Here is a 72,089-nt window from a genome sequence, read left to right as displayed (position 1 = left end):
GTACCTATAAGACTGTGAGCTGATTTCTCAAAAGAAACTTTGCAGGCAAGAAGGGACTAGCAGGAAATATTCAAAGTGATAAAAAGTAAATGCTTGCAACCACGATTACTCTATGCAGCAAAGCTATCATTCAGAATGAAAGGGCAGAGAAAGTGATTCCCAGACAAGGTAAAGCTGAAGGAGTTCGTCGTCACCAAGCTATTATTATATGAATATTAAAGCGATTATTTAAGGAAAAGAAGATCAAAACTACAAACATTAAAATGAAAACAGTACTACAACCACCAACAACAGAAGCTAAGGAATGGAAACAAAGGCAAATGAAGCAGACAACCATAGTGGGAACAAAATCATAGGTATGGGGAGCATGAGGGGGGGTCATCTGGGAGGGGGAAAGGGTGAGGAGGGAAATGGTGCAGGAATTAAACATAATAGGAGGGTGCAGAATGGACAGGAGGACATTGAGATGAGCTTATATGCACAACCCATGGACATGGATTAAGGTGGGGGGACTGCTGGAGGGAGAGGGGTTGCTGGGTAGAAGGGAGCAAAAGGAAAGGAAATTGGGACAATTGTAACAACATAATCAATAAAATGTACAAAAATAAAAAATAAAAATAAAAATGGAAAAAAAAGAGGTAACACAAATCCTTCATAAACCTTTGCCAAAAAAATAGAGGGAACACTTCTCAGTACATTCGATGTGGTCAGTACTACCTTCATACAAAATCTATGAAAAGACAACAAAGAAATAAAAACATATATTCACATAAAATCTAACACATGAATGTTCATAAAAGCATTATTCATAATGCTGCATAATAGAAACAATCTGAATATAAACTGGTGAATGGGTAAAAAAAATAGTATATCCACATATGGAATATTATTCGGTAATAAAAAGGGAATGAATTACTGATGAATGCTATTTATGAATAAACCTAGAAAATATAATGCTAATTTCTAAAATCCAGTGACAAAAGACTACATATAGGGTGAAGCAGAAGTAAGTTTGTTTAAAGAAAATAATATAATAATTAATTATAAAATTAATAAGTAATAACACAAGAATAAATTATGTGTTTTGTGTACTCAGAAGTATAAATCTACTTTTTCCCACTCTGTATCATATGATTATATTTATGTATTTGAAACATCCAAAATAGGCAAAGCTATACATAGACAATGCATTATCTGTTGTCTGGAACTGGGGGTTAGAGGTGGAGAGTTTTTTTTCCATAAAGAAAATACCTTAAAATTAAATTATACTGCTGCTTGCACAATTCTTTGAATATACTAAAAATCAGTAAACTATATACTTTAAATTAATTTTATGGAATATAAATTATATCTTAATAATGCTGTTTAAAAAAACCAACAATTAATCTTTAAAACAAGAAGAAAAATGTTATGTAAAAACTCAGAGGAATGGTTTTAATACAGAATATGTTTTTTAAAGTGAATAAATAAGTAATGAATAATGTGTCATAAACCCCTTTTCAGCATGAAAACTCATATGGTCATCCATTAGTTCAATTCATCAAATTTTGTCACTTAAAGTATTTATAAGAACACACACAAATTCAGAAAGTTTTGCCATTAAGAGAGAGATGATAATACTAACAACTTGACTTAAGAGGAAAATCCATTTGGTGTTTGGTATTCAATCCATTTAGAGAAGAATTTCATAGAAGAAAACTGATTGCTTTTGTGTATTTAATGTTGTTAAAAAGCTGAGTAGTAAGGTTTTCATACTCATGGCTCTTTCTTGTCAGAAATAAATTGACCCAAATTCTCATTTCCATCATCTTTGAGATGGGAGGTAACCTTCTGACAATTTGATTGAGTTCAGAACCATAAAGGACAAAGGGGAAAAATCTGAAAGAGGAAAGCTCTTTTAGCTCCTGAGAATCATTTTCTATCTATGTTCAATATTGGGTCTCGATGAAATTGTGATAAGCCACCAGTGATCCATTCAGAACAGGCAGGCATTGGCCTTAGTATGCATAGATGATTTCCAGTTCAATTTAGTTTCCTGGTTGTATTAGAATGCTGCATATCTAGCCTTATGATAAATCCCTTTAGCTTCTTTAGTATTTCCAGAAGAGCTTACAAAGAACAAAGAACTGCAAGGTCAAGTTAAAAATAGTTTCACAATGAGAAATACATGCAGGACAAATAGGATGGCATGTAGATTTCATCGGAATTTGAAATCAGCTGGTTGGTATCCCTTGTTTATGTCATTTACTCTCTTTCTTCACTCTTATCTCTTTAGAACTATGTTCTGTAAGTTTCTTTTTCATAAAAATATTTAAAATTAAACTCATTCTCTAATTTCCATTATTCTAAATGACCAAAATCCTTTCCCAACCTCTTACTGTCAGTGTACACCTGGGATTCATTCGTCATGTTACCTAATAGACTATGAAAATAACTAGGTTACAGAAATCAATTCTATATGTATATCATTTCTGTGGTGGTAACAGAGCAAGATAAAAACATACTTCCAATACAAAATGCAACCATACACAAAAGAGAAATCTGTTAATGGTCACCAAAAGTGCCCTCACCTATAAATTATAAAAATGATAATAGCTACTAACATCTATGGGGAATTTATTGTACATCATGCCTTCTCATAATCTCTTTATAAATATGGGTTAATTCTGTAATAACCTTAGAAACTAGGATGACACATAAATCAGAAACTGAGACATAGAAGGTTTCAATAAACTGTTCAGGTTATTCTGCATGATACAAAGCCAGGATTCCACCTGGAGTAGCTGGGCTCCAGAGCCTAAGATTTTTACCATCACTGTAACCTAGACCTATGTTTAAAAATATATCAGTTGCAAATAGTTAAAGGTCATTCTGTGCCACTTAATTTGCATGGGGTAGTTATAGAATGTCATATACATATGGTCTGTCCAGAAGGTATCCAGCCATGTAATATGAAAATTAGAGACATTTACCAAAGAAGATACAAGGTACAGAAAACATTGTACATAGTAAGCACCTTTGGATTCCACACTATCAGCTGCCCTTGTATTTTGCTGAATCTCATCAACAGTCTGAACTTTCTTCCAAGGTGATTTTAACTTTTGGGAAAACCAAGAAGTCACAGGGCACCAAATCTGTAGCGGGGCTGGGTCACCTGGAGGATTTGACATTTCACCAGATAACTCTGCACAAGATGTGATGCATGAGTGGGTGCGTTGTTGTGACGAAGCTGCCAATTGCCAGTTGCCCAAGCTGCAGTCTTCTGAGTCATCTGAATAGTTTCCATGGAGGAATGTTCAAGATTAACGCAAAATCTGATGCAGGTTCATTGCTCTACTCTCTCGGTCATTTTGAATGCTATGACCACACAGTATACATGCTCACTCAACAGCACCTACCACCCCTACTGACTAGTACAGTGAAGTTGTCATTGTTTGTGCATGCGCATTCTAGTCCACTCTCCTTGGCTGCCAGGTTACATCAATGTCATGCAAACCATTCTCATTATATTAACAATGGCTGGGCTGGGTGTTTTTCAAACAAACCTCATATATAGTTAGGAAGTCATAGCAGAATGACATATATTTAAAGTTATATGCAACTGAAAACAAATCAGATTTAGGTGACAATTACTTAGAAACAAAATATACATTAATATACAATAATCTATTATTGTTAAAGCACTTAAAGAATAAATAAATAAGTACATTTAACTATTTTAAAAATATTTTATTTACTTATTTTTAGAGAGAGGGGAAAGAAAGAAGAGAAACATCAATGTGTGATTGCCTCTCATGCACCCCCAACTGGGGAACTGGCTCACAACTCAAGCATGTGTCCTGACTGGGAATCAAACTGGTGACCCTTTGGTTTGCAGGCCAACACTCAATCCACTGACAAACACCAGCCAGGGCTAACTTTTATCTATGTCTCTCTAGACTTCAGTTTCCTCATTTGACTTCAAATACTCTTTATAGTATTGATTCTATTATTTACTTCAGTATCTTATTTGTCTTTAGGATGTACTTTAATATCTTACATTCATAGCCTCTGCTTATTTTTCTAACAGGTAGTTTTTTTTCTTACACATTTACCATAGCACTTAATATATAATTAATTATTGGTGGTGTGTGTTGAACATACATATTTTTATTTTAATATTTTTCTTATGAGTTATTTTGTGTGTTTTTGCCACTTAAAATTTAAATAATTTTATATAATTATATATTATTTATTTTCCTTAACTCTTCTGGTTTTCAACAGCTGTTTCAAACATAAAATATAGAAACAAGTTAGTTTTTTTTTTAAATTTATGTGTTAAATTTAAAAAAAAAAAGTGTTGATCTTTTATCCATTAAGAATATTTGATACAAAATATAAATTAATTATAAACCTGTTTTTTAAATAGCGAGCCAGTTATCCCAATCCTACTTATTCAAGTTTCTACCTTTCTTCCAATTGATTAGATATTAAGGAAATTAAACCTTGATTATAAATTACATTGTTTAATAAAAGTAGGTATTTTTATATATAAACTCTTCATTCTGTCTCATGAAACTGTCCATCTGTTCCTGTACCAGAGTCATATTGACCATTAATGTATGTAAAGATCCTGAAAGTCATTTATGATAAAATAAAAATAAATTAAGGTGACAAAGAGCTTTTTCCTATCTATTAGATAGAAAAACATTTACTTTTAAATGCAAATAGTGGTCAAAATATCAAAACTAGTTACTCCAAAATTTTTTATGGAAATGAAAATTGTATAACCAGACAGTATCTATTGTATAAATAGTGTATGTATATACTCTTCAACTTCAAACAATGATCCTTGAGGGTCCTCAAGATCCTTCCAAAGGATTTATGAGACCCAAATGCTTTTCGTCATAATACCAAGGCATCATTTGCCCCTTTTCACTGCGTAAGTATTTGCATTGATGATTTTAAAGCAGTGATGGGGAAAGCTGTTGTCACTTTAGTGGGAATAGAGTAGTCGCAACAAGTTATACCAGCAGTCATTTTTCTCCATCATGCACACATAGTTACACACACATAGTTTTGCTAATAATATCCTGGTGAAGTACTAAAAATAATTTTACTGTTGTATATGCTTGTAATAATGTCTTATATAAAGAAATATGTAGTATACATTAAGCACTTCTGTTGCCCAGTGAAGTCTAATGATTATATTGAGGGAAAAGCTCTTCTATTTGTTGAACTAGCCCCTTATTTCATGGGACATCATTTTTATTAGAAACAATGACTGACAGGCAAACTATATTTATTGAGACCTGAATATTGGGGGGATTTTTTCCCTAAAGAATAAAGCAGATCTGCCATTTCAAAAAATAAAAATAAAAAAAAAACTGACAATACTTATTGCCAATGATAAAATCTAAGCTTCAAGCAAAAATTAAAACTTTGGAAAATCATATGTATCACCAAGAACTTGACAGTTTTCCAATATTTAAAGTCCTTTGCATAATAGTATTAACAAGTGTAATTTTAAAATTCATATTATAAAACAAATATGTCAACTGTTGGAAAACCTTAAGGGAACTAATATTTTCAAATGATACACACGTGGATAAAAGGGTCATTCAATATGCAATGCACAAAATAGATTTTAATATAACAATATAAATAATTAATTTGGTTTCAGATACTATATTGCAAACTTAAAAAACTTCCACTTGACAAGTTTTGATGTAGCTTTAAATACATATACACATTTTTTTTATAAAGGTTACTAAAATATCTTTTCCAACTTCCTATTTGTGTGAAGCCAAATTATCTCCATCCATTTCATTGGTATTATATAATACATAGAATGATAAAGCAGCACTCAGAATTCAGCTTTCTTCTATTAAATCAGACATTGAAAAGATTTGCCATATGTGAAATGGGGAATCCTGACACTTACATTGCAAGTCTGTGATGAAGATAAAGTGAAGTAAAATATATAAAAGCTCTTGGCAGGTCTAGCCAGTGTGGCTCAGTTGTCTGGAGCATCATCTTGTAAACCAAAAGGGTGTGTGTGGTTCTATACCTGGTCAGAGCACATGCCTGGGTTGCAGGACTGGCTCCCCATTAGGGCACATATGGGAGGTAACTTATCCATATTTCTGTCACATTGATGTTACTCTCTTTCTTTCTCTTATATCAATAAATACATACATATGTGATATATGTATTACAAGCACTTGGCACTTAGCAAATGACTGGCACCCAGTAAATATCAGCTTGCTTTTTAATGTTTCATGCCTGAAATGGAATCTAATGGATTAATTGTTTAAAGCATATTCTATCCAATTATGTAGACAATAAAGCGTCGTGGTTAAGAACATGGCCTTGGGCACATTATTAATCTAAAACCCAGCTTTTCCTCTTGAAAAATATGCAGAGTAATTACAAATACCTCACAGGGATTTGAAGGCATGAACTATGATAATGAATGTTCTTTGTACACTGCATGGCTTGTAGTGAATGCCCAATAAATATTGGCTATTACAAAAAAAAAATTAAAAGATTTGCAAATATTTCAATGCCACTCTTCTAGCTATTTTTGGTATGAAAAACATAGTTATTTTTCATAGAAATACATTTTGTTAACATGTATTGTATTTGATATTTTTTAAATTAATTGATCAATATATATTTTGGAAATTTCTCATCTTTAATTTTTAAAGTGGCAAATATTGACAGACATACCTTACATTTTCAAAAGCTCTTTGCTCTCCTTAATAACTTATAAAAATGCAAGGGGAAATCTTCCTAAATTCTCTCAAACAAGCAGCAACTGGCCTCAGCTAACCCCATACCTCTTGGTAAGTGGCCCCAGGCTCGGCACTAAGAGCTGCTGGCCTTGGGTCACAGCTTGGCCAGGCTTGGACACCTCCAAGCCCAGCACAAGTAGCAGCCACCTGCAGATTGCTTTATAACTTATGCCACATGGCCCCAGATAAAACACACCTCCTGGGAAACCCCGGAGCCCTTGCACCAGTGGACAGCTACAGACCTCAACCCAAACACCTCCACAATTGACACACTCAAGGGAAAGACTTAGCAGACACCAGAGCCCTGATGAAGTAAGTTCTGCTTTGTGGAGTGGACTCCGGCATAGCTGATTCTTTGAGAGGACGGAGGTTAGTGGTCAGTGGTCATAGCCAGTCTTTGCAGTTAACTGGCCTGGGTAGATGCCTCCCATTAAACTGCCAACAGCAACCAAGGCTCAACTACAAGAGGTGGGTGTATTCAGCCCACATGAAAGGAATTTCCTGAGGACCAAGCTTGGGTGATAAGGGAGGCTGTGCCACCAGACCCTATAGGACATGTACTACATTAGGCCATGCTTACAAGACATGGAGTAATAGCAGCTCTACCTAATACATTAAAACACACACAGGGAGGCTGCCAAAACAAGGAGACAAAGAAACAAGGCCCAAATAAAAGAGCATAATAAAACTCCAGAAAAAGAACTAAACAAATAGAGATAAGCAATTTGTCAGATACAGAGTTCAAAACACTGGTTATAAGGATGCTCAATGAACTTGGTAGAACCTCAACAACATAAAAGAAAAATCCAGTCAGAAATGAAAGATACACTAATTGAAATGAAGAAAAATTTGCAGGGAATCAACAGTAGAGTGTATGAAGCCAAGACTCAAATAAATGATTTGGAACATGAGAAAGCAAAAAACAACCAAACAGAACAACAAGAAGAAAAACAAATTTTTAAGAAATGAGGATAGGTTAAGGAGCCTCCGGGACAATTGCAAGCATTCTAACATTTGCATCATTGGGGTGCTGGAATAAGAAGAGAAAGAGCAAGAAATTGGAAAACTATTTGAAAAACGAATGAAATAAAACTTTCCTAATTTGGTGAAGGAAATAGACACACAAGTATACAAAGCACAGAGAGTCCCAAACAAGAGGGAGGCAAAGAGACCTATACCAAGACACATCATAATTAAAATTCCAAAGGTTAAAAATAAAAAGACCTTAAAAGCACCAAGAGAAAAGCAATTAGTTACCTCCAAGTGAGTTCCCATAAGACTACCAGCTGATTTCTATAAAGAAATTTTGCAGTCTAGAAGGAATTGGCAAGGAATATTCAAAGTAATGAAAAGCAAGGACCTACAACCAAGATTACTTTACTTAGCAAAGCTATCATTTAGAATAGAGGAGAGAAACAGATTCCCAGACAAGAAAAAGCTAAAGGACTTCATTATCACCAAAGCATTATTATATGAATGTTAAAGGAACTTATTTAAGAAAACAGAAAGATCAAAACTATGAATAAAATGACAATAAATACATACCTATCAACAACTTAATCTAGGAAACAAACTAAGGAAACAAGCAGAACAGAAACAGAAGCATAGATATGGAGAACGTTTTGATGGTTGCCAGAGTGGAGGGAAGTGTGGAGGAATGGGTAAAAACGTGAAGGGATTAAGAAGTACACACTGGTAGTTACAGAACAGTCATGAAGATGTCAAGTACAGTATAGGAAAGGGAGTAGCCAAAGGATTTATATGCATGACCCATGGACATGAGCAATGGGGTAGGTAGGGAATGCCTGAGGGAGTGGGGGATGCTGGATGGAGTGCAGCAAAGGGGGGAAATGGAACAATTGTAGTAGCATAATCAGTAAAATATAATTTAAAAAACAATAAATGAATAAATAAAAAGTTAAATGCAAAGGGGTCCTGAGACCCAAAACTTTGAGAACCTGATTTTGGTAACTCTCTAATAAAAAACACTTTAGATAACTACACAAAATGAGTAATGAACTAGTAACTGCTATATATTGCACAATTCTTCCATTTCTCAATGAAGGTTTTTAGTGAGGTTATTGTAATCCTACTCTACAGTTCTACTTCGGTGCTAGAAAAAGACTTCTTGACTGTTTTTTTTTTTTATAACTAACCACAATCTGAAGGTAACTTAGGGTGGGCAGTGAGTATATTACACGTGCAGAAATGTTTTACGAAAGGGGAAACCAATCACAGAAGCTATCAGTTGTCTTCCAAAATCTGTTCTCACCTTCTCAGTAACAGATCTCATGAATTTAAGCTGGGCAAATGGGCTGCTGAAAAAGATATCATTTACTAGCTTTTTTTTGCAGGTAGATGTGACCAGTAATACATAAACAGATGGTAGCACAACATTTGTGATGACTGGAATGCGAATGTGATATCTAGAACTGGAACAACTATCTTGCAGAACACAGTGGAAGACGGATGTTAAAAATGATAGAGCACAGAATAAGCATGGGTTCCTATAGATAAAAACCACCTTATTTGTCGTAGTTGGCTGATAGTTATATGAGAATGAAACAAATTTCTATCTTGATTATGCTACCATAATTTAAGATTTTATGTTACTTACAATTGAACCTAATTTTAACTGAGAAAGTGATTTAACAGTACTGTTACAGAAATATGACTCTATTTTATCTGCTTACTTACATCAATGCTTTTCCATAAGCATTACCAATGGAGTAGTTCAAGATAGTAGATTACTATTGAATGTGAGGGTAGCAACTCAAATTTTCTTGGATTATTTGTTAATCTTACTTCTAAACACATGTCACTACAAAGCTCCTGATATTTTGTAATGGGCTGGAAGATCTCAAACCGATTTACACTCTAATTTACACATACCCACACAAAAACTACCCACCTTATTGTGTTTAATTCAATGAAACAAAATGCTTTTAATTTATGAATTAATAATTAGCAGTGACTAAGCCAAGATTACTAACACAAGAAATGAGCTAGATATCATCTTTCCACCACAGAACTATAAAATATTTAAATTAGAAGATATATTATGAAACATCTAATGCAACTCATTCTTCTTTACTAATGAAGATAGTTAGAACCAGAAGGAAAGCATGAGATCACAAAATTATATATAAAGCCATGAAACATAAAAGCACCAATTGTTATTTCTCTAGCACATTTACTGTACCCATAAAGATTCACTTTATCAGCCTGGGATAGCAAATAAATAGCATTTCCTTTCTTTGTTTGTTTACACTGATGATCTTATTGCCTTTATTAGCAGTAAGGCTATCAGCCTTCCATAGTGTTGTAGAAGTCCAAAATCATAGTCAGTTCATGGTGATAGTGAGAAAATTAGAGATCCTGATTAATTCACCCATCAGTTTCATAATTTCTCTCTTTTTTCTTTGACACATAGATTCTTTTTTTGACATGCACCTTTTATATTTCTTATAAGGTTTTCAGCGATAATTAGTTTATCTAAAAACACTAAAAAGTAGTGATAAATCACATTTGAAAATACAAAATTTCTATTATACTTAGTAAAGCGTGAGAAAGAACTCCATTTGTTTTTATTTAATGCAAATATAGTTCTTTGAGTCTTTTAAAAAAAATAAGATAAAAATAATTTAGACATTTCTTCAAGGCTGACTTTAAGAATCTTCATAACCTTCTGGAATCTCTCTTATCTAACTTCCCAAAGTGACGTCTTTCTAAAAGATTGCTTTATAAAAAATCCTACACACACAATCCTTTCAGTAGATGGCAATTATACTTTAATTTAATTCATTGTATCTCTGCCTACTGCATTGATCTTTGGTCTGTTTCTGTGCAAGTTAACTTATTTTGATATTTCATGTCATGAATCACTATAGGAATTTAATTAAATTGATATATTAACTGTGCTGTAATTGCCACTGAAGTATTGTAGATGTCAAGCCACTTTGCTTTCATCCGAGATCATGACTGGAAGTAAGATGCTGCAGTTCACATTCTTTTCTTTAGGAAGAGATGTATATAAAAATAACTAACCCAGAGATATCCATTTGACCCAGGATCTGGAATTAGAATTTTACCTTTTAGAGAGAAATAATAAATGTTTTAGCAGAATATTTGATTAATTACCTGTAGTTATTTGTTTCAAATTTTTCTAGTGTTCCCATGTTTAGTGCTTTTATAATCATGATCTGCTCATTAATAAATTGCCTGTCAATATTAATCTTACTTTTTTAGACTCTAATTTATTCAGTTTTTAAAAAAACAAATTATTTCCATTTCAATTATCACTCAGATTATTTTCAAAATCTCTCCTGATAATGTACTTTAAAAAGTCCCATACTACATATTATCAATATAAAATTCTTATAAAACTAAATTAACCAGATTAGCAAATTTTTTATCTGAACACAAAGGAGATTATGTACCTTCAGGTATTTATCAATGTGGCACCATAGATACCACATAATGGAACTGACTAAGCCAGAGTATTTAAGATAATTAAACTTTGATTTAATAAGGGAAAGCACTTTACACACTATTGATACTTAGACTGAAACAGTAACATTTTATTTTGCATAGTAAATGTAAGTTAAACTATCTTGAACATTTAATAATTTTGTTTATTCAGAATTCATACTACTGCATGCAATTAGATATAAAAGTAAAATCAAATCAGACAAAATGTTAAATTAATTTGTGTTTTACTTAACATTATATCCAAAATTAACTTAATTACTTCCAAAAATAGATGAACTATAGGCAATGATTTAGGCATTAATAAGCATTAAATTATACAAAGCTTTAATTAAACTTTAATATCTTGAAATCTTTTAATATCCTAAAATCTTAGTTGGCTGGCATTTCCCTGTTTACCCATATATCAGGACTTATAAATTTGTTGATGTTTCCTTAACCTCAAAACAATGTAATATATAATGTCATAAAGAAATATTTGAGGACAAATTAATTAAATACTGGGTTAATAAATAACTGCTAAATATATTTTTGGACTTGAAGTTCTATAAGAATTTTTAAATCTATTTTTAAAATTATTTAATTGAAGAAAATAATATTTTTATTAAACCTTGTAGTTTAGAATAATTTTAGATTTACAGAAAAATTGCAAAGATATTATAGTTCCCATATACCTCACATTCAGTTTCCTCTGTTGTTAATAACTTCCTCATCCATGAATACTGATGGATTTATATGTATTGCAAATACATATTAAAACATTATTCACTCATGTTCACACTTGATTCAAATTTCCTTGTATTTTACCTAATATTATTTTTCTCTTCCAGGATCTCATTCAAGATTCCATATCACTAGCTCTCCTGTCTCTGTAGTCTCCTCATGTCAGTTTCTCAGGTATTCCTTGTTTTTCATGACCTTGAAAGGTTTGAGAAGTACTAATCAGGCAGTTGACATAATTTTTCTCAATATATATTTGATGTCTTTCTCAAGATTAAAGTAGGGTAACATGTATTGGGAAGAAGGTCATGGGGTCAAAGTGCCTTTTCTATTACATCGTATCAAGAGTACATACTATTATCACAATTTATCATTGTTGATGTTAAACTTGATCACCTGACTTAGTGTTTGTCAAGTTTCTTCAATGTCAAGTTACTAAACTTCCCTATTTTCCAGCTACATTTTTTGGAAGCAAGTCACTATGCACAGTCTACATGTAAGGAGTTGGAAGTTATGTTCCAATTACTTGAGAGTAGAATATGTACGGAAATTATTTGAAATTTTTCTGCATAGGAGATCTGTTCATTATTGTCATTCTTGTTTGTTTTTTCAATTATTTATTTATATAAGTATGAAGAAACTTGTAATTTAAATCAACCACATCTAGTACCAATGATAACTATTAAAACCAAGGGATAGTTAAAAAATCCTTATGTCTGAAAAGGCAATATGACTTTCCATATATGATTTACTAGCATATGGCTTGCCAAGTTGCTTCTGATGTTTAAAATAAAATAGTCTCACACACTGTTTTTCTTGATTCTCTCTTTTATCTTTGAGCAAATACATCTTTACCAGCAAAGAAAGAAATAAAATCTATTCTCAGTTCCTCTTTGGAACTCTTTAGAAAAAGCCAGATGGAGAAAGCTGGCTTTACTTAGGAGTAACTTTTCATTTTCTCTTTCGAACCTACATATTCAGTTTTTCCCCCTAGTTTAGTTAAAAACATATATTTTCTTTATTTACTCTTTATTTATGGAACATTTACCATGTCTTCTGTGCTAAGGATAAGGAACAAGTTTACAATGTCTGGTTTTCACATAACATTTATTATAAGTAAATCTGGTTCATTTATAGTTAAGTTGAGGAAAACAGATATGAGATATAGTCAAACCCAGTGCACTTTTAAATCATGTGTCCACTGAGAAGTACATCACTTTCCTCATTTCTTTTTAAAATTACCTCAGATACTTTGGTTCAAATACTACACATCTTCCAAGAGATCTTAGAAATGTTCAGTTCAAAACCCAGAAGGTCACGGAGATAATAACTGGCTGGTCATAATACAGAAATCAAGGAAATTTTCCTCCTGAGGCACAGATATTAAAATATCCCTCAATTATAATTGATTTATATTGATCCTGATTTTTGTATTATTTGCATATACAAAAGACTGACATTATAAAATGGAAAGATAATGCTACAAGTGATTAGCTAGCATCTTGTATATGTTTGGCACTTTCAAGAAAAATGGAAACCATAAAATTGATTGTACATGTTTACCATCAAAGACTCCATTTTTTAACATAGAAATTCAAGTAAAATATCCTAGACTATAAAAAATGACTTCTTCTAAAAAAATGAATTAAGCAGCTTCTGAATCCTGGCCAAAGAAACTGTTCCTACATTAAGAATATATGCTCTCTATTATTTAATTGTATTTCAAAACTATGCTGTGACATATGGTTGTTAACATCAACTTACACTTCCAAGAATCCTTATCCAAAATTGTGATAAAGGTAAACAAATGCAGTGAATTTTGCCTGGTCTTGACTGCTGGGTGAACCAATCTATAGCAAATACAGCCCATTTTGAAAGAACAGAGAAAAATTTAAATGTCATAAAACTCTAGAAAGATCCACTTAAGCTAAATATTTCTAAACCTAATTTTACTACATGTTATTGAAGCCCAAATATTTTACTTCCCAAAATATTATTGTAGAGGAATATCCTGATCAGAAATGTTCTTTTTTCACCAAGTTCTACTTCTTCCATACAACACAATTATATTTATTATCTTTGAAACTGTGCTGATTCAATCACATGTCTCTTTTACTTATAGAACCATGGCCTCGCATATCACTTTCATATGAAAAAATATCTTCTTACTGGCTTATGTAAAAAAAATACTGAAAGAATTTCTGGCCAAGATGGAGGCCTAGACTGACGTGTACTGTCTCCCTCCACACCTAAGAAGGAATACATCTACCACAAAACCAGAAATAACCAGAAGTTCCAGAAAATAAAGCTACATGGAAGTCCAACGTATGAAGTTGTAAACAAGTGGTGCTTGTCCAGACAGGTAAAAGGGGCAAAGCCAGGTTGGAGAGGTCAAGCTGTGCTGGCGGCAGCAGCTGCGGCGATGGCAATGGGGCAGTGGGATAGTGGTAAGCATAGACACCTGTATTTAAAAAGAGGTGAGAAATGCCTGGGGAGCACCCCCAGCTGCAGACCAGACCCATCAGCTCGCAATTCCAACGCTGGGGAAGGCAGACCCCCATTACCTTGGACTTTGAAGGCCAGAGGTGGTGAGGATGGAGTAAGAAGCTCCTGGTCTCTCAGCGGAGAGTAAACAGCAAGAATTCATCTTGGGCCCCTATCCCCACCCAAATGCCAGAGCATGGTGAGAAGGGTTGCCTAGTATTGATGAGTGCATGGGGCTCTGCCTCGTATAGCATAGGAGGTGTGACAGCTCTGCTCAGGAAGCAAAGGTAAACACAAAATTGTCAAGATGACACAGATCATGATAGAGATCCCAGTGACACAGCTGACCAGACAGCAAATATCTGATCTAACAGATCAGCAGGTAGGAAATCTTTCTGAGGCTCAGTTCAGAGCTTTGGTTATAAGAATGCTTACAGAACTAACAGCAGATCTTAAACAAGACAGGAAAAAAATGAAGACTAGTCCTGCTGAAATGAACAAAAACACATACAAAACAAATGGTGAGGGAAAGAAAACCAGGGGCAAATCAACAAATCGAAACACAGGGAAGGAAAAAAACAGTCAACCAGTGCAGAAAGAGGAAACAAAAAATGAGGAAAATGAGGAGAAACCTCTGGGACAACTATAAGAGTGAATATCCAAATTATAGGGTTGCAGAAGGTGAAGATGAAGAACTAGAAATTGAAAAAGTATGTGAAAAAATAACGAAGCAGAACTTCCCTAACTTGGGGAAGGAAATAGACTTATAGGTCCAGGAAGCACAGAGGGTTCCAAAAAACTGGACCCAGGGAGAACCTCACCAAAACACAGTACAGTAAAAATGTCAAAAATTAAGAATAAAGAGAATCTTAAAATCAGGACGAGAGAAGTATGTACAAAGGGGTCCCAATAAGACTATCAGCTGATTTCTCAAAAGAAACTCTGTAGGCAAGAAGCGACTGGCAAGAAATTTCAAAGTAATGCAGAGCAAACACCTACAACCATGATTAGTCTATCCAGTGAAGCTGTCATTCACAATAGAAGGGCAGAGAAAGTGCTTCCAGGACAAAGTAAAACTGAAGGAGTTCATCAGACCCAAACCACTGTTATATAAAATGTTAAAGGGACTTGTTCTGGAGAAAGAAAATCAAAACTATGAATATTAAAGTGAAAACTCTATTACAACAACCAACAACAGAAGCTAGGTAACAAAAACAAAGACAAACTAATTAGGCAACGAGAGCAGGAAAAGAATTATAGGTATGGAGAACTTTATGGGGGGAGTGAGGCGGATGTGCCTCACACACCCTAGGCTCGGTTGGAAGCTGCTCTGTCCAGCAGAGTCTTCGTGACCATGGCAGAACAAACTTACCAAGGACACTTTATTATGTCTGGGGGAAGGAAGGTGACTGCCTCTCTAGTGGAGACCAGCAATTAGACCTTCTTCCCTCGTGCCTTTTTTCGAGGAGGATACACATGAGGGATACAAGGTCAAGATTCATGAATCATCAATAGCTTGGAGGCGTTAAGATTACAGTTGACAGTAACAGATTATATATACTAGTACAGAGGGTACAGTGACCAGTCTGTGTCAGGGTCTATCAAACATCTTGATGTCACACTGGCATTAGGTGCAAAGTTTCATACATTCCTTGCTAGAGATTGTTTATGTTACATTAATGATAAAGAAAGCAGAACAAGTTCTAAAGCATAATAACCATTCTTTAAATCCAATTCCCATGGAAACCCTCTGAATGGTCTTCGATTATGTTCCACACACAGCTTTATGTTGAGACTTAAAGACAAGCACAGCTGGAATGCCAGCAGCAGTCATGCTCAGGCCAGGGCTACAATTCCCTAAACCACGAGGAGTGGTTCCTTACAGGGGAGGTCAGCAGGGAGGAGGAAGAGGGGAAAGGGAGGGAGATGGTACAGGAATCAGGAAGCATAGTAGGAGGGAGTGGAGTAGATAGAAAGATGTTGAGAAGAACTATATGCACAACCAATGGACATGGACTAAGGACGGGGGAGGGGGAACAGTTGTAGGGAGGGGGGCCACTGGGTGGAGGGAAACAAAGGGAGAAGAAATCAGGACAACTGAAATAGCATAGGCAAAAAAGCATATTTTTTAAAAAAGAAAATGCTGCAAAAATTAATTATACTAAAAACATTTGATATTTCCAGTATTAGGCTGAACTGCATAGAATATGAATTGGAGAAGAAAAAAACTTTACCTAGAAATCCATATAATACTTGAGAAATTATTATAAGTGAATACAAAACCATAATTTCTAATTTTTATTACTAAGCTTTGGTAAGTAAATAATATTCCACTTCCATTTACAGTACATTAATGTGTTTTTAAAAATGATATATAAAAAATCAAGTGACTATAACAGCATTTTACATATTGTTAAACTACTCTATGTTTAAATAAAGATTTCCTAAATGCACATACTGTTTTGCAGGCATGCTCCTATGTTAATTTATAGAAGAAGGGACAGCCTTGAAGCAGGACATGATTAACTAATACGTGCAATATCTATCTGTCTATCTAAATGCTGATTGTTATTTCATCTTACAACTTTTACACTGCATATTCCTAATTATAACTGCAAAGAGAGAACTATTTACTCAGCAAACAAAGACTATCATTCTATGGGACAAAATAGAACCAGCAGGTTGACATCTGCGAATTATGTAAATAGAGGAGTTGAAAATAACTAGATCCTAATAAGCAAATTCTATTCAGATGGAAAAGGGGAGTGGGAGAGTGTTCTCAGATAATTATTAAAGTTGGGAGGGCACTTATTCCCAGCGTGCATCTCAGGGAGAACTAGGTTGTTTTGGCTTGCCTCCTCAAGTGGAAATTTAAGTGTGAATTAAAAAATGGCATGCTGAGTTTGAGGAACATATTCTTTTCTCTGCCAAAGAGCAGCATTGGATAGAGGGCAACATGTCATTGATTTTGAAGCTCCAATGTGCTTTTTATATACTCATGTTGAATAATAAGTAGTTTAATGCTGTTTATGATAGAATCTTTATGAATAATGTTAATACACATAGCATTTACACTGCTTCTCATTTTACTTTACAGAATGTTACCACCTGCTCCTTAATATTTTTGATCAACAATAAAATAAGTTCTTATTAAGGAATAAAAAGAGCGAATTTATTCTTAACGGAAACAGTTACATGTAAATCTTATTATAAATATGACAATTTTCTTCTAAATTAACTAATATACCTAAGGTTCATAACATTTTAGAGATTTGAAATGTTTCACACTAATAAGATCTTCATCAAAGTACTATGTTTCATATTAAATTTTGATAAACAGAATGTGTTAGAGTTATTAGAAAATGGGGCAGTACAAAGTAAATATGTAGTCTGGATAATAAGGATAGGCAATCCACACTCTTAGCAGCTCATGCCTACACTACGTATGCACTAATTTCAATTTATAGTCCAGGTGACATTTAAATTTTCCACTGAAAATTGCAGTAAGAGCAACATTTACTGAGTTTAGAAATCATTGAATAAAAATTATAACTAAGCTTTTGGAATGACAGATTCAAAATCTAAAGGTATTTGTGAAAGGTAAGAGACAAGCAGAATGTTTCTCTGTAAGTACATGTGAAAAAAATCAAGCCTTTAATATAAAACAGAAGATGAAGAAGAAAAGGGAAAATATAACTACTATTTGAAGCACCTAATATGTGCTAAGCACTAAGGACTTTATGCATATTCTCTTCAATCCTCACAATAAACTACCAGGTGAGTGTGATACAACTCCTTTTTACAGAGTAGTAAATGGTGGCTCATAAAATAAGTTAACTCACCTAAGATCACACGCCAAAAAGGACAACAGTTCATTTTAGCTGGTTCTGACTTCAAGTATAGTTGAGTCCAAATGACTATAACCTAGTAAGAATTCAGCTCTTTTTCCTCAGTATAATTCAGCGAATAAATAAGGAATCATTCAAGGTCTGGATAGTGAAACTGTGTTTCTAATATCTTCAGAGCTGCCAGAGTTTCATTTTTGTAGAGGTCTTGGTTCTGATCTCAACATTTTAGTAAAATATAGGAAAACATACCAAAAGACAGTGAGACAACCGACAAAGGATATTTGATCATAAATTTAAACCACAAGAAATATGATACCTCCACAAGAACTGAGTTCATAATATGTTTTCATACTGGTAGTAAACTATAGTGTTTTGGTTCCAAAACTGTATGTTATATTCCACATGACTTCTATAGCCTTTTGACTAATGGACGCTGTAAAGAAAAAAGCTCTCCAATTTTTCAAACCTAGGTGCACCCAAAAGAAGTGATGAGCTGCTCACTTTGCAACACTGCAGACCATATGGATGGTGGTGAAGAAATTCTCTGGGCCCTGTTGGCAAGTTATTCTAAGTCTCTTGTGGAAATTAATTATATAGTACTTTCTAAAGTGACACAGTATCACACTAGTAATGTGCAAAGAAAGTGTTCCACTGAAATCTAGTAACTCAAACTTGCCAGAAATATTATTAAAATAATTATTTCCTCCTACTTTTTTCTTCTTTTTTTGGCACACTGCTACTTCATGAGACGGCAGGTTTTTTAAAAGATCATAACATAACCTATAGCAGGACACAGAAATTACAAAGGCAGTGTTCTCCCTCTTTAATAATTCTAACTTTTGACTGCTGAACTAACACAGCAGCCTGGAAAGCTGCCTTCTAATAGAACATTTGTGGATAATTGAACTCATGCTCATTGTTCAAAAGGTCATGAGGTTTGAGTGGGCTCTTTTCCTTTTGGTAAATTATTCAGCTTGAATATTTATTGGCCTGTCAAAATGGAAGTATTGTATGAACTGTCTTTGTTGCTCTTCAGTGTTTCCTAATTTGATTGTGTTCTTTTCTGTGCCTAACCTCGGCAGAAAATTTCCATCTCTCTTTCTTAAATTCCAGTACAGAGACCTCTTATCTTTGCTCTTTGCTGTATATATCAACCTCATGAATCAAACAGACATGACTTAAGTCAATGAGACTGAATTATAATACTTATTGGAGGGTTCTGGGTTGAATTTTTGTTTTAAGCTTGATAGATCATTGTTTTTATTAATATTTGGAAGCATTCCTTAGAAAGAAACTTATAATTGTGGAAATGGGTCTAATTTTGAAGGAATTGCTAGAATTAAGTTATCTATAGTTATCTATATTACAATAGAATTGCAAAACCTGTACTTCCCAGCTCTCATTCAACCACAGTAGTATCTGCACAATTCCTACATGCTTGACTATAGTTAGTTAATAGATCAATATACCTCAATTGTGCATAAAATTTGGTTGCAACCTGGGGAGTTCAAACTTAGTGGTCCTTCATAACTATTTTCTGTGTGGAATGCTAGCTGAAGGAGAATTACTTAAGAATGAGAGGGTCATGAGAAAACAAAGCATGGCTTCATTTTTAACTTCACTCCAGCTTTGCTTCTCAGGTTTTGTTAATGCTGAGTCCTTAGCTGCTTAGATCCCTCTTTACTACTGAGTAGACTGATCAGGAATAGCTGTGAACTGCCAATGACTTGCTCACATACACCTCAGCATTTCAAGTGCTGACTTCCACTCAGCATGGCCTGATCCTCACCAACCAACAAAAAACTTTCAAGTGGACAATAAAGAAGCCTCTGTCATGAAATTGCAGATGTAATCTTCAGTGTGTTTCTTGATCTATGGTTCACAACATTTTACTGTAAAATCCTGAAAACCTGATGTTTACGGTATTTTAGTTTACCTGAAAACAAGGCAGTGGGAAAATATATATTGAAGAGTTATAGTTTTATTCCTAGCCTTTATTTTAATTAGAAACTCATTTCATCCCCTTGAGATTTCTAAATTGTGAACCTCTGCACTGATGCAAGCTTTCTTTTTCTGACTTGGTTCACTAGCCTTCACCTGTTCTTCTGACATTCCTGGTTTGGGATATAATTTTCATTTCTGCTGAGTTTAATCTTACTTTATATCATGAATAGCTATGGCTATGTAAAAAATTACCTCAGCAGTTAGATTCTTAGATGCAACCATTTTGTTTTTCTTGTGATTTGTACTTTGAGAATCTGGGCAGTTTGGCTAGTGATTCCACTTTTCCTCAAAACATTATGGTCACTTGTTGGCTTTCAGTGGACTTTTTGGAGGGTTCAAGATGGCCTTCCCTTGCATTATTTATTGTCTTTGCAGGTTTGACTGGAAGGCTGAGGTCAACTGCAACTGGTGACCACAGTGCTCCCCTACATACTCTCTAGCGGGGAATTCTTAATTTATTTCAACTTCTTCTCCTTTTTTTTTAATGATTTACTTATTTGTTTGTTTATTTTTTTGTAGAGAGAAAGGGGAAAGGAGAAAGACAGGGAGAGAAACATCACTGTGTGGTTGCCTCTCACTTGCGCCCCCAATTGGGGACTTGACGTGCAACCTAGTCATGTGCCCTGACTGGGAACTGAACCAGCGACACTTGGCTCGCAGGCGGACACTCAATCCACTGAGCCACAGCAGCCAGGTATTCCAACTTCTTAAGTGGAGAAGCATAACTTTCAGAGATAAGGTTCCAAGATACATAAAGCAAAGCCTGCCTGTTTCTTGAGATTCCCTGAAACAGCACAGCATCATCTCTACTGCCTTCTAATGGTAAGAGCAGACACAGACCCACCAGATGCAAAGGGAAGGAACATCAGTCTTGCTTCTCAGCACAAGGAGTATCACAGAACTTGTGGCTGTCTTTCATCTGCTTTACTTCCTACATCCTACGTCTGTTTCTCTCTCAATTTTAATCTTCGTGTTTCTACTCTAAGCCTGAAAATATGAATTCGGTTTCTAGTAAAGTAATTAATAAAATCTGTTGGTTCTAATTTAATTACATTCATTCACTTATTAAGATACTTTTTTTTTTAACCTAGTACATGCTTGAGTATTACAAGAAACAATGATTAGAAAGCAGTACAAAAGAGTAATTTTCAAAATATGGACTTTGTTGTCTGGCTTTGAAACTTACCTCCATTGATTATAAATTATGAAATCTTGAGCAATGTACTTGAGCCTCAATGCCCTCTTTTGTAAAGTGAAGATTAAAATGCTCATATTATTTGCATATTTCAAATATTACATGAAATGATGTATATTAAGTAAATAGTAAGTATATTGTCCTGCACTCAAAAACACACTAGCTAAAAAGAACAGTAGCTATGATTAATAGCTATCATTATTACTCACTGTGTGAGCCTGGATTAGCCATTTACTATTCTAGGACTCCTGTTTTATGTGTTTTTTGTTCTGTATAGTCAGAAAACTTGATTTTTTTTGTTATTCTTATGGTTATGGTATATTACAGTGAAAATATATATATATATATATCAAAATCAGCAAAAGGTAAAGACATGTGGAGAAAAGTTCAAGAGCAATCAGGTGCAAGTTTCCAGGTACCTCCTCTTAGTGGAGTAACATGGGGAACGTGTAAGATGAATTTATCTGGACAAATTAGTAGAGCATGGCTCAAGGCTTCAGGTACACAGAAACATTCTTATCAGGCAGAATATTCAGAAATTATTTCCCAGGGGTGTGAATACAGGCCTTTCTTTGAGAAGTACAGGGTTTAAGCAACCTGGCCAGCTGGGATTATGTCTTCCCTCCTCCCACATACTGCTCTATGATGTTAAAAATAGCAGAACCTGGGTGTAGGGCATATGGGAACTCTGTTCATTGTTCTCAATATTTCTGTAAAAATAAAATTGTTCTAAAAATTAATGTTTACTAAAAATCAATATCCAATTTGACCAGCAGGTCATACATAAACATAAATATTGAGGCTGGAAATATTTTAACACTTGTCTTAAAATTCTTTACTCTAATTGAGATTGTATCATAAGAAATTCTGTTGCATAGTCTTGACCTAGTACCTTTAAAGTCACTTTTATCCTTGTGTTTATAGGAAGGACTGAAATTTTTCTTATCAATACTAGCTTTTATTATTCTTGGTAGCCAAAAAGTGGAAAAGGTTCAAATGTTCATCAGCTGATGAATGTAAAAATAAAATTCAATGTTCATCTTACAGCAAAACTTGAAAACATTATAAGTAAAAGGAGCCAGACACAAATAACATACATATAATATGATTTATGTGAAATTTCCAGAATAGGCAAATTCGGAGACAGAAAATAGGTACGTATTTTCCAGAGGATGAAGAGTCAGGGAAATTTGAATTGACTGATAATGGTTATGGGTGTTCTTTTTGAGGTGATAAGAATATTCTGGAATTAGCAGAAATAGTTACATAATATTGTGAACACTAATATCTACTGAATTGTACACTAAGAGAACAAATTTTATGGTATGTGATTTATATTTATATTTCAATTTTTAAAACTAGCTCTTTCTCACAAATAAATGATGTTAAATTTCAATACCATCTGCTCTGTTTTTTTGTACATTAGATTGGCAGACATATCAATTTTTAAAAATAAACATAATTATAATGTATCTAAGTATTCCTTTTGTAAAATTTTCTTAATCTCCTTTTCTCCTTCCATTACACAGATATGCACACAATCCTTTACTTGTATAGAGTATCATAAAGGTTAAGATAATGGGAACTCTTCCTTCTCTGATATTCTAGCATTGTTGCAACAGTGAAATTCTTATGACCATCATGGCTTATTAGGTCTACTCATATGTGGATACAATAGACTGAGCAGCATAGTAGTATAGACAGGAAACAGAATCCAGATGTCTCATTTCTACACCTCTCTAAATTATAGCTTATTATTAATTTATTGTTTGATCTAATTGAAAACAACATGGGTTTTTGTTTTGCTTTTTGTATTTTTGTTCTTATTTGTTTTGTTTGGCATCATTATAGAATTGTGTGAAACCAGTGATATGATTGTAGTTCTTGAATACACACCCAAAAGCCTGGACATAATTTAATATAGAAAACATTGAAAACTCCACACTTTAATGATATTTTAAAATGTATATTGTGACAAGTGTACTTTATTTCCCTAATATAGCAAAATTAGATTTTTTTTTCCCTGAAATGATCTCTCTGTATAGCTTGGTTTAGTGATGGTTTCATTTCTAATCAATTATTTGCATCTTAAGTTTTACTGATATTAAAAGAATCCATAATATCAATAAACTTTTAAAATTATTTCTGTATATTGTACACAGAAAATAGCTTTGAGCAGCTTATCTTCCACTTGCAAGTTTATGAAAATATAAGTGTGTCCTAATAAATAAAAAGTATAAGATTCTTTTGTGATTGTTTTGCCTATTATGAAATCTTTTTCATTTTTAATTAAAAAATCCAATCAAGGTGACTCTAAGCTGAATCTCAATCATCAAAACACATTAGCTAGTAACATCACTGATTTATAAATAAACAATGCTTACCTCTTCTTTCTAAATTCAGAATGTTATGGTTATCTTACTTGTACACACCTGTTTGGGGAAAGATAGGGAGATTAAACCTATACATATATGTACACACATGTTCATGCACTCACAGGCCTTTAAACTTTTGGTCTTCTGTTAGAAAATGTCTAGCTTTCATTTGGAGAAGTAGATGCTATATATTTTTTAAAAGGTTTAAGCTTTTTAAAAATAAAATATAATTAACATACAATATAATATTAGTTAAAGGTGGATGTAATGATTTGTTATATGCATATATTATGAAGTGATCATCAAAATAAATGTAGTTAACATTCATCACCATGCATAATAACAATTGTTTTTTCTAGTGATGGGTTTTAACCTTTAAAAAATGATTATTTTCGTGTTTTTTACAAACTATTTTTAAATCACTGACAAATTTTGATTTTTGATTTTAGTAAGTCTGTCTCAGAGGAGTGTTAAGATATGCCACACATCAAGCTCAACAGGATTTTAGGTCATTAGCCAAAAATAACCGTGAAAAAATGTTTTTACAAAGTCGTGACTTGCTAATTGACATGGAATTGGACTGAAAAGCAAACCTATTTAGTCCAAATGAGATTCTCCTTTGGAAAAAAAAGCAAGTTATCTGTGAATGATCAGTTCTAGCCAAAGCAAATTTTATTTTCAACTTTTTATCAATATCACCTCCTCTGCTTTACTTCTCTGATGTCACCATATTTGCTCATTTACTTTTTCAGTCTAAAACTTACCAAGGTAGTTCTTTAAGCAACAAATAATAATTGTACAGGTGGATTATAAAATAAGGTTAGCTTTAACCTGAATGTTAAAGCAAAATGCTGTTTTTTCCCCTAGATTTTACTTTGTGTATTTCTTTTAAGTCAGTATGCTAAAAATAATGCAATAACGTATACCATGAAAAAAAATGTCCGTCTCCTGTGTCTCTCTGCCCCTATATTATGTTTCACTGGAGAAATCGTCAGCTTCAATAATGATGGCTGCAATGTCAATATTGAATATGCATGTAGATGTGTATGCACAGGCACCCTTTTATAGTATGTTGTGTTACTGGTTAATTCAAGTAAACTATTATTGTACGTTGCATAATAGTAGGTTGTCCTGACACCTTGGTGAGGCTTGAAATTACCTCTCTACCTCAGGACAGGACTTTACTCACAAACTTCTGGTAGGATGGAGAACTATTTTTTCTTTGAATAACAGTATTTACTCAAATAACATAAAGCTAAATCAAATAGAATCATTACAAAAAATAACTTGGGAAGTTAAATAATTGTGTTTTTTTCTGTCTTCTCTTATAGACTTTTACACATTTAAAATACTCTTTAAGATATTCACACTGTTTAAGTAATTAAACAAAGTGGTCATCAGACTAAGGTGGTTCTAATGCCTTGGTAGCCTATATAATCAAACCAAACATCAGCCAGACTCAACATGCTCAAATCTGAGAAAATAAAACTCTACAACCACCAACCACAAGCCTGTGCCAACTAGGTTTTCCTAAATGAGGCAACCACTTAAGCTATAGCCAATCAAATTATCACTTTGTTTTGCTTCTTTATGAAAACCTCTCCCAAACTCCTGTTGGAAGATGGCTCCTAACTGCCTTTTGCTTGGCACTGCCTGATTCTAATTAATGTATGCTCAGATAAACTCCTGAAAATTTTAATGTGCTTCAGTTTGTCTTTTAAATTACTAACTGATTAACTATATAGTGTCATCTAATGCAATGATGTACAATTGCATGTAATATCCCTTTTAATTGAGTGTAGTTTTCACTGATCTCCTTTAACAGACTCTTAATCTCAATTTCTTTTAATAACATTTACAAGACTTTTGTTTTCTGGATTTGATTGATTCCTTCTTAACAAAATTGGGCACACATTGTCTTAAAGTTGACCATGAATGTTCCTTTGAAGGACTAAAAATAAATTTACAGAGTGTTCCTTTAACTAATGGACTTAAACTTAATCCACTGATTTGTACCACGAACTTCAAACGGTGGATTGTCATTGTAGATATGATGGGCTATTTCTTCCAAAGGTGGTTCACAATCAGTTGTAGCAAACTGAGCGGCATCATCAATCTCTTTCCTCACTTCAGCATCAATTTCTTTCAATTCTTCAACACTGGCAAGCTTGCTATTGACCATTCTATCTTTGAGAAGCATAATTGGATCGCTCTCGCTTCTTACATTCTGAATTTCTTCTCGTGTACGGTAACTGACTCCAGGATCACTCATACTGTGTCCGTGATAACGGTACGTCTGCAGCTCCATCACTATGGGCCCCTTTCCAGATCTACAATAGTCAGCTGCAAACTTAGTTGCCTCCCGAACACACAGCACATCCATTCCATCTACCCTTAGTCCAGGGATAAAATGGCCTCTCTTGTAGTAATCAGCGCTGGCTGATGCTCTCTCAACAGCTGTTCCCATTCCATAACGGTTATTCTCACAGATGAAAACACACGGTAGTTTCCACAAGGCTGCCATGTTGTAAGCTTCAGCAATCTGACCCTGATTGGCAGCACCATCACCGTACGCAGTCAAGCAGACCTCATTGTTTCCTGCATATTTACAGGCCAGAGAAATGCCAGCCCCCAGGGGTCCCTGAGCGCCCACTATGCCATTTCCCCCGTAGAAGTTCTTTGAATACATATGCATGGATCCTCCTTTTCCTTTAGCACAGCCCCCTCTTCGTCCTGTCAGCTCTGCAAGAATTGATCGGGCGGAGAGCCCACGAGTATAGCATAAGCCATGAGCGCGATAGGAAGTGATGACGTGGTCGGTGGGAGTTATCCCGGCCTCCAGGCCCACACAACAGGCCTCCTGACCATCACACAAGTGGCAGAAACCACGAATGAATTTCTGTTTATACAGCTGATCTGCCTTCAATTCCATTCTGCGAACAGTCTGCATCATCTTATAATATTTCAGCCCATCTTCCCGGGTGAGCACTGTTGTGACCGGGGGACCCTCTTCCATCCGATAAAGATCACATTTCTTCATTTCAAATGTAGCATCATTTGAATAGTTACAGGACGCCACCAGCACCCTGCTAGCGGGCTTCTGGGCGACACGGGACAACACGCGGGACACAGCAGATGCGAGCATCTTCCTCATGGAGGACAGCAGGTGGTGGCGGCAGTGGCTGCAGCGGTGGCAACTCCCAACTGCCTGGAGTCAGTTGGGTCCCGTGTCGCCTTCCAACCTCGTTCTCGCTCGAAAGCACGTGACGCCACAGTGGCCTCACTGGTGACAGAAGCCACATCAGGCGCATTGAGTCGATCGTTGGCCACCAGTCTGGATTGGTGGATTTCTACAGGGTCTTCCGGATATAAAATTAATAAAGGTTGTTTCTTATACGGGAAGACTTGACTCAACTACACACTGATCCTAATTAAGGCCATTGTCATTGCTACAACATAATAATCTGAGTCCCTTTTCCCTGATAAATGCTGTTTAGCATTGCTTCTCGAACCAGTATCAGTCACTGGAAGAAAGGAACAAATGCAATCCCCAAGGGACACAAAGAGTTCTGATAGACTAAACCAAAGATATGCTTACCAATATTTCTTTAACATCTTTTCATAAATCCATAACACATGTATGAATATTTTATCCTACTCCAAAATATACCATATATATTTCAATGTTAAAAAAAATCTGTAAATTATTTTGTAGGTTAAGTACTTCACTTAAAAACAAGCAAACACTTTTTAAAGAAAAGTTGGTACTCCAGAAGACTATACCACTTTTATCCCTTGGCTTCTAACATCCCTGTCACCTGGGGAGGTGGAAGCAGCCTAAACACAGAAATAATCTTTACTCGGTCGGGAAAATTGAAGTGTTGAGATGCAGATTGCTATAACAACAATTTTTTGATATGGCACTTTTCTTATAATCCTGAATTTTGTCCAGCCAATTTTATTCCTAATTCCTGATCAATTTACTTTTTTCTTTTTAGTCTTCCTATCAATGTGTTCAACAGGTTTTCATAGAAAACATCAAGATTTAGGTGTTTTTGTTTTTTGTTTGTGTGTCAATCTAAATAGTACCAGCCTTAGACTGAGAAGTTGAGAAGCGTGTTCTTATAAATACCTCTTTATATGGTAAACATTAGAAAGTATAATTTCTTATAAAGTGACCCACTCAACAGTATACAACTTGGACTAAAAAAGAGCAATATTGCATTTCTTTAAGCAAATGGTAACAGTTATACCACAGGACAAAAGCAGTCTTGGGCCTAGGATTACAATGATTACATATCATTTTTCTCTTTTGTGCTTTTACTAAATAGGTGATATTGTCTCTGAATAAACCAATCATAACCAGGGATCCTGCTCTATATAGATTTTTAAGTAATTCACCTCAGTGCATGCTATTTTATATCCACCGCCTATTTGTAAATAGACATACAAATAAAATTCAAAAATCTCTGTTTGTGAATAAATTCTTACCCAAATTTCCCTAGGGTATGTTCAAAGCAGCTGCTTTTTCTACATCTAGTTACAAGATTATTTTTGGATACTTCTTTTGATATTTAGGAGGGAGGGAGAATATAGCTTGTTAAAAAGTTATGATCTTTCTTAAAACTCAGTCCTCCCCCCACCTTCTCAACCAAGCTATCATAATGGGCTTCATTTTTTCACTCAATTTAAAATTCTGCTGTTGGAATTCATGGTCTTGCTGTGATGTTTGCTCCCTCTTTGATAGTTAGCCTTTCTCCACTGTTCTCTTTCATTCTTGCAGGTAACGGAGATCTCCAGGGAGCGTTATCTCCATGAGAATAAGTAAAATGACACCATAGGATAGAACAGTAGTGTTAATGGGTCACTGAGTGACAGCTGAGCCTTCTCTCAGAGGTATCAGCCAGCCTAGCACTGCCAGGAACACAAGAGCTATACAGTAAAGTGTGCCAATTCAGTCTTGTCACATGTAGCCTGGGCTGCAAAGATAGAACTCCCCTTAAAAGCCTGGTGTGACAAGGCTAAACCTGACTCATGCCAGAGGAGAAACATGCAAAGATGCTAATTGGGAAATACCTATGCTACAGGTCACCATCAAAAATGGTCTTTTTTTTTTTTTTTTTTCAATAGTCTCTGGTTAAGGTAATTTTTAAACTTTAAAAAATTTTTTTAACCCATTCAAATTTTCAAAATGGAAGTGGAGTTTTCAGATGTCAGTGTAAACATTTAAAACTCCTCAAGGAGACTGTGAGCTGTTAAACCTCTCCTCTTATCTGCCCCCATCTAGACAAGTTTTAAGCTGCACATGGACAATAGAGTTGATGATATATTTTTATTAAAATGATTTTTTTCTGTATTGTCATTGTTCAATAATAGGTTTATTATCAAACAGAACTAAGAATCATCTACATGCTGACCACTGAAATGTTGTTTGCAATTAAAATCTTCATAAATTCTAAGTTTTTAATTAATACCAAATCTCACTTTTAATATATTTGAAATTAAAAGAAAACAGATGAGCACTTTAATAAGGACAATGGTAGACTTTATGTTTAATTAATAAAAAACACCTAATAAAAGAGAAGCTAGTGATTATAGTAGCCGTCATTCATGTCAGCGTGACAGAATTTCACATTTCATGTCTAATGATTGATCCTAAAGGAGAATTTCTGAATTTATCTTGAAGTGTCACTCCCATTGCATCAATAGCCTATAAAATATTTTTAAATAAGTGAGAGGAAATGTTAAATAAAAAACAAAGAACAGCATGTTTGAAGGACATTTAAATTTCTCCAGTAATAATTGCACTTTTCACTAAATGTTGAGTGAAAAAAAGGCCATTAAAAAAAAAGCCATTAAAAAGTTAATATAATCTAGATAAATAACATTAGATCTCATTATATGGTTAGTGACAATGTGTTTTTTTCATAGCACTGAGATTTGGCAATTAAGAGTGATGATTAAGAACTTAGTGAAAAAAATAAGTTATATATAACTCAGAAAAGAGTTTTCCCCATTTGGTCTATTACTTTATTTCCCTTGGAGAAAGGGAAAATGTCAGTAATATATAGTAAGCGAGATTATTAAAGAACAGTTTAGAAACCTTGATGAACATTTTCTTTCTTCTCCTCATCCCATTGTAATTCTGAAGTATCATTATATAAAAATGCCATGAAGAGAATCTGTGATTGAAAACAAGAAGTAAAATGATAGTGCCCTTATTCCACCCAGATAAGAATGGTATAAGGAAAGGAAAGATCTTATAGGTTCATTTTTAGTAACAACTGATAGAGCCACCATCTTTCTCCTGCTGGATGACCACAGTCATCTGAGTCACCGTGGCCACAATAGTCACACCCTGTCTGTCCCTAGAGTTTGGCACAAAAGCCTAACAAATAGTGATAAAAGGGATCATAATGCAAAAGTATAATTTAAAAAATCTTTGAAAACATTTTTAATAAGGTCTTAATAATTCAAGTTATAATTAACTTTGGTCAGTTAAAAAAAGAAATAAAACTTTATGCATAATCTAGTGTCAAGATTTTCTAATGCGTAGTATCTCAATCACTAGAGGACTAGCATAGACGTCAAGAGTTGTGCTGATTTCTGTTCAGTACTTTGAGTTGTTTTGTAAAATCATAATCTCATATAAAATAAATAAAATCAAGTCAATACATATCTCTAAGAAATAAAAGCAAATTCAATAAAACCCAAGTCAGAGTTAGGTTCATTTGCATTTCCTCCTAAAATTATTTATACTTCTTGGAAAACTGTTTTATCCAGCAGATTTTAATTCTCATACACTTAAAAACACACATCTTTAATTTTTATTTTTTAAACAAACATATATTTATACCTAGTAACTTTAATTTTAATAGCAATAAAGTATATATCAAGTGTGAGAGTAAAAATAAACTTTGCATATTCAATAGTGAAATGAGGACTTCTCACCTCTGCCCAGTCTTTTGTAATATAGTAGTTTCTATTAACTGTACCATTTTATGATGTTTCTTTTATAAATGGTCTCCAATAACCCTTCTGTTCTAACAACTTTGGGTAGACTATTACCTTTTTCTAATATCAGTATGCAATAATATAATTAACACATTTACTTCTTTTGATTTGCTTCTTTGAAGAAGACCCGAGTCACTGGACTAAGTTTAGAAACACAAAAGAAAGTTGGCAAAATTCCAAGGCACTGCTGCCCCCTAGAAGGAAGTTTGAGCAGCACATTTGACCATTACAGACAATTCTTGGGAAAAGGAGGCTCCAGGAAGAAGGCGATTCTTACATCACATTTCAACAACATATTGCTGGCCACATCATCAGTTTTCTTTGCCTTACAGGATATTTTGTTTCTAACTTTGGGCACAGTCTTGGCTATCACATCCTAAACTGAGATCTTAATAGGTCACAAGCATTCTTTCAGGAGACCCCTGCAAACATGTGCAGAGAAACAAGCAACATATTTTGGCAGAATAATATTTTTTAAATAATGGAGATGAATTTTCAAGCTATTATATGCATTGAGGTTTAAGTCACTGTTGTAAATTTTGCCCCGATATGTGATAGCCTTGCATCTATTTGCTAGACATACAAAGTTAACAAAGTTTGCTCATTTGATCCTCAGAGAAGCAGAAAGACAGTTGCTATCATTCTCAGTTTCTACATGAGGAAACTGAGGCCAAGAGGGTTTAGGTAAAAGGCAAAACTTACAAAGATTGTAAAGTTTTTAAAATCATATTTATCCCTTTTTTCTGCACATATAATGAAGTGTTTTCTTTCTATATGTTCCTTTTTGTGTGTGAAATAAGTTTTAAAAACACAGTGATGACATACAATTAGATTTCCCTGTACTTAATTCAGTTCACAGGGAGGTGTTGTGCTGTGAGCTCTCCCGGCTTTCCTGGCACCGCATGTAGAAAAGACCACATCATTATTGAATGACAGAGGAAGCAACACAGGAGCAGCTGTTACAGAGACAGTAAAACTAATGTATTGCATTCCAGGCAATGGTTACAATGACAGTTTGTCTTTATTAGGATCAATGATGAACAAATTAAAAATAGAGTTCTGCCAAACTGCAACATACAAAACAGAACATTCTAATTTTGTAAAGTTGTGTTGTCTCCTTCAATTTGGGAATACAGCAGAGCTGAGAAAACACACTGGGAAATACAGAAATCAGGACTCATAATTATGCAGTACATTATGAATATGAATGCATTTTCTCGAGCAACCTAAGACAATGCTGTAGATGTTTTATGGAGCTTTTTATGCGTGAGAATCTTTCTGTTCCCACAGACCCACTGCGCATCTAGATTCTAAGATATTTCCATAGCATCCAGCACTGTACAATAAAACTAAAAGGTCACCATGGGAGAAGCCTCAGTGAGGTTTTGAAATAAGAGGACCAATAAACATAATCCATACTGGTAAATAAAGATAGTGTACAAGAAGAATTTTTAAGCTCACATATGTTAGGCACTCATCCATGGCATTATATTCAGAAAACAAGGTTGTTGGGCAATGGTCAGAGGAATTAACAAGCTCCTGTCAGGGCCATCAGCTGGCCGAGCTGCTTCCATTCTCTTTGGTCAAGAACACTTCACTGAGACTTATGATGAATTTTTCTGAAAACTCTTAACTTTTATCTGTCCTCATGTATCCCTCGTCCCACCACATTTCATGATAAAAATTACCATCTACTTATAAGGAAGTATTACAGCTTTTAAAGGGATTTTCTAAATTTAATAACTTTTTCCATATTATTTGGAAAATTATATGAAATGTATTGTATTCCCATTGATTGAAGGAAAAATAGACTTGGTGAGGAAAATAAGCCCACTAACCACTGGGCATGGCCTCAGGTCATGCATCTAATTCATGGAGAGCCGGTCTCATCTTTTGATCCAGTGTTCCTTGCCCACACATATTACACTGCTCTGCCGCCCCAGCTGCCTGTCTCTTGATTTTTTCCCCCACATCTACAGAGCTTCCTTCCCTCAATCTCAGCAGAAGAGGAGTTCTCTTCTTATCTGAAATCTAACTCCTCAGCCTTGCTGCAGAACCGGCCATTTGCTCATAATGAGACATCACTCACTCATATACATCACAGTCTGGTCCGCCACCAGAGAATCATCAATTTTGTCTTCTCCTTTGGGTCTTTCCTGCTCATATTTCCTCCGCTCTGAAAGAAGACACCAGAGTCCCCATTGCCTCTTTTAGATCTCATCCTATGTTATCCCTTTTATCTAGTCAAGCTCCACAAACATGCAGCTTGTACCCTCAGTCTCCATTTACTTTCCCCTAATTGCTTCCATATGCTTCTGCAATCTGTGTAGTCAACAATGAACTAAAACTTCTGACATCAAGGACTTGGCTAAATTTAATGACAACTTCAGTATTATCACTCTCTGGAACTCTCTTCCATATAACGTGTTTCTCCGTGGATATTCCCTTACCCTAACTTCAAAAAATAAACCAACTTCTTATGCTGCTTATACTCACACTTCATTTCCTGATGTGTCAACCTCGATCCAAAAAGTAAATGTGGGTCTAAAGTTTAATGCTATATGCTCTATTCTTGCCAGCTACAATGATTACCCACAGATCTCATGTGATTTATTGGTTTAATTCTCACCAGTAGGGAACTATGAACTATGTTTCCAACATTAACTTCCCTTCATCTCTTTATCAGGAACAAAAGAGCATTTGAAAGACTTATGATTATTTAAACCTGAAAATTTCCAAGAAGAATTATTTCTTACCTTCTTCTCATTTAAATAAAAACATCTTCCAAATTTTCTTGTCATCATTAGAGACCTTTATTACTGATTTATAAACTTAAAATATACTTTGACTATAATGTTATTTTTAAAAGTTTGTACTGTGAATGCATAAAAGCACAAAGACAAAATATTTAAATCACCCAAGATAACTGCTGTTAAATGTTTATTTATTTTCTTTATTTTTGAATTTTCTCAGATAATTAGTATCGTACAAAGTCTTTTTAATTTCTTCAGTTTTTTTGTATCATAACTATTTTCAAAATAATCAAAAGTGATTTAAAAAGATTATTTCAATGGCTGCAAAAAAGTCTCCATTACATGGATGTGCCATAACTAACTAAAATATTCTCCTAAGACTAAATACTAGCATTATAACTGAGCTCACACTACATTCCAGTCACTATTCATTATTAAATTTAGTTTACAATCTTAACACAAACATTTAATGTATCCTATGTATTTGTCTCTTATGTTACATTCCCACTCCTTTTCACACATAACTTTGTGCTTATATATTCTAAATAATTACTTATTATTTTTAGTAATATATATTTTTTATATTTAGTCTTTGAGATAGCCAAAAGTGACTGGGTGACACAGGGAGGTGATATTACACCTTAATTTTGTACACTCAGTACTTCCACATCATGGAAGGAGTAGTCTACATATTTATTATTTAGGAATGTTAACTCCATATTTCTATCTATATGTATATCAGCATCTACATAAGCTAAAGAATTTGTTTCAAGGCTCTTCAGTTTTAGTATCTGTCAGTTGATTCTTATTCAAACACTTCCCAGTCTTAATTATTAGAGCATTATATAATTACATATTCAATAGACCAATAGACCATATTTATTTTTCAAAATTGTTGAAGATTTCATAGCCTATATATTATTTTATATGGAGATTAGAGTGATTTTATTAAATTAAACTGTAATTTGTTATTTGGACTGGAGTTTAATTAAACATATACAATGGAGAGAACTATCTTTACCATATGTATTTAGGTTTAGCTTCCAAGAATATTCATCTCTCAACTTATTCACAACTTACACACTGACATCATGTGGCTTTCCTTATGAATATCTTACCCATTATTTGTAAAGTTGTTTCTCATCTTGGGTGATGGTGGTTTTAACAGACAATTATTTATCACCTTCTACTATGTTCCAGGCACATCGCTAAGTGTATTGCAAGCAATAGTTTACTTAACTGTTATAACAATTTTGACATAGATAAGACTGACATTTATTTTACTAATAAGAAAACTAAGACTTTAATAATAACTACATCCAGGAATCAAAAGCCAGTAAGTGACATAAACTGGACTCAAATCCTGATTTGTTTAATTCTAAAGCTTTTAATGTTTCATCAATAATTATGAAGTTAGCCCTGCGACTGAAACACATCATCATGTTAAAAAAATTCTCAATTTAATTTTTACTACAAATTTTTAACAAATATGTTAAAATTTTCAAATATCTTTTCAATAGTTGTTAAGATACTCATATCATAACTTCAATAATACATTGACATCGGAGGCCACCCCAATGGCAAATACATCTTTGCAGAGTTTTAAAGTAGATTACAAAATTAATGGCTTTATGCAAGGCATAGTGATTTACCAATGATGATTCAGAATAATGAGTAGAGAAGAGATAATTACACATTTACTGTCCAGTCAGAGCTTGTGAATGCTTTCGATAGTGTTCAAAATAAGCAATCTATTCTTGATCATGTTCAATCATCTCTTTCTGTTCTTTACTGCCAAATGCATAATTTTAGTTAATATCATACCTGCTTCCTCAAGAAAAAAGACATGTCTATTATTAATCACAAAGCAGTGGTTCTCTAGTATCTGTATGTATTGAAACAACATAGATCTTCTTGATTGTATAGTTTCCTAATACCATTTATTTAATTCTGCTTACATCATCACTCATGATGCTGCAACATACTTCCTGCCATCTATGAAGGTACTTTCTTATAGGTTGTTACCTTGCTTTATTGATAATAAGTACAAATACAAATCTTACCCAGAGTATGCAGGTAAAAGTAAATGATCATTCTGTTTCTAGCCATGATCGATTTACCTCTAAGATATTTATGGTATAAATGTAGAACAACACATCATCCAACCATGTCCTTTCTTGAGCAATTTAGGCTGTAATTACTGCATTTCTAGAATGTGGTTTCTTTCCATGTGGACTGCATTCCTGTCTTCCACACAACACCACCTTCAAGCGGGGGGGTGGGGGGTGCATGGGAGGAGTGAGATGAGCAGTCCTCTCATACAAGAAATGGCTCTCCTGCCTGTGACACAGCTTAAGACCAAACAAGGAGAGTGTGATCTCACAACATCAATTAGAAGCAGAAAAAGAAATCTGCAAGAAGGACCTGTTGGCATTGTGAAATAACTATTTTAAAGTCCTGGGAAGAGGTAGGTATAAACTGCCTGTTATGGGTTAGGCTTGGTAACCACTCTTCCCTATTTCCGTACCCTGCAACTTTAGTTTACTTATTTTTTCCTTATTTGTCAAGAGTGTTTTTAGTTGTTTTTTGCTTGTTGGTTTGTTTGTTTTTAAAAATAGGATCTGGTACCACCAGGGAAGGGAGAACTAAGTGCGATAGAGTAAGCCGGCCAATTGGTAGAAGAGAAAATAGGTGTTGCTGGTGTACTCTCGGCTGGAGGACATCGGTATGACACTGGAGCCATCAAAAGTGTGCCACTTGCCTGTCAGTGGACTCCAGCAGGAGGCTGTATAGTTGTCACCCACGGTGGTTCTGGAATAATTGGACACAGGTTGTAAACAGTATGGTTGGTATTTTCTGAAACAAATTCTCTTAAGTTCAAGTCTTTTAGTAGGACACTCACAATGTTGTATTTGGCATTTTGAAAAGTCTCATCAGCAACACCATGTTTGCTTTTTATGGCCATCAAGTCCATCCTCTTTTGTGGGGAGCCTCAATCAGTCCATTAAAGGTCACATCAGAAGTTTGCAGAGTGGTAGAATGATCACCGTAGGTCCAGGTGATAACTAGTACACAGGGCAAATGATGCATACAGCCATCACTACCTCTCTTGAGTGTTGTAGACTGTAGGCAGCACCATGGTCATAGCACAGATGTGCAAGAATCAATACCTAGTCAATGCTCAATTCCAAGGATTGGTGCTAAAATATAGGTAACCAAAGTTCTGTGTTTGTCCTGTGTCCCATGTGAGTGGAAATCATGCAAAACCAGTGTGTTAGTACAATTCTGGCAATCTAGCTTTACTTGACCCCAACATGCTAATCAGGAAGTATGATCCACATACCAGGCCACTCACATGAAACTGATGCTCAGGCATGGGTGCCTGGGGTGACTTTCTAGGCAGGTATCCTAGAGCTCCTCTTGTACAAAGACGAGAGGGCACCCCAGGAGAAATGATAAGTAGGTATAGATATAGATAGATAGATATAGATGTTATAGATATAGATATAGACACAGATATAGATATAGATAAATATAGATAGATATAATTGATATATGGATAAATATATAATATGAGGCAAAAAGACACAAAACACAGCTTATTCTTATATTATTATTTATTATATTATTTTCCATGTGAACAACTGTAAACCTACTTCACCCTACCCTAGAGATATAGATTTAGATATAGATGTATAGATATACATAAATATACATATAATATATCTTGCTTCATTTATATAATATAGATAAAACATACTCTTAAGTAAGTATATATTTATAGATTTCTTAATATTCAGTTATCCTAGAATTTCTGCAATAACTTCATAGTTTGTTACTTTATTTAATTCATTAATAATTTTCAGAAAAAAAATCTTCCTTTCCTGTCTGTTATAAAAATTTATCTCTTGGAAGATTTTATGTATGTACTCGCATAAATTGGGAATTCATATTTTAAATTTCTAAATAGCTAGTCCACTATTGTTTTCAAAAGATTACAATATTCAGGTTATATTTATTTTTTACCTCCCATGTTTCATAATAATAATCGCCAGTTGTTATCGAATGCTTAGTCTGTCTAAACTTATTTGTAGATTGTCTAGTTTATTTCTCACAGGAATGCTTATATAGGTACTATTATTATGTACACTTTCTCACAGTTAAAATGTGTAGGTAATGTAAGCATTTTCAATAAACCCCATTTTAACTGTGAGAAAATATAAATAGTGTAGCCAGGTTGTGAAACCTATTTGAGTCCAGAGTTCTCACTCTTAACTACTATGTACTGGAGAAAGAGCACACACACACACACACACACAAAAAAAAAAAAAAAAAAAAAAAACAAGAGAATCTCTGCCCCCAGTACCTTAAGTTCTTATGAAGATCTTTGAGGGGCACAAATTCCACCTCTTTCCTGCACGGGTTTTAAATACATTGATATATATGACAAAGAATTCACAAACAGAGGCCAACCTGTCATCATTATTTTTGTGAAGTTTCCATTAAAGAACACCTTAGTGTCCAAAAAATTCAATCTCCTAACCTAGGGTTAAGCAGATTCATCTTCTCAGTCATAAGCAACGTTGCACTGAAGTTAGGGTTGTAGACTGAGAAGAGCAGAGAAGTCCTGTCACCGGTGGGACATTCATTCCCAAGGAGAGAAAGATGTTGAGCCTAGCATGTCCAATTTTTATTTCCCAAGTTTGCCACTTAATTCCTCATAGTTGGAGCAGCTGAAAGAATGGAGAACACCTGGACATGCTCCAGGCAATTTCAAGTACTGAGTGCCCTCTTTCATCCCATGTTTCCCTACAGGGCTGCTCCCTGGCCAGTCTACTGTTGATTTATTTTCTGTACCTGGGAGACTTTGTGTCTTCATCCTCTGCTGCATCGTTTACAGCCTTTGTTTTGTTTTTTCTCCAGATGACTCAGTTCTTCCTGTGTGGGCAGGTGCTGGTGGTAAATTCTGTGAATTTGACAGATTTGAGAGTAAAAGTTCATTTATACTTGAAACTATTATTTTATAAAATTTTATACCCACAAAATACAAGAGAGTTTATTAAACTATTTTTGAAGAGATAATAAAATTAATTGAAATGTAAGTCATGAAATAAGCATATAGAACATATAAAAATGCAAATGGGTATACACATCTGGTTTACAAGAAGATGTTATTTTGACTATGTCAGTTCTTCTAAAATTAATCAATCTATCTAAAACAAAATAACATTATTTTCTTGAGGGTGGAGAAAGGTAATAGGAGTAAGTTTACCTGAAAAATAGCCAAAAGAAAATTTACAGGGATGGTCAAAAAAATATTATTGAGAAATTGGACCTAATCTGTATTTAAAATATTTTTAAATGATGATTAAGAGGTTTGGTGCTTTGTACAATTGCAGACGAAGTGACTCAAAAGAGAGCTTTGAGTAAAAAATAGGAGTTCCCATATATGGTGACTTAGTATATGAAAAAAATATAATACCAATCAGTAAAGAAATATGGAAGCTGAAAGATGGTGTTGGAGCAAATAACTAGATACTTAGGTAAGACTTTTTTTAATTAAAAGAATGAAGTTGGCAACTTAACTATTACATCAAAAACAACTTCAGAATGATACAAATATTAATTACAAAGATATAATAATATAAAAATCATAAATGGCATGAGAAATAGGAAGAGAAGGTTGATATAAAACCTAGAAACTACTAAGAAGAAAATAAGTAATAAATTTGACCAAGTAATTAAAAATAATTACAGAAAAATATGGTAAAAAAATGATGAGATAAAAAAAATATTAGCAAGACGGGAGATTTGAAACCAATTACCTATTATCGTTGGCAGCCGTCCGTCTCGAGAGACGATGGTATAGCTTCTTAAGAGTCTATCTGCACCGCCGAGAATGGCTGTGCAGTCCGACTCGGGAGTGACACGGTATCTGTCTCCTCCCGTGTTGAATCGACATCTTGCGATGACGCTGGAGTGTCCTCTCCAGTGAAGCTGAAGCTACAGAGCCTGGGCAGGGTGATATGGAGGGTCTGCTGTTGCCCATGCAGCAGACCCCCCCTCTCTTCGCAGCTGAAGGGTCCAAGGGAAAGACGGAGTCAATACAGCTTGGCTTCAGGTGCGCCGCAGGAGTTGCCGGTGTTGACTACAACGTCAAACCGCCTTAGGGACTCCGGCTCCGGATTTTCTGTCGGGGTTTACTCCCTTAGCCTTTCCCCTGAGGAGGTATGCTGCAAGGCAGCGGAGGTTTTTTGGAGTCAGAGTTTTCCTTCTCTGATGTGCCCTGACTGGAAGATCGAACCAGCGACACTTAGCTCGCAGGCCGACGCTCAATCCACTGAGCCAAACCAGCCAGAGGTAATTACCTATTATACAAAGTACAAATATACAAAAAGAAAAAGAAAGAAAGTGACATAGCAAAGGAATTATATATAAGCAGTTTAACTAAAAAATATCAAGAAAAATTAAGAAGCAGTTTAATCTATCTCATTATTAAAGACATGACAAAGATAAAAATATGACAATTTAACTTCTAGTATTTCCAAAAATTAAATTAAATACTGAAAAATGTTGAAAGTAGGTGAAATAAGCCTCTCATAACTGTTGATGAAGGAATAAACTGCTTGATGACTTTGGTACTTATTTATTTGATCTATTTTATATATATATATATGTGTGTGTGTGTGTGTGTGTGTGTGTGTGTGTTTTATTACCTTACTTATAATCTTTCTCTTCCACTAAAATGGAAAGTTTAGTATATAAACACAAGACTTATTCTGTTCTGTTCACTGTTGTAGTTCATGAGCCAAAAACAGTGCATGTTAAACAGTGGACACTTTCTAAACATTTATTGAAAAAATTATTATATATACTTAGATCTGAGAACCATTATTCTAACCTATAAAAAAGACTAGGCAGAGCAAAAAATTAGCAAGGAAATATTTTTAAAAGTCACATGATCTGTTGAGAACAAATGGTCTGTTCTAAAACAGAAATTTATATGTTCAAAATATCCTCAATTGGGTCAAATTAATTAAATCCAGGTAATTAACGTCTCAGAAAAGAAAGGTGTTAAAGAAAAACACTCTTGTCTTATTTATCCCATGATTACACTTTCTGGTAAAATAATAAAAATAAAACTGAGATAAATATTAGGAAGGAACATAATTGAAACAATAATCATTACTTTTCAAGTCCACTGTAATCACAACAGTCTGGTGCAGGCATAAGAACAGACATATAGATCAATGGAACAGAATAAAGAGACCCAAAATAAACCCAAGTATCTATGGTCAATTAATATTTGACAAAGGGAGCAGGAGCATAAAATGGAGTAAAAATATCCTCTTCAACAAATGGTGTTGGAAGATCTGGCCTGGTACATGCAAAAAAAATAAAACTAGACCACCAATTTATACCACACACTAGAATAAACTCAAATTGGATAAAAGACTTAAACATAAGTCATGACACCATGAAAGTCCTAGAGGAAAACACAGGCAGGAAAACTTCAGATATCCCACACAACAATAGTTTCAACAATACATCCTCTAGGGCAAGGGAAATAAAGGAAAGAATAAACTATTGGAACTACATCAAATGAAAAAGCTTCTGCAGGGTTAAAAAAAATCTTCAAAATATAAAAGGAACCAACAGTATGGGAAAACATATTTGCCAATGATACCTCAGAAAACGGTTTGATCTTCAAAATACATAAAGAACCCATGTGACTCAACGCCAGAAAGACAAACAATCCAATTAAAAAATGGGCAAAGGACCTGAACAGACACTTCTCCAAGGAGGTCATAGAGAGGGCCCATAGGCATATGAAAAGATGTTCAACATCACTAGCCATCAGGAAGATGCAAATAAAAACCACAATGAGATACCACCTTACAAAAGTCAGCATGGGGTCAGAATGGTCATCATTAACAAGTCAACAAACGACAAGTGCTGGCGAGGATGTGAAGAAAAAGTAACCCTAGTTGGTGGGAATGCAGACTGGTACAGCCACTGTAGAAAACAGTATGGAATTTCCTCAAAAAACTAAAAATAAAACTGCCTTCTGATTCAGCAATTCCACTGCTGGGATTAGACCCTAAGAACCCTGAAACATCAATTCAAAAAAACCTATGCACCCCAATATTCATAGTGTTACAGAAACAGGAGAGTCCAAAAAATCTCCGGAGTTTGTGGCTGGGGGATGGGGAGAAGGAAGCAGCTTTCAGAATGCCTCCACACGCCTGAGGCTGATGGCCGGTGTCTTTCATTATGTAAATTGCTTGGATGCTTCCAAGGCCTCAGGTGGATGGGAGGAGTCTTGAACCAGAGGATGGTATGGAAAGCACACAGAGCCTACGTAAGGCTCTGTGAATGGTCAGAACTATTGGCAACACTCACTGCATCAGAGGACGCAGTCAGGGATATATAGGCAGCTGCGAACACTTTAGGGGGGGCATGCTCTGGGGCTGTCTCCCTCGCTGGTGGGTGTTCGCAGGGGTGCTCTGGAGGAGAGGAGATCCACGCGGTTTACAGAAAGAAGACAGTTTGCAAGGAGGCTGAGAATCCAGGTGGTCCTGCATTGAGAGCTGGAGGGCACCACAGCACAGAAAGGACCTCCCCAATCAGATTGAGTGATTGGCAGCTGCTGGTAAAGCTGAACTGTTCCTAGGTAGTAGGGAAATGGTGTTTCTGACCCCCCCCTAAAACTGGTTAGGTTTGGTAGAGGGGAGGAAGGATATGTGTAACTGTTAAATAAACAATTTTTCTTTTCACTCAAATATAATATTCAGAGTTGTAATTTTGGCGGCGGGCGATCGGACCCCTAATTAAAGAGCCCATGGGTTTGTTTTCAATTGGAGCAGCCCATGGGGTTCTGTAACAATAGCAGCATAATTAACAATAGCCAAGGACTGGAAACAGCCAAAGTGCTCATTAGTAAATGAGTAGATTGAAAAACGGCCATATATTTCAATAATGGAATATCATGAAACAAAAGAAAAAAGGAATTCCTACCTTTCACGATAGCATGGATGGAGCTGGAGAGTATTATGCTAAGTAAAATAAGCCAGGCAGCAGAAGACAAATACCATATGATCTTGTTAAGACAAGGTAAGAGAGCAAACCAAGGCGGGGAGGAGGAAGGATACATGTCCCATCACTGACTCAGCAGTCTTTGAAATTCTCTGTATCTTTTCCACTATCTGGGAAAGAAAGCCTTTGAAACTGTGCTTTCATCCCAAGGCCTGAAATGGCAGAAAGGGCCCATAAGCCTGTAAGGAAGAAGCCTGTTCACACTTTTGAGTATTCACACCCTGTCCTGGAAAGCTAGCACCACCTTCACCTGTTGATCAATATGTAACTTCTTCAGCTTCCCCTACCCTGCCAACTACATAAGTCCTCAGAATAAAGGACTCGCTCTCTTGACTCCTGTGCTTGGATCCCAACCTCTGGCCACCCTTACTTTCACTGCTCTTACCCTGCTCTGCCTATGCTTTTCACCCCCATTTTAGCTAGGTTTATTCTCTTCCATGAGCATGAACCACCAATAAACCCTGCTTGAATACCAATAGACTCATTGATCTGTAATTCTTTACTGCATTAGTGAGAAGAACCAAGTTTCTGGGAGTTAACATTTCACTTGTAAGAGGAACCTAATGAACAAAACAAAAAAAATGAGTAAAATAGAACCAGAGGCATGGAAACAAGGAGCAGACTGACAGTGACCAGAAGGGAGGGGGTGGGAAGATAAAGGAAAAAAGGAGGGGAAGAGTCTAGTCAGTGAACAGGTATGAATGGCACATGGACATGAACAACAAAGTGGGGATTGACTGGGAGTGGGGGGGTGGACAAGGGAGAGCAACATGGTAAAATTGGGACAACTGTAATAGAACAACAATAAAAAGAAGAAAGAAAACACTTGGGACCAAAAAATTAGCTATAAATAGGTAGTTTTGCATTAAATTTAATACCCTATAAGCTCCAATCTTATCTGATTCTAAAAGTTTATCACATACATTTGCTGTTTAAAAGTTATTGAAAGATCACAGGTTAACATGTAGTTCATTATGAAGAAGAAACATACATAACAAATTATATTTTTTAAATTTTATCCTCACCCAAGGACATTCTTACTGCTTTTGGAGAGAAGGGATGGAAGAAAGAGAGAGAGAGGGAGAGAAACATTGACGTGAGATAAGAGAGAAACATCAATCAGTTGCCTCTCGTACACACCATGACCAGGGACTGAAGCCACAACCTAAGCATGTGTCCTGACCAGGAATTGAACATGCAGTTTTTTTTATTTTTTGGGATGATGTTCCAACCAACTGAGCCACGTTGGCTAGGGTTACATGACAAATTTCCAAGGGGAATTAGGTATACATTTGCTTTGGCAATTCAATGTTGTTAATTTTGGGTAGGACCAAAACACACACATACCTTAAATCTTTACTAATGAAAAATTTGAGGCCCCCGAGTATGAAAATATATATGGCTTCCTACCATTGACAATAAAGTAAAACAATAACTGACAATAAATGAAAACAAGAATGATGCTAAACTAAGAGTAATTTGTAAATATTAGACATCATGTGCACATTAGACATTACTATGCTAAATAAGTCTTTAGTAATCTATGTGCTAAATTGGGATTATGAATATATAAATATAAAATTTTAATGATCACAAATATCTTAATTAGGTTAGTAGAAAATATTCCTTAGTCATATATAAAAGTGGGTCCCTGAAACTTTGTTCATCTTCTCATATTTTTCAATTTTTTTTCTCAGAGTTTTTCATTGTCTTCTTTCAATCTCTTTGCTAAACTTCTGATATGCTATATTAGAAAGGTGACAGATATAATGTGGGATGCGTGAATTTTTAGCCCTGGTAACAGGTTTTCTTTAGTGTTAATTTATTCTGTGACAAACTGTTACCTATACCAAAATTTCTTTTCATATTTAGTAACTGAATCCCCTATTTTGTTTATTGTCCCACAGTAAAGACTACATATTCCAGCTCTTTTTATCAGTCATTAAGGGGCTTTGTCACTAGTTGATGGGCAATGAAATGTAAGCAGAAGACGTGTGATTTCAAGGAAAATTTATTAGAAGTTGTCTGGTATGTGTTCTTTACCTAGTTTATTCTTTCCTGTTCTCTCTCCACATTGTTCCCTGAAAATCAGTGGTAAAGTGTGGAGACCTAGCAGCTATAGGGTGGGGAAGCAGATTCCTGGAAGGAGCCTGGGTTTCTGCTGATTCTTCTACTTGAGAAAATGAAAGTTTGTATATATTATAGGAGAGATACAAGAATATTATTGGTCAGGATACAGAACTGATAAGATAGATGATTTAGATATGGGTGATATAGATATATGGATATAGATACAAGGAGATTTATTATAGAAATTGTCTCATGCAGTTATGGAAGCTGAGAAGTTCCACACTGCTGTCTGCAAGCTGGAAAACCACAAAAGCTGATGGTGTCTGAGTTTAATGAACCAGGAGGCCAAAGGTGTAAGTGCTGGTCTGAGTCTGAGAAGCAGGAGCACTGATATCCATGGGCAGAAGAAGATGGATGTTTAAGATGAACACAGAAAAAGAGAGAGAGAGAGAGAATTTGCCTTTTCTCTATTTTTTTTTTGTTCTATTAATTATTAATGTCCTCATTGGATTGGATGATGCCCACCTACATTGGTTGAGAACACTTTTTAATCTACTGATTAAAATGTTAATCTCTTCCAGGGACACCCTCAGACACACCCAGAAGTAATATCTTACCAGCAGTGTGGGCATTTCTTAGCCCAGTCAAGTTAACACATAAAATTAACCACCACAACCGTTAATGTGAATTTTTCTAAAATGTGTAGCAAGCCAAGCTAACTTGTACATTTCTAAGTCATTTCAGAGCTTTCTGAGGAAAAAAATCTAAAAAAGACTCTAAACGCAAATCCCTGGGTTATAGTTTCCAAATTTACAAGTTAAATAAGCCACTCCCCTCTCATAAAGTACAGTAGAATGAGTAAAGGAGCATTCTGAATGCTGAATGAGAACTCAGATATGTTTTATCTTTTCAATTCTCTCCACCCAGAAGAACCTATCAGGGCTAAAGTTTCCTGCCTCTCACCCAGTAATTTTATTTGGCCTAATATTAAATTACCAAAAAAGTTACTTATTTAAAATTGCAATAAATGTAGTGATCGGAGAGCTAACAGAATTTTAATAGTGGACTTGATCTATTTTCTCAAACAGTATATCTAATAGGAACACTAGTTGCATTTTGAAAGGAACAATGCTTCAGTGTGCAAAATCAAGCTCTCGTTGTGGATCATCTAGGATCCTGGTCTTGGAGCACTGAACAGCAGCAGCTGTTCCTCACCTCCCTCCTTCCATTAGTCGCTATTGCAATAAAAATTGCTTCATGTGCTCTTAAATATTCTCTAAGTGATGACATCTCCCCCATTTGTTAATTATTGCTTCAGGTGATCCAGAAGAATTCTCAGAGGAGAAGACTTCATTCTGAATTCTGAAATATGCATAAAAATTGGATTAGTAGAAGAGGAAGAAGTTGTGTTCCAAGCAGAGAAAAGAATACGTGCGATAGCACAGAAGTCAGGAAGAATGTGGTGACTCAAAGAACCCCTTTGAGCTTAATGCCCAGACAGTGGAAGTACTGGCTGCAGATGCATGCAGGGCCCCAGGTATTGTTAGTACTAACCACTGAAATGGTTTAATAAGAGAATGGCATGCTAAGGTTTTCATTTTAAAGTTAGTCATTTTATTGCATGATTCTCTTTCACAAAAAGCTAGTTTTGAGTTAATAATCATTGTTTGCACTAACTCGAGAACCTTTCTAATCTTTATGACTTCTGTCTTTCATGTATATGTATAGTATTTTGTTTGTTTGCGATGAAGTTTTTGTTTTTTTTTTTTTGCAATAAAGGTATTTTATATAAAATGAAAGCAAAGCATTTTTTAATTACTCATGCCTTCATACCTCGTTTATTTCCACAGCTTGTTACTGCATATAAGATGAATTGTTTCATACCACATATACTGCAAAAGAGCCTCCTTTTCATATTGCTTAGTCTTTCAAACTTCAGTAAAGCAAGCTGATAGATTTGCTGATGAAGGTGTTCAGTTAATTAACAAACAGTAAAGTAATAGACTTATTATAATTGTGCATTTCCACACTCCCAACCTGAGCACAGGTTTTTTAATGAAAGAATGTAGATGCTGACAAAAAAGGAAAAAAAGGAATTATAAAAGATATAATTACTCCAATAATGTGTAGATATAGACTGGACATTACACATTACTTCATTTAAATATTATATTTAATGATGAAAAGCCCATATTACTCTTAAGACATGAGATAGTGATTAAGTAACACTATACAACTTAGTACAATATGTATACAAAACTCCTAATTAATACTGCTTGTTGAATTAAGTCATTATGTTCAATGGAGGGAATATAATTTCAGTACATCTTGTTGTATATGATAGCAAGCTCAAGGTTAATTTTTTTTCCCTCCACTTAACTAAATCCAGCCTAGTAGTCTATAATATTCTTCTTTAAGTTTCAGAATTTATCCTTTTACTCTTTTTGTTTGTTTTTTCTTTCTTTTTTTCTTTCTTCTTTCTTTCTTTCTTTCTTTCTTTCTTTCTTTCTTTCTTTCTTTCTTTCTTTATTACTTTTTTAGGGGACCCCCACTCTGTAATAATTTCCTCCTCTCAGACATAAGACCTTTTATAATCTTATAAAGGACAATGGACAAAGGTCTTCTGCTCCTCTAGCTGCTTCAAGCTGGACATGGTCATCGTCCTACCTACCCTTGGGTCCAGAAATCCCTAATAAGAGTGGGGGTGTGGAGGGGAGAGTGGCCTTCCCACATGAGGAAGGATCTTGCAGATTCCAGGTCAGTTGGCTGTCTCTGGACCACGGCATGCTTAGTTTAACAGGCTGGCATCCTTGTTGTATTCTGGCGGCAACAGGTTTAAAAGGCATCATTCAATCCATCACCACTAGATTGCAAAAGGCAGGGATTAACTTTTCAATGTCCCACATTAGGAAAAAAATGCTTCTTTGGAGGAAGGTGTGCAAGGCACATTACACCTGTCCCAAGCATTTTTGCCCACCATTCTTAATTTGGGCTGAGGGAAATATTTTAAGTTTCCCCCTCTCAGACCTCTGGGCCCTTTCTGTCCAAGCCATTAGAATAGAAAAGAGAAACCAGTTTTAAAGTGAAGTCCTCAGATGACCCCATTCTTCACCAACCCAGCCATTTAGTTTTCAGCCAAACCGCTGAATCTCAGGAGGCAGCAATACAGACAGGATTAAGTGAGGCCTATACAGACAATCATTCAGGTAATGAGATCATGGGCTTATGCCCTATGAATACAGAACACACATGTTAATTTATGCAACACAACCTACAAAGCAGTCTCTAAATCTGGAAGACTGTCTTATTGGAAAGACATCCAGTTGCAAGGCATTTGACATTCTTCTTTCCTATAAATTAAGCATATTTGATGATGTCACAGACCTAGTTTAACTTCCAAATGAATACAAACTTTAAATGAAAATAAACTTAAAGACATTTAGCTGCTCTACTTCATAGTCTACCACTGAGCATTGTGATTCACGATTTTTCTCCTTAAGATTACCTTCCTTGTAGCCCTGGCTGGTGTGGTTCAGGGGTTTGCCCTGGCCTGTGTACCAAGTGTTGCTAGTTCGATTCCCAGTCAGGGCACATGCCTGGATTGCACGTCAGGTCCCAGTTGGGGGCGTGCAGAAGGCAACCACACATTGATGTTTCTCTTCCTCTCTTTCCCCCTCTCTTCCCTTCTCTCTAAAACTAAGTACATAAATCTTTTTAAAAAACTCCCATTGGAGTTTTAAAAAAAATTACCCTCCTTGTCATTAAAGGGACCGCATTAAGTCCAGTTTTAATTTATCCTGTTTGTTTACATAAACACAACAAACACAGCAAATGATCAAATATGATCTTTATGTCTGCTTTGCTGGAACTTACACAAGGAACCTTTAGGGTGACTTTCAGTCTGCCCTTCAGGGCACAGAAGCTGAGCCACATACCTGCCATTCATCCTTGCCTGTAAACACCTGTCTTTTTCAAGTCCTACAGGTTTTCCATTGTGCCCTAAGGTCCCTTCTAGCCATCTTTCAGGAAAGCAACCTTTGTTTCTTCCCTGGAAAGACTGCCATGAACAGCACAACCAACCAAGGCACCAGACCTTTTTTCTCGTGGGCTTTTATTACCTTCAAAAGTCAATCCCAGTTCCTAAGGGCTTTTCGGGAACAACCAGTGCCCAAGCATGCCTCCTTTAGGCATGACATTCCAGTCAAAGTTATGGTCAACAAAACCTCTATTAACAACTGATATTATTAGTTTTATGCAAAAAAACTTATCTCATTACTAACTTCTTCAGAATGCCAAATTCTGGAGATATCAGGTAGGAAGAAAACTATACAGTGTGAAGGAAAATCCTTGTCCTTCTAATATTCACTAAAATTGCATTTCCATGCTTTACATTTTCTTTTGTTCACTTTCCTACATGTGAAGTTTTTTGGTTTTTTGTTTTTTTTGTTTTTTTGAGGGTTTGATTTGCTGTCTCATTTATTAATTTATTTTGCTTTCATTTTCCCCTCCACTAAAAATTTTTGTTTGTTTGTTTTTCTATTACAGTTGTCTCACTTTTTTCCCTATTGCTTCCCCACACCTGGCCCCTTCTCCCACAGTCAGTATGCACCCAGTTGTCCATGTCCATGGGTCATTTATACATGTTCTTTTAACTTCCTTCTCTCCCAACCTCCACCCCCCTTGTCACTGTTAGTCTGCTCCTTGCTTACATGTCCCTGGTTCAGTTTTGCTCATTTGTTTGTGTTTTTCATTAGTCTCCTGTAATAGGTGATAGCATATAGTATTTTTCTTTCATTGCCTGGTTTATTTCACTGAGCATAATTCTCTCTAGTTCCATTCATGATGATGCAAATAGAAGTTCCTTTTTTCTTTCTGCTACATAGCACTCCATTGTGTAAATGTACCACAGTTTTTTGATCCACTCATCTACAGATGGGCACTTAGGTTGTTTCCAGCACTTGGCTATTGTAAATAGTGCTGCTATGAACATAGGGGTGCATAGGTTCTTTTGAATTGGTGTTTCAGGATTCTTTGAATATAATCCTAGCAATGGAATTGCTGGTTCAAAAGGTACTTCCATTTTTAGTTTTTTGAGGAAATTCCAAACTGTTTTCCATAGTGGCTGCACCAGTCTGCATTCCCACCAGCAGTGCACTAGGGTTCCCTTTTCTCCACATGCTCACCAGCACATGTTGTTTGTTAATTTTATGATGATAGCCATTCTGAGTGGTGTGAGGTGGTATCTCATTGTGGTTTTTATTTGCATCTCTCTGATGGCTAGTGATGTTGAGCATTCTTTCATATGCCTATCGACCCTCTGTATGTCCTCTTTGTAGAAGTGCTTGTTCAGGACCTTTGCCCATTTTTTAAATTGGGTTGTCTGTCTTCTTGGTGTTGGGTCATATTACTTCTTCATATATTTTGGAGATCAATCCCTTGTCTGAGGTATCATTGGCAAATATGTTTTCCCATATGCTTTGTTCCCTTTTCATCTTGCTGATGTTTTCTTTTGCTGAGCAGAAACTCTTTAGTTTGATATAGTCCCATTTGTTTATTCTTTCCTTTATTTCCCTTGCCTTAGGAGATATATCAGTGAAAATATTGTTACGTGGGATATCTGAAATTTTCATGCCTATGGTTCCTCTAGGACTTTTATGGTGTTACAGCTTACACTTAAGTCTTTAATCCACCTTGAGTTTATTCTGGTGTATGTTGTAAGTTGGTGGTCTAGTTTCCTTTTTTGCATGTCTCTATTCAGTTCTCCAAACACCATTTGTTGAAGAGGCACTTTTCACTCCATTTTATGTTCCTTCCCCTATTGTCAAATATTAGTTGACCATGTAGTCCTCGGTTTATGTATGGGCTCTCTATTCTGTTTAATTGATCTATATATCTGTTCTTATGCCAGTACCAGACTGTTTTGATTACTGTGGCATTGTAGTATATTTTGGTATCAGGTATTGTGATTCCTCCTACTGTGGTCTTCTTCCTCAAGATTGCTGTGGCAATTCAGGGTCTTTTTTGGTTCCATATAAATTTTTGAAATATTTGTCTAGGTCTGTGAAATATGTCGTTGGTGTTTTAATAGGGATTGCATTGAATCTATAAATTGTTTTGGATAGTATGGACATTTTAATGATGTTGATTCTTCCCATCCATGAACATGGTATATGCTTCCTTTTATTTGTATCTTCTTTAATTTCTTTCTTCGGTGTTATATAGTTTTCTGAATACAGGTTTTTACCTCCTTGGTTAAGTTTATTCCTAGGTACTTTATTTTTCTTATTGCTATAGTAAATGAGTTTTCTTCCAGTTTCTATCTCTGATATTTTATTGTTGGTGTACAGAAATGCCTTTGATTTCTGACTATTGACTTTGCACCTGCTATTTTGTTAAATTCACTTATTAGGTTGAGTAGTTTTTTCATGGAGTCTATATAGGGTTTTCTGTGTACACTATCATGCCATCTGCAAATAATGACAGTTTTACTTCCTCTTTTCCAGTTTGGATGCCTTTTATTTCTTTTTCTTGTCTGATTGCCATGGCTAGAACTTCCAACACTATGTTGAATAGGAGTGGAGAGAGTGGACATCCTTGTCTTGTTCCTGACCTCAGGGTGAATGCTTTCAGTTTTTGCCCATTGAGTATGATGTTGGCTTCAGGTTTCTCGCATATGGCCTTTATTATGTTGAGGTATGCTCCCTCTATTCCCATTTTGCTGAGTGTTTTTATCATAATGGGGAGTTGCACTTAATCAAAAGCTTTTTCAGCATCTATTGATATGATCATGTGGTTTTCTTCTTTCATTTTATTTTTATGTGGTGTATTACGTTTATTGATTTGCTTATATTAAACCATCCTAGCATCCCTGGGATAAATCTCACTTGATCATGGTGTATGATCTTTTTAATGCGTTCCTGAATACTGTTTGCCAATAATTTGTGAGAATTTTCACATCTATGTTCATCAGAGATATTGGCCTGTAGTTTTCTTTCTTTGTTGTGTCTTGACCTGCTTTTGAGATTAGGGTAATACTGGCTTCACAGAAAGAGTTTGGGAGTCTTCCCTCTTCTTGGATTTTTTGGAATAGATTGAGAATGATAGGAGTTAGTTCTTTCTTAAATGTTTTGTAAAATTCACCTGTGAAGCCATACTGTACGGGGCTTTTGCATGCCAGTTGTTTTTTTATTACTGCTTCAGTTCCACTAGTTGTTACCAGTCTGTTCAGGTTTTCTGCTTCCTCTTGATTCAGTTTTGGAAGATTATATATTTCCATAAATTTGTTCATTTCATCTAGGTTGTCAAATTTCTTGTGATACAGTTGTTGGTAATAATTTCTTACAATCTTTTGTATTTCTGTGGTATCGGTTGTGATTTCTCCTCTTCATTTCTGATTTTGTTTATTTGGGTCCCCTCTTTTTTTTCTTGATGAGGCTGTTAAAGTCTTGTCAATTTTGTTTATCTTTTCAAAGAACAGCTCCTGGTTTTACTAATCTTTTGAATTGTTTGTTTAGTCTCTATGTCATTTAATTCTGCTTTGATCTTGATGATTTCCTTCCTTCTACTCACTCTGGGCTTTGTTTGTTGTTCTTCCTCTAGTTCTTCTAGCTGTAAGGTTAGATTTTTTATTAGAGATTCTTCTATGCTTTTTAGGTAGGCCTGTTTTGCTATGAACTTTTCTCTCAGAACTGTTTTCGCTGTGTCCCATAGGTTTTGGGCTGTTATGTGATCGTTATCATTTGTTTCCAGAAACTTGTTGATTTCTTCCTTGATGTCATTGTTAACCCATTAATTATTTAATAGCATGTTTTTCATTCTCCATGAGTTTGAATATTTTTGAGTTTCTTCCTTGAGGTTGATTTCCAGTTTCAAGCCATTGTGATCTGAGAAGATGCTTGATATAATTTCAATTTTCTTGAATTGGTTGAGGATTGTTTTGTGTCCTTCCATATGGTTATTTTTGAGAATATTTCATGTGCACTTGAAAAAAATGTATATTTTGCTTCTTATGGGTGAAAAGTTCTATATATATCAACTAAGTTCATTTGATCTAGAGTGTTGTTCAGTGCCTCAATATCCTTGGTGTTTCTTTGCTTCAAAGATTTGTCCATTGTTGACAATGGGGTGTTAAAGTCCCCTACTATGAGTGTGTTGCTGTCTATATTTTTTCTGAAGTCTTTCGAAATTTTCCTTATATATTTGGGTGCTCTATGTTGGGTTCATATATGTTTACAGGGGTTATATATTCTTGATTGTTTTTTTCCTTAAATAGTATGAAATGTTTTTCTTTGTGTCTTTTGATGGCCTTTGCTGTGAAATCTATTTATTCTGATATAAGTATTGCTACCCCAGCTTTTTTTCTCACGTCCATTTGCTTGAAATATTTTTTTCATTCCTTCACTTTCAGTGTGTGTAGATCTTTTGTTCTATGGTGGGTCTCTTGTAGACAGCATATATGTAGGTCATACTTTCTAATCCATTCTGCTACCCTATGTCTTTTGATTGGTGCATTTAATCCATTTACATTTAAGGTTATTATCAATAGGTAGTTATTCATTGTCATTTTCCCCCTTTGTACTTGTGTTCCTCTCTGTCTCTCTCTGTTTCTTCATCTTCTTAAAGCAGACCCTTTAGCATCTCTTGCAATGCTGGTTTCGTGGAGATGTATTCTTTTAGCCTTCTTTTGTCTTGGAAACTTCTTTTCACCTTCTATTTTGAATGAGAGTCTTGCTGGGTAGAGTATTCTTGGTTGTAGGCCCCTTTGTTTTTCATTGCTTGGAATATTTTTTGCCATCCCTTCCTGGCCTGTAGTGTTTCTGTTGAGAAATCTGGTGATAGCCTTATTGGAGCTCCCCTGTATGTTATTAGCTGTTTCTCTCTTGCTGCTTTTAGGATTCTCTCTTTGTCTTTGAATGTTGCCATTTTAATTATGATGTATCTTGAAGTGGGTCTGTTGGGGTTCATCTTCATTGGTACCCTCTGTATTTCTTGGACTTGCATGACGTTTTCTCTCATCAAGTTAGGGAAGTTTTCTGTCATTAGTTTTCAAAGAGGTTTTCTATCCCTTGCTCTTCTTCTTCTCCTTCTGGAATTTCTATGATATGGATATTATTATGTTTCATGTTGTCCTTCAGGTCTCTTAAAATCTCTTTATCTTTTTCAGTCTTTTTTCATTTTATTGCACTGTCTGGGAATTTTTTTCTACATTGTCCTCCATCTTGCTGACTTGATTTTCTGCTTCCTCTAGCCTGCTTTTAATTCCTTCTACCATGCTCTTCCATTCAGAACTTGTATTTTTCATTTCCTCCTTGCTCTTACTGATGGCTTCTATTTTTTTTTTTTTTTCATGCTGATGTAATTCTCAGTAAGTTCCTTGCAGTTTCCCTGGAGTTCCTTGTAGTTTCCCTGGAGTTCTTTGTAGTTTTCTTTCAGCTCACTGAGCTCCTTGAGTTTCCTATAATCCATGTTTTGAATTCCGTTTCTGATCATTTATTTTCATCTATTTCCTTTAGCACTCTTTCTGGGGATTCGTCCTTTCCTTTTGATGGGGGCTTGTTTCCCCGTCTTCCCATTTTTGTGACTTTTCTTTTTTGTTTTGCTTCTTAGATCAATCTGCAGTTCCTGGATCTGCCTCTGGTGGCATCAAATCATGTACCAGTCTGGACCTAAACAGCCTGTTGGAGACTACCAGAGGTCTACTGCCTGTGTTTTTCTTCTTTAGTTTTTAATCTATCCAGCCATCAGGCTTAAGCACTGAGGGTGGGGCAGATTAATTCCTGCAGGTGAGGCTTTTGCTTCCCCTCAGGCTGACACTACTTGGAGGGGAATGGTCTACCTGCACTATGGGGAATGAATCAGCACTGGGACCCAGTTGGCTGCTCCCTGAATTCTTTCCTCAAAGCCACCACCCCAAATTCTCCCCAAACATCTCTAGTCCTCTCTGCCCTCCTTCTGCTTGAGTCCAGGGTAAGTGGCTGTCAAAATATTTTTGTACATGATCCATTTAAGAGCTCTTTGTTTCCAGCTGTTTCTTTCAGGCCAGCAAAAAATCCTGTGGCTTTTCAATTTTTACAGCTTGATGCTATTTTACTTTCCACTCTGTTGCTGTAGGCTGGAAAGCCCAGCTGGGGGTTCAGACCCTGCCCTTCTCAGGGGGAGCCCTTGGCTGCTAAGCTGTTCCTCAATCTCTTCAGCTGCCCATGGGAGCCCAGCAAGCCCTTTCACATTTCCACACTTCGTACTCGTCATGTTGTAATGAAGTGGCCTTTTCTGTGTCTCCGTGATTATAAGACTTCTCTATAGCTATTGTTCAGTTCATTATTCCAGATGATTTCTCCACAATTAAGTTATAATACCAGATTGGTCCTAGGAAGAAGTTAGTGTAGCTTCCACTTATTCCTCCACCATCTTCGATCTCTATCCTTTTACTCTTAACTGATTAGGTAGAATAAAGAATTTCCCAAAGTGTCATCATCGGCAGCCGTCCGTCTCGAGAGACGATGGCGTAGCTTCTTGAGAGTCTATCTGCACCGCCGAGAATGGCTGTGCAGTCCAACTCGGGAGTGACAATCCCTGCCGCACTTGTTACAGGTGAAGGCAGATGGCTGTTGTTGCTGCTGTTGACGCTGCCTCCGCCTCGATCTTTTCTGGACCGCCTCCTCATTGCGTGTAGCCTCTGCGCGTGACGTACCTTGCCTGACCGCGAGCCTCCAGGCTAGGCGGTCGTCTGCTTGAACTTCCCATGTGTTGAGATTGATGGAGCATTGTGTCATGTCCTTTTTGCAGATGTCTTTGAACCGCAGTTTTGGGCGCCCTGTCATCCTCTTGCCTTCTGCTAGCTCGTCGTAGAGGAGGTCTTTGGGAATACGGCCTGCATCCATTCTTTTGACATGGCCGAGCCACCTGAGGCGTCTCTCACTAAGAACTGCATGCAAACTGCTCATGTTGGCTCGCTTCAGCACCTCGGTGTTGGGGACCTTATCCTGCCAGGCGACATGCAGGACGCGTCGCAGGCACCTCATGTGGAAGCTGTTGAGTTTCCTTTCGTGCCTTGCATAGGTGGTCCACGTCTCGCTGCCATAGAGGAGAATGCTGAGTACGCAGGCTTGGTAGATGCGCAGTCTGGTTTTCTCAGTGAGGCTGGAATTGTTCCACACTCGCCGGTTCAGTTTGGCCATAACTGTGGCTGCCCTGGCGATTCTCCGGTTGACCTCCAAGTCAACTGACAGAGAGCTCGAGATGGTGGACCCGAGGTAAGTGAAGTCGTTGACAACCTCCAGGGTGTATCCGTTGATGGTGATGCATGGGGGAGTCCCCGTGCCTTGAGCCATAACGTTCGTCTTCGTCAGGCTGATGGCTAGTCCGAACTCCTTGCATGCGTGGGAAAGGCAAGTGACTAGCTGTTCCCACAGTGTACCAAGTTATTTTCAAATAAATACCTGACATAACCTTCACTATTTATTATATCAGTTTCAAGAAAACCAAACACATAATTTTGCAGCAAATTTAAAGTCTAAATTTAACTTAAAATATTTTAATTATCAACATATGTTTTCTCTATGATAATTATATAACACACAGAAACTTTATAAAACATGTATTTTGGAATTGTCATTTTAAGATGTTTTTCCTATTGCAAAAGAAATATCTGAGGCTACATCATGTTGAATAGATGCTTCCACAACAGTAAATAAGATCCATGGAGAATATGAGCAATTATCATTTTTCTGAGAAATGCTTCAATATAATTCCATGCATTGTCTTCCTGAGAATGCTGAGAATATAATATATCCAACAGTTAATTTATTTACTAATATTTATTGAAGAGATGTTGTATGAACAAAGATATAATCACAGAGGGAAGAGAAAGTTCAATACTGTTGGCAATTTAAACACCAAAGACTTTAGTTTCTATTTTTAATAAGCTGGGGTCACTGAAAAGTTTGAGAGGAAAAGTGACAAATTGAAAGTTTGTTTTAAAAAGTATACTGAAATTATTGCTTATATTGAGCCTTAAATTTAAAGAGTAAATTAGTATTAATTTAAAAGAATTCTAGTACTTACAGATTTGTGCTGAAAATATGCTGAGAGCTATTATTTGTTATTCTTTGAACTTAAAGGAAATTAAATAATTTCCTAAATCATTTTTTTCTTCAATAAGAATAAGAAACACCTTAAATTTGACCTCTGCCAACTACTTTTAAGTAGAACTAGATTTCCCTACAAGTTCTTCCCACATTATTTAATTATTAGAGCTACCAATATAAACTCTTTCTATGTGCCAAGAACTATTCTAAGAAGGACTTCACAGTTTAAATGGGAGAAATTTAAAAAAAAATTATTAAAATGAAATGTAAAAATGGCTTTAAAAAAGGTGTTCAGCTGAACATGTGAGAGTGTAATAGACTACCTATCCAGATTTAAGTGGTTTTGTTATTGAACAATCTTCTCCAAGACTTGTGACTTATTTTGAAGAAACAGTTGTATTTATCCAAGTAAGATGTGTGTATCTGTGTAAAAAAAAAGGATAGGAGAGAAAGAATGTTAATGGTTAATGGACGTGAGACACAAAAGTGTACTAGACATAATGAACATTATACAGAAATACATGGAGAAAAGTTTATATGGATTGTGACACTGTATTTATGGAAGTAGAGCTTGAGGTATTAGTGTTAAGAAATTAAGTAAGAGTTGCAAATTGGACGTGAGGAAACTTCTATTAGTCACAACAGTATTTGAAGCTTATTTTAAAAAGTTTGATTAGTCATACAATATTAATACAAAGAAATAGCAGGATCATATTTACACCTTGGGAAGATTAATTATTCTGGCATTAATTCCTCAATGAGCAGCCAAAAAAAGTGGAAGAGCAGTTAGAGGATATTCGATCATCCATATAATAGACTGGAAAGACTTTAATTGAGTTTTCCTAGTAAAGGGGGTGGAAAGTAATGGACACTGCTGAGATGGCCAAAGGGGCAAAACTGCCAAAACATGATACATGCATGGATGTAGGTGGTGAAGACAGCTAATATCAAACTGGACATCTGGCTTTCTAGCTTATTCCATTAGGTGTGGTGTGGTGTCATTCATTGAAATAAGAAATTAAAAAGGAAGAAAATGTTTCAGGCTATAAAGTCAGTAAAAATAAAGATTTGCTTTTAGACACATAAAGTGTGAAATGTTGCGAAACAGTTATATTGTCCAGTAGGCAACATGCCTCAGGACAAGGACTTGAGTTGGAAATAGATCTGAGTTTAAATAGCATGGGCATGATAATGAGTTGTACTGGAAATACAAACAAGAGTTGAGGAATACTGATAAGAATTGGACAATATGGGCATGGATGTTATGAACAAGACAAGGTCACTTATTCCATGTGAGTACCATAAGAAAGAAATCAAAGTTGAGCCTAGGAACATGAGATAACCTATATTAAATGCTCAGGCAAAGAAACGGGGATCATAAAAAGACACAAACCCCCAAAAACAAAAACAAAAAATAATACTCTGAAGGAGGAAAAGGGCAGAAGGATATAGTGCTTTATTAACTAATGAAGATGATATCAACAGAGAGGAAGAGGATGAAACCAATCACATGCTATAAGAAGGGACAGTCAGGATAAGGTCAATTTTTCTTTATGGAGAATCTTGCTTTCACAACTAAAGTCTATCATTCTGGAGGCCAGCAATCTTATTCTTTTCAGTTTTGTTTTCTGCTACAGAATGCCTAGTACATTCTGTATGTAGTTAAGTGTTTACCATAATGATAACTGTCATATAAACTGCATTTTTAAGGCAAATGTGTTTAAGCACTTTATTTAACTACATATTTTATGTATATGGGTATACATCACATACATAGATTAAACTTTTTCTGACCTTAAAACTTGCAAATATATATTTATATAGCATATGATATATATTATATATTTATAGAATAAATAATATATGTTATATACTTATTTTTTCTAACCCTTAAACCTGGATATATATATATATATATATATAATTATAGGGCAGGCTAGTTACATTTATCTCAATAATAATAAACTATTTTTGTTAGTCAGAATTTTCCTCACTGATATACTATGATTTGTCATATGTGCTATATTAACATATACATGGATTCTTTATTTTTATTTTTTTCTTTTTAATAATTTATTTATTTGTTTGTTTGTTTGTTTGTTTGTTTTAGTTTTAGAGAGAGGAGAAAGGAGAAAGAGAGGGAAAGAAACAGCACTGTGTGGTTGCCTTTCAGTGACGCCCCCCAACTGGGGACCTGATGTGCAACCTAGTCATGTGCCCTGACTGGGAATCGAACCGGCGACACTTGGCTCACAGGCCTACACTTAGTCCACTGAGCCACAGCAGCCAGGGCGGATTCTTTATTTTATGGTATAAATATGATATATGTAGAAACTGAACATATTCTATTTACTTCTTAAATAAACATTTACTCTAAATTGCTGAGAGTTTGGTCAGTCAGACTTCCCTGCAGATAATCAGAAAGTTATGACTCATCAAATTCACTTATAGTAACAACTTCATATTAAGTGGAATATCAGCTAATAAATCTAGCAAAAAAATTACTAGAATTTTTAAATTAAGTGCTTATGTCATAACTTATTTAATATTTAAACTTGCAGGGTTTATTGCTGCAGGTAAGTACTGTTTACAGGATTGAAAGTGACTTTTTCCCATTGAGACTTACATTCTTCTCAATATTACTGCTCTTGATTTGGGTTAAAATGCTACAAAAAACATTTGAAGATGGTGTTGCAATGAGGGTTTATAATCTCAAATACTCAAAGGAGCTAGTTATAGGAGCAAAGCCAGCTGGTTGCACCACAGCAAGCTGTGGATCGAATCAGCATGCGGGGAGTTTTGTCCAGCTGGAGAAAGAGCTGGTCAGCTGCAGGCACATTTGTTTTCCTCATGCTACATTTTTAAACCAATATATACAGAATATAGTCACTAATGGTTACCGCAGAGAATAGGACTATTCATGTTTATACATAAGGTCAAGTATTTGACATGTGGTTTTGTCTTTAATATCACTGTCTATCTTCAAGAGTACTTATGGCATGGTGTTTCTTGTGGATTTTGGCATTTGGTATTTTAATTAAATAATGCCTTTCTTCATTCTGTTCTAACATGGAAAATTTTTGACTTTGTAATTGCAGGACTCCATTTTATTTTCATTGTTTAGATTACCACTTCATTTTAATTATATATCTTGCAGAAAGAATTATAGAAGTAAGTTTGAGATGATTATAATTATAGTGGCATTTAGGTTAAATAGTGGAGTACATAATTTTCAAGTTTAAAAGCACATTCAATTCTCCAAGAATTGGAGATTCAGGATTTTGGACTGAAATGGGTGTAATGCTGTTTGATTTGTTTTATTGGTGCTGCTATATTTTTGCTCAACATTTTAAGAAGAGGTGAAACACTGTACTGCTAAAATAAAAATTGTGAAAACATAAGCTTAGAAATTTTTAATATGTAAAGCCAGGATTTGGAATATTGGTAGACTCTAAGACACTAATGTCTGACTTTAAAATGCCTGGTACTCATCATGAGTTTATTTATTTTTAGAATTTTATTTATTGATTGATTTTGAGTGAGAGAGAGACAGAGACAGAGAGAGAGAGAGAAAAGTCAAGTTGTTGTTCCACTTACTGATGCATTCACTGTTTGATTCTTATGTGCACTGACGAGGGATCAAACCCAAAACCTTGGCATATCTGTACAAGGCTCCACCAACTGAGCTACCCAGCCAGGGCCTGTCTGAATTTGTTTGTATAATGGATTTTTTGGCTCCTCAGTGAAGGATAAAGAAGGAGAAATCACTTGTCTACTTTAGTCAGTCTGTTGCCGAATCTCATTATGAAGGAATGGGGAGAATATCTGCTTTTTAGCTCCAAAGAGGGGATGTAGCACTGTCCACTGAAAATATTAAATAATGCCCCATCAGGCCCCTTTCCTAGACTGGGGTAAAGACTGAAAAACTGTGCTTCATTAGAAAGGGTGCAGTTAGGAGTTTCTTCCCTCAGAGTATTTTAAAATTCAATGTTTAAGGATTTAGTCAGGGATTTGTGTGAACTGGGTTCTTTACCCTGTCTTCCATGATGAAATAAGGAAACATGGCCCTGGATCCTTCCCTCTTTCTTTTTCATTTCAATCTTGATAAGCCCTATATCTTCCTAGTTTTTCTAAATGTGCTCAACTCTAGGTATTGGAAATTTTTATTCACTCAAAATTTTCAAACATCAGTGTCTGTCTTCAGTTTGCAGAAGTAACCGTGTTCATAGTAGGGGCATTAGTGAGAGGATAGAATTGGCAATTAGTCTCATAAGCCCAAGCTACTCCAAATCCAGCAAGCTGCAGCCTTCTTCTTGCCCTCTGTCCTTTCTCTCATCCTCCTAGTCATTAAGACTTGGCCAGAGGAGTGGGTTTCTTCCCATTCACTGATCTGTATTTCAACTCTCCTGCTGGGACAGGAAACTTCCAATGAAGTATATGCTTTTTGGCTATAATTTTTATAAGGAAACTCCTGTCTCTGTGTAGAGATTATTTATTGTACCCATAGTCAATGGCTCTGGATCTCTTTTGAATAGGGGTAGTGTGTCTCACATTAAAAAGGTACTTGTTGCCTGACTCTTAAGTAGGAGATACTGTTGTTAGGAGAGTCCTGCCACAAAGTTCTGCTACCCACCTCCCAAGATTAATGTTATGATGAATGACCCTATGCCTGAATGATTTTAAGTTCACTGTACCTAATCAGCCATCCTTTGGATTGGTGGAACCCTCATACATATGCCACACCTGTCAATGAAGTAGGCCTTCCACCATTAAACCATGTGCATTTCTAGCTAATTTCCTGCATGGCCTCAGATGCCAGTACAACAGACTATTGGCTGAAGCTTCCCTAGCTATGCCCTTGTCAACCATCTGAGTTTTTGATGAGATGGACAGCTAACTAAAAGAGCAAAGTAACAGAACACATGAATACGGGCACTTCACTAAAAGGCAGAAGGCAAACCACATGAAAATACAGAGTTTAAGATTCCAGAGCTCTTCAATTTAGCATTACAATAATACTCTCCTTTCCAAATGTATCACCATCTACCCTCCTTTCAGTCCCAAGAGGATTCCTCAGAATCTCCTTCCATCACAAAACTAAAGTTGTTTCACTTTTCCACATGCCAGGTATGCATGTTATTATTGTTTTTCTCCAAAAACATAATTATATTCTCAAAACATTGGATGTGATTAACCTTAGAGTCTTCTTTAGAGACAATAAGGGTCCAGATAAATTAATTGGCTAACTTAGATGATTGCTACTCAAGCTAGTAACTGAATTACACTCATGAATGTTCCCTTTTGTATGGCAGAATGTTTACAGACAATGCTGCACAGAACTGCAGAGAGCATTGCTTTAGATATGGAAGAAAGTATAAGTAAAATAAATATTAATAAGTGCATCAGAAATATCTGTATAGCTCTATCTACATTTGTTTATATACATATATATGCATATATATTCATCTATCTGACTAGGCATATATAGATATAGATTTCAGAAACATTTGGAAGAATATGTAGTCCATGATCAGCAATAATAGTCCTACCAGTCAATGATCATAGCCAAACTCAGACTCTAAAGGATGGTGCAAAGTAATCAGTTACTGATCTCAACAGATACAATTTGGGTTGAATCCAACTTGAATAAGTGTCTAGAAGCAATTTCTTCCTTAGTCTCTCTCCTTCTCCTCCTCCTCCTCCTCCTTCTCCTCAACCTCCTCCTCCTTCTTTCTTCTTCTTCTCCTTCTTCTTCTTCTTCATCTTCTTCATCTTCTTCTTCTTTCTTTCTTTCTCCTCCTCTTCCTCCTCCTCCTCCCCCTCCTCCTCCTTCCCCTCCTCCTCCTCCTCTTCCTTCTTCTTTTTTTTCTTCTCCTTCTTCAACTAATCCTCTGTTCTAGTCTGTGTCATCATTCTATCATGCTGCAATCCCTTGAAATCAAGGATAGAGTGATACATTTATGATTCTATCCTAAAATAACACAGTGGATTTATACAGTATTCAGACTGGATACAAGAAAAACAAAAACAAACAAAAACAACAACAAAACTAACACACCAAAAAAAAAAAAAAAATTCCCAAAAGGAATGAAACAAACATAACCACAAAAAAGTACCATCAAATAATAACGAAGCTTCCCCTTTATTTATATTGGTCACCCACCACTTACAGCATCACATCAATTGATAGCATTTTTCTAAAGGCCCCTATAGTAGTAGATAGGGGGAGATACTGTGGAAACAGAGAAACAGACAGTGAATAGGACAGGATTCTATCTTGCTCAGTTATGTGCTCGCTCTCTCTCTCTCTCTCTCTCTCTCTCTCTCTCTCTCTCTCTCTCTCCTCTATCTCTCTCTCCTGCCTCTGTTTATTTCTATCTCCATGTCTTTTTTTCTGTGTGTTTATGTGTAAGCAATACATTGAGTAATGTAGGTTCTAATAAAGTTGCATTTCACTTTTGTCTTCCACTCTTCTTTTATATTCAGTGATGGTTATCTACCTTTTCCTTCTAGTGACAACTCCAACACAACAAATTACCTTTTGGCCCATTTAAAGATCATGCCATAGTCATGTTAAGTCAAAAACCAGTGTCCCAGTTTGGAAATTACAAATGCTCATTTCATAAGATGGATAAAAAATTTTACCTTAGTTTATCATTAGTCTTATTCATTTCAGGTTATGCTAGTCAATGTGGTATCTGGGAAAATTAGACAAAAATGCCTCTTTTCAGATCATGCTAGAATCCCCTACAAGGAGAGAGGACTTGGCCAATGAAAACTGGCTGAACTTTAGTCCCATCTCGTCCACTCAGTATATTCAGAGGTCAGACACCATGATGAATGTTGGCAACAAGCTCTGCACAATTAGTCACATACTCCAGCCCTGCTGCCTTCACACACTGGGAAGGGAGTAGGATGGTCTTTTTGCTATACACTTTCTTCCTAGTCACCTCTCACATCAACAGACTAGCAGCTGCTTAACCTAAGGTCAAAATGTGAGGAAGAAGAGTACAGGATAAATCAGTAATTCTTCAGTTGGGCAACTCTATACTCCCACCATGCTAATGGTTAAAAGCTGACTCTTGGTTTTGTGAGGTGATTTTAGACATTTTCATAGACTCTGTTGAGCTAGTTTCTCCTGAAGTCCCTTTAACCTTGGCACATGTCCTCTATTCTTTGTGGTCATTTGATTGGCAGCACATCCCAGACCTCCACCTTCTTTCTACTGAGGTATTCTTGCCCCTCCCTGAGGCTCTATTAGGTAGGACACACAGTGGCACTCCTTTCTTCCATGTGGCTCACTTCTGTGCCCCAAAAATAAAACTGCATCTTTTCCCCACACAAACTATAAGACCTCATACCAGCAGACCGCAGTAAAGTAACACCCGCCTCACTTAGCCGTCACACAGTATTTTTCTTGTCCTTTACATTTCCTAGAGAAAAATTAGATCACAATCCACAATCCACTTATTCCACCTTTCTTGGGCAGAATTCAGTCTCTAAACGTCTGTGTCTCCCAACTTCAAAAAATACATTTTAAAGTGATCCAAGTGTCCCTTCTTGAAGTTTTCTAGCTAGAATTGGCATTAGCAGGCAGCTACACCCCACCCAACTGCCCAAAATGTGTGAGATGGACTAAAGAAGCACAGAAATGCAGCTGCTGCCTCCAAGTAATTATCTTCATTGATCACAAAACTGTTCTAGAAAAATGATCTTTTAGATTCTCCAAGTGGATATAGAATTTCAAAGTGTGATGCAGGCTCTGTCTAGTGCCTTTGGAATTCTGTACACATTACTTTGTCTTTTTTTCTTGGACTCTCAAATTGGTATCATGGTCACGAATGAGGCTGAAAAAGTCCTATTCTTAAACAGTATTAAACAGATTTGGCACATGTATCAGTCAGGAGAAATAAAAAAAATATCCCCAAAATCTCAGTGACTTAAAGATGCCAAGATTTATACTTTACTTTTGTTTTACAATCATTGGCTAGAGCTCTGCTCTGCATTGTCATTGACAGTGCAACCACTTTTGAGGACACTGATAGCCTCAGTGGTGGAGGCAAGAAGAAACATGGCACAGGATGCTCTAGGTCTTGTTAGCCTGGCCAAGAAAGTTGCATGAATGTCCTTGAGTTTGACAGGTAGAGAAGCATGATTCTCCTGCAGGGAGGACACTAGATATTGGCAAACAACGAGTTATATACTCTATCATACCACATTAGCCACTTTAGTCTCAGAAGGAAGTAGTTAAACTGTTCTATTAATTGGCTGTATGGTAGAATGACAGATGATCAGATACTAATCAAGAAAGAAAACTTTACTCCTCAGTAGTGACTTGGAGCTTACATATCTAGTAAAGTGGATATTTAGCTTCCCTTTGCAATTTTTTTCTTGCTTTTATATATTGTAAGTATACTTGTTTCAGTGGTTATACTGCCTGAGTGCTTAATGATATTAGGGAAGAATTTAGAGGCCAAAGAAAAGTAACAATTACTAAACACCTATTATGTGTTAAGCATGGTTAAAATAATTTCACATGGTTAATATAGGTAATTCTCCCAATAAGTCTTGTGAGGTACCATCTCTGTTTACATATGAGGTAACTGAGGTTCACAAAGATTAGGTGATTGGTGAAGATCAGCTACTCAGTTAAGACAGAACGAGAATTCACACCCAGTTCTTGATCCAAAACCACTGGTCCTTCTATTAGATTATTAATGGTGTTTTACTTTGACATACTCCCGTTTGTAGTATTTTAATATTGTTACTAGAGGATTTTTTAGGCTTCACTTCTTAATCATTATTCAGTAAATCAACCTAAATACAGCGGGGGATTTTTTGTTTTGGTGAAAATAGTTTGTTTTAAAACATGGCCCTCTCTACTTTATGAACCAGCTGATGAACAGTTTACTTTTCAAAAAGCTACTTATTTCACTTTGGAATATGCAGAGCCATCATATACTCTTATTTTCCAAAATCAAAAACAAAAAGAAAAGATAAATAAATAAAAAAAGCAAATTAAATTGAACAGAAATTTGTAAGAGGCTAAAAATTAGAAGTTTCCAGTTGACTCTAAACTCTCTCCTTAATATATTCTCTTTGATAGCTACATGTCCAGATGAAGAATAAAATCATGAAATTTTAGAGTTAGAAGTGAACTTGAACTTATGAAGCAAAATATCCATATTTGAGCCTTGGCTGGTGTGGCTCAGTTGGTTGGAGCATTGCTCCATTACTGAAAGGTGGCAGGTTTGATTCCCAGCCAGGGCACATGCCTGGATTGAAAATTTGATCCCCGGTCTGGGTGTGTGCAGGAGGCAAACAACTGATGCTCTCTCATGAGCATAATGATGTTTCTCTCTCCTTTTTTCTTTCTCTAAAATCAATGAAAAAATGTTCTTGGTGAGGATAAAAAGAAAACCTCCATTTTTGACAGTTGAGGATAATGAAAGATTAAAAGTGCAAAGGCAGTTAATGATTATGGTGGTCCTCACCTCCAGGTGTTTATGCCCTGTGTAAACCCCTTTCACACTTAATCAAGGCAGATCTCTGTGGTCAGTGGAATATGGTAAATGTGATGGTGTATAATGTTCAAGTCTCAGTCATTAAGACATTGAAGCCTTTGACTTGATCTTTGAGATCACTTCCTCCAGGTGAATCCAGCTACCATGTTATGTGGACACACTAGAAGCCCACATGGAGAGGATGCACTTTATCAGAACTGACTTGCCAGCTATATGAGTGAGCCCTTTTAGAAATGGATTCCCTAGACCCAGAAAAGCCTTCAGATAACTGTAGGCCCAGCTGATACCTGACTTTATCTCATGAATGATCCTGAGCCAAAGCTGCCCAGCTCAGCTGATCACAAATTCCTCACCTACATATCTCAACTTTATGTGATAACAAGTGACCGTAGTTTTAAGTCATTAAGTTTTGGTGTGATTTGTTATGCAGTAATAGATAACTAATGTAGAGACTTAATCTAGGACAGAGAAGTTTTTGAAAGGAGATACACAAATAGACTTCTTATCATCTTCTAAACTCCAACACACTAGAATTTGATGTCAGACTATTGTGCTTTCTCCATGACCAATACCACCATTCTCACATGCTTACATCTGCTCCATTTTGGCCTAAGATTTCCCTCTCTTCAAACTATTTTTCATAGCATAAAATTATTCTATCGCTATTCCTACTGAAACAATGATAAAAGTTATTTTTCCTTTTACCCAACATTCACCTCCAGCTAGCAAACCATCCATTTCCATGATCCATGTTAAAGAAAAACTTTTCTATAGAATTACCTGTATTAATTGTATCTGTTTCCTCAGTTCTATTTCTCTCTTAAACTCTCCCCATGCATTCTGTTATCCACACTTCCCTGAAAACATTCAAAATAAGATTACCAGTGACCTCCATACTGCCAAACCTATGAACAATTCTCAAGACATAATTTATTCAGCTTTTCAACAGCATTAGTTAGAGCTGATGATTGATTTCTCCTTCAAATGCTTTCTTTACTAGGGACCCGAGACACTACATATTCCTGAATTTGTTCCTATTTTATTATCTTATTTTATTTGCCTTACCCTTTCTCCTATTGCTGACCTCTAATGGTCAATGTCCAGGAAATCAGGTTTGACTTTTCTTTTTATCAACATTTACTCCCTTAGTGATCTCAGCCAGGCTTGTGACAGAAGACTCTCAGATATGGATTTCTAATGCTCAAGTTTCCCTGAACTCCAGATCAATATAGCTAACAGCTCATTTGATAGCTGCACTCACATATCTAGTAGGTCTCGCAAATTTAATATGAACAAATCCAAAGTCTTGATTTTCAAACTTCAACAAGCAGGGCAAGTAAATCTGGTCTTCCCTAGTCTTGTCCATTCACCTGGAGTCATAATTGTGTTCTAACTTTCTTACACAATTCCTCCTCTTATCCACCTATTAAATATATGCTGAGTAAAACCTCTTATACCTTAATAGCCACCACCTCAACTAAGTCACCTTCATATCTTCCTTGGACAAGTTAGTGTATTGGTTTCACATGGTCTCCTTGCATCATTTCTTACTTTACTACAGTCTATTTTCTGCATAAACACTAAAGGAATCCTTAAAACTCTCTAGTGACTTCCCACTATAGTTAGAATAAAATTCATATCATGCTCCACAAAGGTCCAAATGAGCTGGTTTGCCTGGATTTAACTCTAATCACTTCTTCCTTCACTCCACTCCTGGCTTTCTGCATTTTCATATGTGAAATACACAAAACAAAAGCCCACCTCAAGGCTTTACACTTCATATTTTCCCTGCTAGAAATGGTCTTTCTCACATAGTCCCATGGTTCACTTCCTACTTCTATCATAGTCCTCTCACAAAACACCCCTTTTAAAAGGGCATTTCTTTATGAATTTTGAGTATTAACCACTTAGAGGTGTATTGGCTAATATGTTCCCGTGTACAGTGGGTTTTCTTTTTATTTTGTTGATGGTTTCCTTTGCTGTACAAAAACTTTTTAGTTTTACGTAGTTCCATGTGTTTATTTGTTCTTCTGTTTTCCTTGTGAGGAGATACATCAGAAAAAACATTGCTACAAGCAATGTCTAAGATTTTGCTGCCTATGTTTTCTTCTAGAATTTTTATAGGTTGGAGTCTAACATTTAAGTGCTTATCCTTTTTGAATTTATTCTTACATGTAGCATAAGAAGGTGGTCTAGTTCTATTTTTCTGCTTCTATCTGCTCAGTTTTCCCAGCACCATTTATTGAATAAACTGTCTTTAGACTATTGTTTTTTTATTTTACCTCTTTTGTCAAATATTAATTGACTATAAATGTATAGGTTAATTTCTGGGCTCTCTATTCTGTTTCATTGATCTATGTATCTGTTTTTATGCCAGTACCATGCTGTTTTGATTACTATGGCTTATAGTGTAGTTTGATATAAGGTAGCATGATTCCTCCAATTTTGTTTTTCATTCTCAAGATTGTTGTTGCTATTTGGAGTCTTTTGCCATTCCACATAAATTTTTGGAATAATTTTTTTAGTTCTGTGAAATACATCATTGGTATTTTGATAGAAATAGCAATGAATCTATAGGCTGTTTTGAGTCATATGGACATTTTAATTATGTTAATTCTTCTTAACCATGAACATGTATATGCTTCCACTTATTTGTATCTTCTTCAATATCTTTCTTCAGTGTCAAATTTAAAAAACTAAACACAAAAAACAAAAACAAAAACAAAAAAACCTAAATCCAATTAAAAATGGACAAAGGACTTCTCCAAAGAGGACATAAAGAGGGCCGACAGACATATGAAAAAAATGCTGAATGTCACTAATCACCAGAGAAATGCAAATAAAATCCAAATGAGATACCACCTTACACTGATCAGAATGGCCATCATCAATAAATCAACAAACAACAAGTGCTGGCAAAGATGGAGAGAAAGTAGAATACTTTTGCACTGTTGGTGGGAATGTAGACTGGTGCAGCCACTGTGGAAAACTTATCCAAAGAAACCTGAAACACTAATTTGAAATAATACATGCACTCCTATGTTCATTGCAACATTATTTGCAATAGCCAGGATTTGCAAGCAGCCCAAATATCCATCAGTAGATGGGTGGATAAAACAGCTATGGTAAAGTTACACAATGGAATACTACTCATCTATGAGAAAGAAAAGTTTACCCTTTGCAACAGTATGGATGGACCTGGAGAACATTATACTAAGTGAAATAATCCAGTCAGAGAAAGACAAGTACCACATGATTTCACTCATATGTGGAATCTAATGAACAAACTCAACTAACAAGCAAAACAGAGACAGACATATAGAGAGTTGGTTGACAGCTCTGGGGGTGGGAGGGGGTGGTTAGGGGATGGCAGGATTAAACAAAAAAGAGAAAGAACTCATGGACTCAGACAACAGTGTGGTCATTGCTGGGGATGGGAAGCAGGACATGGGTGGAGGTGGAAGTGGGTATAAGAGGGATAAATGGTAATGGAAAAAATAAAATAAAAAATAAACTATTAAAAATAAAATAAAATCAAAAGTAAAGACATTCCTCAATTATTCTTCTAAATATAGAATCCATGTTTGTCATCCTGTAAACCTTATCTTGATTTGATATTCTTCATAGTATTTATAACTTTCTGTCATATTATATTGCTTAATTATTTTATTGTCTTTTTGCCACAGAATATAAACTTTATGAGGTAGGGACTATTTTGTTCTTTACTGCTATATTACCAGTGCCTAAACTAGTGCCTGTCACATCACATGTGTTCTATAAATTGTAATTTTGAATAAATGAGTGAATTAATGATTAATCGAGTCCTTAAGAGTCTTTTTCAGCAAGCAGATTTTGAATGTTCATTACTGTGTCTCTAACACTGGGTCTTTTGGCACATAGTGAGTGCTCCATAAATACTTATCCAATAAGTAAATGGAAATGAGGTTATCATAGAAGCAGACATAAATCCAGACTAACTGGGAAGCGCACAACTTGCTTGATGCTCCAAGGTTATTGCTCCCTTTGAGCACTGTGCCTACTTATAGAACATTCTAAAGGGTACATATCCAGGAATAAAATATGTAACAGGTAAGAAAAGATAGTTAACAATCCCATATACAATGGATTAGTCAAAGAGGATAAGACATGAGAAGAAGGATTGGATTTGGTCACTAGGAAATTATAAATTAAATGTTTTCCTAAAGAAAAATAATTAATAGGAGGATTGGGACAGAAGTCAGTGTACCTAAGATTAAACAAATTAAAACATGGTAGTATCAAATTCAGAGAAAATATAGAGAAGTTTGGCAGAAAAACAAGAATAAAAAGAGAGTAGGTTAAGTGGGCAGGAAGTGTCCCTTTTATTTTACAGTCAGGACTGAGGCTTCCTAAGCATATTTCCATGTGGAAATTATATAAAGTGACAGTGTCTGTATTTCAAAAGAATATAGATTTTTTGCAATAGTTTTCAGGGCCCTAGGTAACAAATTGAAAATATCTAACCAAAGCAAATCATTTTCTAGGGAAAACAAGAAACCTAAAATCATCAGACATCTTTGTCCTAACTTGTATCAGAATTTGTTATGTTTAAACCACAAACCAATAGATGGTGATAATTAAGAATTACAATTTAAAAAGAACTTTTCGGTCTTCTTGGCTAGGAGCTATTGGTACTAACCAATGGAAATTTAACATATGAAAAATAATAATGTATGTGGTGTATGTAACTTCTCTTTTCTGACATATAGTAGTTTAGAAAGATTAACTTACTAGTTCTACTACGTTCTCAACAGTAATCGTGTCATTCATGAGATAATTTAGTTTAGGATTTTTCCTTATGTTATTTCTCAAGTAATATAAATTTTTGCAACTTTAGGTAAAACCAAAAGTTGTCAGAAATTAGGTCGTATATTATTCCCAAGGTGTAATTTTGCCACGTTTTAAAAAGTGATTTTTATCTTATTTTTCATTTGAGGGGTAAATGTGCTTTTGAAGTTTTCAGTTCTGATGTTTTCTTAGAAATAAATGACCAGTTCAGTAAACAAGGAAACATAAGCTCTTTATTCTTATAGATTTATTAAAATATAAACTTTATTAAAATTGTTATTGGAAACATTATGTTATGCATATGTGTTATTTAAAAAGATAGTAGCAACTTGTGAGATTCAGCATCTAGATCTAAAGGCTAACTATTGCGGAAAAGTCAAGACTGCTGTTAGCATCTTTGTTTTTGTGTAACCCGTATTATGTATATTTTTTATTTGGTTATTATGGAACATATTTTAGATATTTTAAAGGAGTTTTATATTTTCTGGATATTTTAGGGTAGCTGGATACTCTACTTATATAGATTTATTGAATAAATACTCTAAAGTTACTATCAAGTGTGACTTCAAAATTGTCATTAATTTTGTCTTACATGTAATGAAATCATTGATCTGGTAGATATAGTGACAAAAATCCAACTTTTTGCCTTTATCTTATTGTAATATTAAATAAAATCTGTAAATTTTAATGGTAGCAAATAGTGATTAAGTCAGAATGGTGGGAGTACAAGGAAAAAGTACCTGAGCAATGAAACTCATATTAATACAGAGGTCCCAAGAGACTGATATTTTACCTAAAGCAGAATTCTAATAAAGTAGAAGATACCTTA

General features: G+C 35.5%; 1 protein-coding gene across 2 annotated transcripts; it reads right to left on the bottom strand.

Annotated features, from left to right (window-relative positions):
* Positions 1-25,868: 25,868 nt before the first annotated feature.
* Positions 25,869-27,044, bottom strand: PDHA2 (pyruvate dehydrogenase E1 subunit alpha 2). 2 transcript variants are annotated; one of them, XM_090267954.1, is made up of 2 exons: positions 26,520-27,044; positions 25,869-26,438 (listed from the first exon to the last, which is right to left on the bottom strand). In XM_090267954.1, exons 1-2 carry the CDS (start codon positions 27,042-27,044, stop codon positions 25,869-25,871), a joined length of 1,095 nt encoding a protein of 364 aa, XP_090124080.1. The 2 variants fall into 2 exon arrangements, with proteins under 2 accessions (XP_090124080.1, XP_090124079.1); XM_090267953.1 differs by having other exon boundaries at positions 25,869-27,044.
* Positions 27,045-72,089: the final 45,045 nt, after the last annotated feature.

This window comes from Furipterus horrens, unplaced genomic scaffold (genome assembly GCF_987537825.1).
Source record: "Furipterus horrens unplaced genomic scaffold, mFurHor1.1.pri manual_scaffold_2, whole genome shotgun sequence".
Classification (NCBI taxonomy): Eukaryota; Metazoa; Chordata; class Mammalia; order Chiroptera; family Furipteridae; genus Furipterus; species Furipterus horrens.
The sequence above is the reverse complement of the archived record's forward strand: the minus strand, read 5'-3'. Positions and strand labels throughout refer to the sequence as shown.

Excerpts from the sequence above, each read along its gene's own strand:
- PDHA2 (XM_090267953.1), bottom strand. The coding sequence starts at position 27,044 with ATGAGGAAGATGCTCGCATCTGCTGTGTCCCGCGTGTTGTCCCGTGTC.